Below are 72,089 nucleotides of genomic sequence, written 5' to 3' on the forward strand. Positions count from 1 at the left end.
CTTTGTTCATGCAAATCCAGGCGGCACCATAGTACCCCCCATGTGCATCCCCCACCCCCCCCTTCACCCAGGGGTCCCGCAACTGGCCCCCGAAGTGAAGGTCCGTATGCTTTTCCACGGTGTAAAAGCCGGCACGGAAAAGCATACATCTTACACCATCCTAATATGGCTGGCGGTGTCTGATAGACACCGCCAGCCATGTTAAAGCTTTTCCGCCGCGGACGGAAGGTTACCGCGACAGAAAAGCTGCAGACGGAGAAAAGATCCCCCAGCCATCCTAATCTGGCGGGGGGTCTTTTTTCAGTCCGCAGCGGCTTTCCCGCATCCTCCGGGCCGGCGGTGGCTTCCGCCGGCCCGGAGGATGCGGGAAAACCGATATCATAATCGGCCCCTAGGTGAGAGCCGGGTAGGGAGACCCGGTGGTCTATAGACCAAGAGCCCCTTCATGAAATTTTTTAGATCCTCCTTAATCGTGAAGGAGCCAACCTCACTATCAGCAATAGTGATAGGCTCTAGGGAACATTGAAGGGTGTATCTATAAATAATTGCAACCCCACCACCTCTGCCGGAAGACCTATCGATCCTAACAATTGCATAGCCGGGGGTTAATGCCTCTAAGATCTCTGGCTCGGAGTTCGAGTCCAACCAAGTCTCAGAGAGGAACAGCACATCGAGCTGCCCATCCGAGAGTAGAATGAAGATCTCCAGTCTACGCTTCCTGAGAGACCTACTATTCAACAAGCACAGCGCAGGTCTGAGCTCAGCTCCTTCATCACCCTCCCAGTATTGAAAGTAAACGAGCAGTACCTGCAGGTTCCACTCAGGCTACCTCCAATCATACTGTGCCTGCATATCCCCACTATAGGGGGACATAGGGCATGCAGTTCTTGGGAGCTGAATCGCAGTGTTCTACCCGAACAGCCAGGAGTTCTGGTCCCGGGCCTCGTTCGGCCGCGGACGGGTGCAGACGGGCTTGCCTTTGGCGCCCCCGTTGTGCACGGCCGCTGCGCGGCCGCTTCAGCATGCGGCTTTATTTCCTGCCGATTCTCAGCAACTAGACCACTGACCGGTCCACTGGAAGTACCTGGCTCTCCCTTCCTCACCCTCCGCGCAATGGTACTAATTATTGCATCGGAGCGGGGCAGGAAGGAGTAGAGATTGAGCTAAGGCCTCCAGCTAACGCCCTAAGGTAGGATTGACGAGGGTTCCCAACACTAATCTGGGCAGAAAGTAATAGCACCTTGATGTCACCAGTAATAGCGCGTTATTTTGAGCAGAACATACAACATACAACATCTCCTTATATTGAAGTCTATTTATAACCTGTTTTGACTACTTGCTCAACAAAGCCTTAACCTACATGTTATGAGCCTGCATTATGTTCACTTTACTAACATTTTTCCATTCCCACAAGATATGCAAAAGTTGCTGCCACTATAGATATGTTTGTCCGGGATCTAGCTTTTGCCCTTTGGGGACCCACCAATCAGTAGTTTTACAAATCTTACCTCCGTTGGTGGCAAAGTCAGAGCCCTGAATGTTAGACAACTTCGTTCTAGTTTTTTGACCAGTCACACAGAGCTAAGCGGGACAAAGCAACAGGTGTTTTCTGCTCTGCCACCTTTCCAGGAATATTCAATGGAATGCCAAATAGTAACTTGTATGGGGTGTGAGTACCTCATACTCACCTAGGTAACTTATTTAGTACTCTCTGAGCCTCATACAGGTTTTACAGGCTATCCAATATCCTAGCAGCCAAAGCTTGTTTGCACTTACCGTTAGTGTATTCTACACACTGTTTGATGGAAATAGTAACTGTGCTCCCAAAGCAGACATATCATCCATTGTATCCTGCCATGCTGCTTTTTCATGACATCATAAAACCTTATATGATGGGGGTTCTACAAATTCAGCATTGTGAGAGACAGACCTCGGGTGAGCTATGTACAACATATTCTTATATTGAAGCCCATCTATACTCATGGTTTGACTTTTTGCTCAAGAAAACCTTAACCTATGGTTATATGCATACATTCCTAATCACTTTACTAACAATCTTCCATTACCACAAGATATGTGAAAGGCTACTGCCACTACAAACATGTTTGTTGGGGATTTTCTACCGATCTAGCTTTCACATTTTGGGGACCTACCAGTTTCAGGAATCTTATCTTTGTTGGTGGAACAGTCAGAGGCATTCATGTTAGACAATTTAGTTCTAGTTTCTTGAAAAGTTACATAGAGCAAAGCAGGACAAATCATCGGGTGTTTTCAGCTATGCCACCTTTCCAGGCCTAAATGTTGGTATTCTAAATAGTAACTCATATGTGGTGTGAGTACCTCATAAACTCCTAGACAACTTATTTAGTGCTCTCTGAGCCTCATATAGGTTATACAGGCTACCTGTTATCCTAGCACCCAAAGTTTGTTTGAACATACTATTAGTATATTCTAAAACGCAGGTTGATTCCAAACAGGAAGGATGTGCATATAGTAGCTGTGCTCCGAAAGCAGACATATTATCCCCAAACCATCTTAGTGGCAAATGCAGGGCCTTTGTTTGAGTGAAAAGTATGAACTGGTCTCATTACTACATAATCATTTATGACCACTTGATCACTGGTAGTCTTTTGTGGTCAAACCCAAAGGAGTTTAGAGCATGAATCTCCTACAACCACAATGTATTTCTACTAAACAACACTAGGGAATGGACTGATCTGATAGAGGAAAATTACCCCAAGAATATATCAGAGTTACTAAGAGGAGACAACAGTTGAGTGTTTTATCTATTGACAAATATTACATTTCTTTATATATTGTTTTTGCACTTTTGTAAATATGATCATCAGTATAATTGTATAGCATTCATACTGCAGTTCTGATGCCAGCAAGAGCCGAAGCTATGCACAAATGAGTTGCCCTAATTAAATCTAATCTATCTTCATTTGGGAAATGTCTATGAAAACCATTGGGACATTATTTTTAGTGAAGGCATGGGAATATTAAGAGCAAAACATATTGGGAGTTTTTTCCCTATTCAAAGTTGCTTGTATTGCTACTACAATTTTTGCATCAATCTTAGTTTGAGATTGAGTTACATCAGCCACCACAGGCTTTTACTGCTGTTTTTGGAACTGAATCAGTTGCACCATTTATTTTAGCATGCATTCCTTCACTTTCATGAAACATGGAGTGCTGTACAAGGATCAAATGAAGCTTGTTTTGTAGAATAGTTACCTTCCTCACAGTTGTATAACTTTTTATTGACTTTCCTTTTACATCACAGAATCAGTTTGAGTGCCAGTGCTGTAAATACACATTCTATCCTTGCATACAGTAAGCTGAATCTAGCACACGTAGGAACTGATGGGCCAGCCTTCTGATGACCAAGTAGCAGAGCATGTATCTCTATGAGCTGCGCAGTGCAGTCACCCAAACCTTTAGTGTGTGTGCTTAGCACCTTGAAGACGCCATTGTCATAAATTCCCTGCTTAGTGTATGTAGTATAGTGCTGTCCATATTGAACATGTGCTTGTACTCATGTAAACATTCAGATGTTGGTGGATCATTTTGTGTATATTTCAAATATTCTTGCACATAAGTGTGGGGTCATACTCAAAATGTTTGTCAGCGCATTTTAGGCAGTGGCTTACTGCACTCAATGCAGCCTAGAGTGTGCACAAGGAGGATAGTAGCTACACTGTGTATGTGTAACCTAAAGTGCTGGAAACAACTCTAATTACTATGTTAGTCTTGTTGTACCTCGTCTGTTAATACTTACTTTCTAACATGCCTGCTTGTAGTCCATGTAAGATAGATGAGTGTTTATTTGCCAAATGTTTTTTTCAGAAAACAAAGAAGTGATCAATTCATATAACGGCTTCACTCAGCATAATGTGGCAGGTAAGCTACAACGAAGTTAAGAAGTCCCATTTGGGCCTGTAACTTCCTTAATGTGGTCTGAGATTGTAAAGTAGCACATTTATGCAAGAAGTCAGGTGCCAGTTCTTTATCCTCACAGTATATCCTTATCTTTGAAATATCACAATAACATATGCGATTTTAGATTTCTTAAAACTGTTTTATACCTATTGTGGGCCATAAAAGTCACTATCGTGTTGACCCTAGTCAGGTTTTCAGTCAAGTAGTTCTCTGTAATTTATATGTTGTCAATATATGATAGTGCCTCAAGATCTTCTGGCATGATCCTCATAATTCTTGTTGCAAAATGCCCGGGGCTATTCCTAAACCCCTGTGACAATCATGTTTATGCATATTGAAAACCTCCAAATGAGAAAGCAATTAGATACTGGGATGCAGGCACTATGTTATGATGAAAATATCCCTTTGATATGCCTAATATAATTTTATATATTTTCTTGACTCGATTCATCATTAATCCAGTACTAAAATAATTTCATTTGAATTATCTGGTTTTAAGAGCAGAAAAAGAGTGTTAATGGTGAAGTGGCATGACATGGCACTGTTATACCTTGATATTGTAGCTGGTATAGAATAGATTTTATATCACACTTAGAAGGACCCTTTTTCAGTGCCCAATCCTGTGCTTATTTCAACATGAGTTTTTCAGGTACTAAGGAGAAAATGCTTGCATTAGCACCACTTCACTTTGAGATGCATCCCTCACAAAGAAAGGAGGACAATCATCTTCTGTAAGTATGATACCATAAGCATCCAATAAATTAGGCAAGGATACAGTTTAAATGTTATACAGTATATCACCCTCAATTTGCATTTATGCATATTTTTTTATTCACTCATCTTTTATGAGTCCTGTAAACAATGGGAAGGATACCGATACTATTGTGCTTTTCTGATTATTTCTAGTCTTTTAGGTTATATATGCACCCTTATTTGATGAGTTGAGGGAGAACCAGTCCTTGTTTTTTTGTTTTGCTTTCTGCTTCTTTTTAGTCTCTGGTATGGCTTTTTCCTTACTGGAACCCACTTTTTCATTGCTTGCTTTAAGATGCAGTTTTATAGCCTGTGAACTTAAGGTGCCAAGACCCATAGAGGTGCAATCATCTAAAAAATCTTTAGAAGCTCCTGTTCACGACCTTGAGGGAAAATCGCGGCTCGCTCTGGTGTTCTGCCAGAACTGCAGCTTCTTCTTGAAAATTACTCAGAACTATAAAATAACCTGTTTCAAATGTACCCAGTCATTTTTTCAACATTTAGAGCAGATGCAGATGCAACTCCACGCTAATGTTCTCCCTGCTTTAACACTGCTGGAAGCACCACTAAGGAGGTATGGCAAATGTCGTAGTATAAATACTTGCAAATATTGTTCCCCAAGGTGTACACTCTTTTACAGGTGGTATCATACCTAGTGGAACACATATAGTTATGATTATGTGCCTATCACGGGTTATTATATGAGGACAGACTGCCTTTAACTGAATGGTTTTGTGAACAATTTAGAATGGAATTTCATCTCATTTTGTGTGTGTTTTGCCCCAATAGAGTTAATTTTCTGTGGACTCCCCAACCACACGATGCACATTTTCCGCAAGACCAGGGAAAATGCTCCCCTTACAGTCCATTATAAGACATACTATTGGAGTCGCCTATAAATAGCCATTATATGGTTTAGTAGGTGTCTTACTTGTGTATTCAGAAGTTTTGATGTGTCAGGATATGGTGTATACCCAGTCAATAAGTGCCGGGTAGCCCCATCATTACTTAAAGGATGCATTATAACATTTTGAATTACATGGGGTATCTGACCACCGAACCATGGTTGATGTTTTTGATATCTAAATTGGACTATTACATTGTGGAAAGGTTCATAATTAGCTGGGATTGCAGCAGCTATATATTTATAAAAGGCCTACTAGCATCAAGATCCACCCATGATTAGAATATTTCTAAAGGGGATGCAGTGTGTTCATTTACAACAAAAGTTGCCCCACTTCCGTGTTAGGAATGTCGCTAGACAGGAGATGTTGTGTCACTTGTGCCCTGCAGTATACACATATCACAATATGTAGTGCCATTATCAGCATTCACATTCAAAACATGATATTCAAGTATGAAATCAAAAGTGGGAACTAATCTTTTATAAGTAAAGCACCTGACAAACCCAAAGCAGTGAGGACGCACCTTTCTGAGCTAAAAGGTGTGCCTGATATATTAAAATGATTATATCTCCGCTAACTACAATAATTAATTTCTTGAGTGTGCCATTCAACAATACTCAAAGGTCTAGTAAAACATGCCATGTGGCAGATCTCCAAAAATATTTATTTTCTGGATCTTCCGAAACGAGGTTAGGGAATACACTTTTTTAGACCCCAACGACATGAAGGTCAATGTACCAACATCAGAAACAAAGTCATTTGGACTGCACCCACACAATGAGTAGTATTGGAGAGGGATGCATTACAGGTACCGATCATTTACATGAAATATCACAGGGATGATTAGAGGAACCTATATTCTCTTTTATAACAGAAAAGTACACTCAAGAACACTAGGAAACAATCAACATATTTGAAATATGAATTTTAAAATTTAAATTCTATCCTAGTGTATACAATATGAGTAGTAACTATGATAAAGCACAGAGAATAGTAATTGCAATGTGTACAAGCATAGTAAATTGCAACACATTGGAAAACGCATACAAATGTCTTCTTGTCAATATTAACAATTCCACCCTCACCACTTTAGCTAACTAAACTAATATTAGCACCAAAGAAAGAGCTTACTTTTTGTTTCAGAGATGGAGTATACCAGCATAATGTTTTTGGCTAAGGCTAAGGTTCAATCTAATAGCATTGTATGCGTTTGATATCATCATTATCACTTAGGCTTATAAGCCCAGGAATGCAGGCCTAGTGCCCCATTTGGATGTCAGAGGCTCTCCGCTCGACGTCCTACAAGGGCATTCGCTCCTTTTCTGATTGGCTCTATGTCAGCCTTTCCAACATGGATTGGCTGTCAGAAACTGACTTTGGAGGCCCCCTTGGCCCTCCACATATGGGCCTGGGGGGCACTCACACGGTGCAGGGATGTGGATCAACTTTCAGGCGGTTCCTTCCCTGCAACAGTGTCAGGCGGACGCAAGTCTGCCCAACATCGTAATGAGGGCTTAAGTGTGCCTACCATTAGCCTACAGAAAAAGCAGGTGGGATGATTCATCATGGACTGTCTCAGTCTTCTGGCACAAACTTCCTCTTTAACCCGTCACACTCTTAGCTTAGATAGCAATACCTGGTCATTGTTAAATCTTTCATAATACACAATTAGAAAATAAATACCTTTGTACCCTGATATTTCTTGTCAATCGCGGTCCATGCAGGGAACAACGGTGGGGCGGTGGGGCTGGATTGGGGAGGATTTCGAGGGACAATGCAGAGGGAAAGTAAATAAATTATTAATTTTTCCTCTGCATCGTCCAGCAAAATCTCCCCCCAAACCGGCCCCACTGCCCACAGCTGTTACCTGCATAGACCGTGGCTTTTTCTTTTTATTCCTTTTTTTTTTTTTATATTTTTATTCGCAGCACGAGGAATAAGCATATACCAAAAAGCAAAATTCATACATACATACAAAGATAGCTTGTTCATTAATGTACAATAAGCAAGGCAATACGTAAATCAAAAAGCATTAAAGACCCTATATAGCAAAGAAGAAAAAAAAAGAAGAAAATACTAATCTTATTTCATTATTGGTCCCCATATTCTTTCCATTTTCAATTTAGTTTGAAATCCCCTGGTAGATGCTAAAGCAGATTTCATATGATATATGTCCTTTAAAAGACTCCACCATTCCATAACCGTGGGCGGGTTGTGTTGAATCCAGACCCTGGCAATTATCAGTCTGGCACATGAAATTAAGATGTTCATCGAATCGCATTGAAAACCGCTCCCCCCAGATGTGCCCACCAGCACATCTAAGGATGTAAATGTAATTGGACGTGCCAACTTCAAAGATAAAACTTTAGTTACTCCATTCCAAAATTCAATTAATTGTGGGCACGTAAAAAACATATGAGTAATATCGGCTGCTCTTTGATCACATTTTGGGCATCTCAAGCGATCACTATTGCTGTTATTAGTTGCCCATTTTAAAATTCTATCTGGCGTATGATAAAGTTGGCATATAGTTTTAAATAACTGCAACTTGAGATTAGCGGAGTGAACAGAGCGATTTAAGCTATTTAAGGAAGAGGTTATCAAGTTTGGACCCACGTCAATTTCCAGTTTCCTACTCCACTTCTCTGCTAGCTTTACACAGTCATCAGTTCTAAAACTAGTGAAAATTCTATATCCAATAATAATCAATGCTTTATCAGTTTCCCTATGAATACAATTCCATAGATCAGAGTCCAAGATAGTAATGAGTCCTAATTTCCGAACACAATAATCCCTGATCTGATAATACTTAAACCGGGCCCCCTCTGTAAGATTAAAACACACCTTGAATCTTTCGAATGTAATAAAACCCTGTGGTCATACAAATCTCCCAATGTTTTTATGCCAGAATCTGAAAGCGCTAAACCAGCTGGATCATGAAATATTCCCGGAAACCCCAGATTAAACCACAGGGGGGTTCCATAGTGAAATAGGGAATCCTTACACTTGGCGAAAATGGAGCGCCAGATACTAATAGTATCACGTGCCGTCTTAAACTTCACCCGTTTCAAATAGTTATGGTCATTTAACCTGTAAAGGAACATATTTACATCCTCACCTAGCATAAATTTATGAAAAAACAAACACCTATTAGGTATCATCAAACTTCGGAAACGAGTCAAGAAAGCGGACCAGAAGTAAGATCTGATGTCTGGTAAATCCAACCCACCTTGGTTAAATGGGAGTTTAATCAAAGCAATAGCCCGCCTAGCCTTCTTATACCCCTAAATAAAGCTGCTAATAATACCGTCTAATCTATTAAAATAAGAGTTCTTTACCCGTAAGGGGATAGAACGGAAGAGATATAAATATTTAGGCAAAATCTTCATTTTGACCAGATTTGTTTGGCCAATGATACTTAAAGGTAACTTATGGCATTTCTTAAATGATGTAATAGTTTCTCTTAATAATGACTCATAGTTTAAGGCACATATTAAATTACTGTTCGATGAGATTTTTACCCCTACGTAGGTAGCTGCCTCACATACCCCAATCAATGGAATAGGTGACTTATAATTCATGACAATTTGGGTTTTACCAATATTGAGCCTGTATCCTGAAACCAGACCAAATTTTCCTAACTCTATTACAATGCCCTTCATTGCTTCTGACACATTGGTAGAGTAAATCGCAATGTCGTCAGCATAGACAGTTATTTTAAGAGAATTCGAGCCAAATAAAAAAGGAGAGATCTGGTCTTGACTCTGCAGTGCAATTAAGAATGGTTCCATTATTAGGGCGAATAACAGGGGAGACAAAGGGCACCCCTGTCTCGTCCCCCGTTTGATCGAAAAAGTAGGAGAGCATTTTCCCATATAGCAGACTTTACCAATAGGTTTATCGTACAGAGATTGGCCTGTAGTGTGGCCCACAGGAAGCCCCACCCCACTCGGTCAAATGCTTTCTCTGCATCGAGTAAGATCATACCGAGTGGGGTTGGCTCGACCCGCGCCACATCAAACGCCGTAATGGCCATGTTGATATGTGCCGTAGTATCCCTCTTTGAAATGAACCGATGTTGCTGGGGTGACACTAATTGTGACATTAATGGTGCCAGCCGAGTCGCTAAAACCTTTGCAAGTATTTTAGCATCACTATTTATAAGTGATATGGGTCTATAAGACCCTCTTTCATAAGCTGGTTTGCTTTTTTTCTAAAAAAAAATTATTTGAGTAGAGTTCCAGGACTTGGGAACTTGATCTCCATTCCCAATAGCTTGAATAACCTTAGATAATGGTATCAATTGCTCCATACAAGTTTTGTAAAATTCTAACTCAATCAAATCTTCACCTGCAGCTTTACCAGATGCCAGGGAATAAATAGCAGTTCTGATTTCTACCGCTGTGATATCCATCCCTAATAGATCCGATTGATCTTCATCCATATTTTTAACTTTATTTAGAGCTGTATATCTTATTATCTTATCATCAGTAACCTCACTTTCTGGCATATAGAGGTCTTGATAATACTGGGCAAATTGCTGCAAGATCGATTTAGGGTCCTGAAACATTTGGTTGTTAACCCCTTTATTTCTTTAATAGCCATTTGAGCCCAATCTTCTGCAACTTTATACACCAGGATTTTGCCTATCCTTTCACCGCTTTCATACTGATCTAATTGATATTTATTTAATTTAGCAATACTTTTTCCCCTAATTAATTCTGATTTTAACTCTATTAATTTAAAGCTTAGTGTTTCCATGCTAGCCACCCCTGTCAATAAAGCTTCAGCTAGTTGGTTTTCAGTATGAAGTATATCTGCTGTCATTCTCTAGCAGATTGCTAGCGAGTGGATGCTCTTAGTCCTGAGGTGGAAGCCGGGACTCTCTTACTTACTTTCCTTCTTATTGCTGCTACTCCAATTTTAATCCAGTGTGTGTCTTATTGTGTATTTTAAACTTGCCTATTTACACGAAGCAGGGCTCGAACCCCGCGACATCGCCCCACCGGTCCCGCCATCTTGAGTGAGGGAGTCGAGCTGGGCGAGCAGTCTAGTGCTCCGCCCCGCCCGCCTCTGCCTGCATAAAAACGCTGGGCAAACGCATCCCCCACTGATTGCTAGCGAGTGGATGCTCTTAGTCCTGAGGCGGAAGCCGGGACTCTCTTACTTACTTTCCTTCTTATTGCTGTTACTCCAATTTTAATCCAGTGTGTGTCTTATTATGTATTTTAAACTTGCCTATTTGCACGAAGCAGGGCTCGAACCCCGCGACATCGCCCCACCGGTCCCGCCATCTTGAGTGAGGGAGTCGAGCTGGGCGAGCAGTCTAGTGCTCCGCCCCGCCCGCCCTTGCCTGCATAAAAACGCTGGGCAAACGCATCCCCCGCTGATTGCTAGCGAGTGGATGCTCTTAGTCCTGAGGCGGAAGCCGGGACTCTCTTACTTACTTTCCTTCTTATTGCTGCTACTCCAATTTTAATCCAGTGTGTGTCTTATTGTGTATTTTAAACTTGCCTATTTGCACGAAGCAGGGCTCGAACCCCGCGACATCGCCCCACCGGTCCCGCCATCTTGAGTGAGGGAGTCAAGCTAGGCGAGCAGTCTAGTGCTTCGCCCTGCCCACCCCTGCCTGCATAAAAATGCTGGGCAAACGCATCCCCCGCTGATTGCTAGCGAGTGGATGCTCTTAGTCCTGAGGCGGAAGCCGGGACTCTCTTACTTACTTTCCTTCTTATTGCTGCTACTCCAATTTTAATCCAGTGTGTGTCTTATCGTGTATTTTAAACTTGCCTATTTGCACGAAGCAGGGCTCGTACACCGCGACATCGCCCCACCGGTCCCGCCATCTTGAGTGAGGGAGTCGAGCTGGGCGAGCAGTCTAGTGCTCCGCCCCGCCCGCCCCTGCCTGCATAAAAACACTGGGCAAACGCATCCCCCGCTGATTGCTAGCGAGTGGATGCTCTTAGTCCTGAGGCGAAAGCCGGGACTCTCTTACTTACTTTCCTTCTTATTGCTGCTACTCCAATTTTAATCCAGTGTGTGTCTTATTGTGTATTTTAAACTTGCCTATTTGCACGAAGCAGGGCTCGAACCCCGCGGCATCGCCCCACCGGTTCCGCCATCTTGAGTGAGGGAGTCCAGCTGGGCGAGCAGTCTAGTGCTCCACCCCGCAGGCCTCTGCCTGCATAAAAACGCTGGGCAAACGCATCCCCGCTGATTGCTAGCGAGTGGATGCTCTTAGTCCTGAGGCGGAAGCCGGGACTCTCTTACTTACTTTCCTTCTTATTTCTGCTACTCCAATTTTAATCCAGTGTGTGTCTTATTGTGTATTTTAAACGGATGTATGACATTGCAACGCATGCATTTACATCGCATGCCTTTACAACGCAAGTATTACAACGCAGACCATTACAACGCATAGTGCTTTGGGGTGCTGGATAGTGAATAGTTTAATTTACTATTCCAACTCCAGTCCCCGTGGACACTAGGGAAGGTTATTGGATAGTAAATTAACCTATTCCCTATCCTAGAGCGCCCCCAGAGCAATGCGTTGTAATAGTTTGCGTTGTAATGGTAGCGTTGTAAAGGCTCTGCGATGTAAAAGTTGCGTTGTAAGTGTTGTTCACCATTTTAAACTTGCCTATTTGCACGAAGCAGGGCTCAAACCCCGCGACATCGCCCCACAGGTCCCGCCATCTTGAGTGAGGGAGTCGAGCTGGGCGAGCAGTCTAGTGCTTCACCCCGCCCGCCCCTGCCTGTATAAAATGACACCTTGGCCTAGGAAGCGCAGCGGACATGCCGCTGGCGCGCCAAAGGCAAGCCCGTCTGCGCCCGTCCGCGCCGGACCCGCGCCTAGGGCCGGAACCCCTGGTCAGATGGTTCTAAAACCCACCCCGCGGCAAGTTTACAACCGCATGACCTTAATGACAATGGGGGGCTACACTGATACTAAAGGCTGTGTCAACATTGCAATGGAGCATGACCTGCCGTCCCTCCCTCATTATTGTATCAACTGTAAGCAGATCCTTCCCAAGGTATTATGGCAACCCTCATCATCCACCTCAGCCTCGCATTCTACGACAGAGGAAAAAATCCCAGCCATTATTAAGTGCATGTTACTTAACACCAGATCTCTGGTAAAACACAGCACTGAATTGGCGGAGCTTATTCAGGACTCTGAGGTTCAGATTGCTTTTATAACCGAGTCCTGGACAGACGCAGCATCAGGCCCAGATATTATTATTGCCACCCCCCCGGACTATGTCTGTCTCACGCTGAACAGAGAACGGAAGAAAGGCGGAGGGCTGGCCATTATATACCACAAATCCCTCAGAGGGATAGTGAAGCCTGGGGTAACCAATTTAGAGGAAGCGCTCGTCTTCAACTTCATCCTCTCTGACCATCAAACCCTTAGAGGCTGTCTACTCTACAGGCTGCCCGGGGCTAAAGCACCTTTCCTCTCAGCCTTGAGTAGTTTGTTAAAAGAAGCTATTTGTACCAACTCTTTTACGCTACTAGGGGACTTTAATTTTCACCTAGAGAACGGCTCAGACCCAGACACTAAGGATCTTCTGGATCTGTTACATGGGGTGGAGCTAAAACAACTGGTCAGCGGCCCGACTCATAAGGCAGGGCACACCCTGGACAGGATCTTTTCAAACCACCCTAACCTAGAAGTCACGGCAGTGCAGCCGGTCTCCTGGTCGGACCACACGGCAGTCCACTTTAACAATATCTTAGCCCCCCCTACCAGACCCAGTAAGGCCAGAATTCCCCCCAAAAGGATTAGGAAATGGAAAAACATAGAAGGCAAGACTCTGGAGGGCCTTCTGAAATCCTCTTTAATGCCCACCCCAAGCAATGTGGAGGAAGCAGCTAAAGACTACACGAGCTGGCTAGATGCCGCCTGTTTGCAACTGGCGCCCCCAACCATCTATCATTCCACTCGCACAAGCCCCTCTGTCCCCTGGTTCTCAGAACAAATCAGGAACCACAAAACCTTTTGCAAAAAATTAGAAAGAGTGTGGCGGAAAAACTATAGGGAAGAGGATAAAAAACTGCTTAATGCAGAGTTGAGAGCCTATAAGGAAATGATCCGCCAGGCTAAATGTGAGTTTTTCGCTAAACGTATCAAAGAAGCAAATAACTCTTCTAGGGAATTATTTAATACAATTTCCTCCTTGGCTGCCCCCAGACCAGTACATATACCACCCAGTCGCCAAATATGTGAAGACCTAGCCAATTTCTTTTTGAGTAAGGTAGAGAAGATTTCTTATCCTCTGGACAGCCAAATCATTTGAGTATTTGAGTATTTGAAGGGGTATTTCTATAGCGCAACGTTCGCTCCGGAGGGAGCATCATGGCGCTGAGATTCCTGAGGCCCAGTGTCAGAGGTTGTCGGAGGCTAGATGGCAGCTTTAGCCCAGTCATCGAGTAGGGAAAAGATCCATGTTTTTAGGAGATGTCTGAAGGGTTTTTCCAGGGTTTGATGTCTCAAACGTTTGGGCAAGTTATTCCAGGCTTTGATGGCCAGGAAACTTAACGTCTTTCCGCCCTTCGTCTTCAGGTTGTACTTTGCAGGGGACATGAGGTTGTCATGTGCAGAACGAAGGAGTCGAGTCGGAACGTAGTGGTGGAAACGTCCGATTAGATATTTAGGGCCAGTGGTGTTAAACGACCGGAAGGCGATAACAAGTATTTTAAAAAGTATTCTTTTATGCAGAGGGAGCCAATGCAGGGATTTGAGAGCTGCAGAGGCGGAAGATTTACGGGGTAATTTTAGAACTAGTCGGGCAGCAGTATGAAGAACGCTCTGAAGTTTGGCCAGAGTGGACTTTTTTGTTCCTGCCAGGAGGCCGTTACAGTAATCCAGGCGTGAGAGTATGAGGGCCACCGTGACAGTTTTCCTGGCGGCCAGTGGTAAAAAGTCAAAAAACTTTTTTAGGGCTTTTATAATCTCAAAACATTTGCCGGCGACATTCCTGGCGTGCTGGTCAAAAGAGAGATCTGAGTCGAAGAGTATGCCGAGGTTTCTGGCTGTTGTTACGGTCTGGGGGGGGGCAACAGAGTTATCTGGCCACCACATGGCTGGGCAGAAGGAGGTGTTATTTCCGATGGGGAGGATCTCTGTTTTGTCAGAGTTACATCTAAGATGATTAGAGTTCATCCAGTCGAAGACCGCTGTTAGACAGTTTTTAAGATTGAGCTCAGCTAAGGTTGAGTTGTTCTGTAGGGGTACAATCAGCTGTGTATCATCGGCATACGAGGTAACCGGTATGCCGAATGATTCAATCAGGGATAAAAGAGGGATGAGGTAAACATTAAAAAGAAGGGGACTAAGGATGGAGCCCTGGGGCACTCCAGAGGAGACCTTTTTCTCTTTGGATTGAAAGGGGCCAAGAGCAACGGTTTGGCATCTGTCAGTAAGGAATGATTTAATCCATGCTAGGGCAGTGTCTGAGATCCCTATGTCCTTCAGTCTGCTGATCAGGATGGGGTGGGATATAGTGTCGAAAGCTGCTGTGAGGTCAAGAAGGATGAGAATAGCCTTCTTCCTCTGATCCTGCAGCAGCTTAATTGTGTCTGATAGTTCAATCAGAGCTGTTTCGGTCGAGTGTTTAGGACGAAAACCCGATTGTTGCGGGTGGAGTATATTGTGGGCGTCCAGATAGGTTTTAAGTTCACTATGGACCAACAGTTCTGTTATTTTTCCCAAGGCTGGGAGAAGAGTGATCGGGCGGAGATTGGACAGGTCCATCGGGGGTTTATTGGCCTTCTTCATAAGGGGTTTTACTATACCCATTTTCCATATGCGGGGTACAGATCCGGTACTGAGAGAAGAATTGACTATGTCGTTGATGATGGGATTCACCACATCTATGAGTTGGTGGAGAATCTTGGGGGGGCAGGGGTCGGCGGGGGAACCGGATTTACAGGATAGAATTGCTTCTCTGGTTTGCACAAGGGTGACAGGGGTGAAGTTTTTGAGTCCGTCAACTGAGGGACCCAGTTGGACAGAGCTAGAAGGCCCAGGGGCCGTGGATGGGGGGGGGAAGTCATTTTGAATGGAGGCAATTTTATTTTCGAAAAAGTCTGATATCTTGTCACAAAAATCTTGGGAAGGGGGAATTTCGGGTTGAAGTGCTTTTGGCTGAGTGAATGATTTGACTATTGAAAACAGGGTTTTTTGTTTATTGGTAGCTTGATTAATGGCGTTAACGTGAAAGATTTTTTTGGCTGATTTGATGTCGGAAAAATAGTTTTTTCTTAGTTGAATAAAAGAAAGGCGGTCGTCAGTGTCGTAAGATCTGCGCCATTTACGTTCGGCTTTCCTGCAGAGTAGATGGGCAGTGGCTAGAGCAGGGGTAAACCAAGGGGCGTTGATTTTGGATTTTTTATGGTTTCTACAGGGGTGGTTGGTGTTGGTAGAGTCCCGAGTTTTGATTTCTTGTGAGATCCAATTATTAAAGAGTTTTGCGTCTAGTTCGGTGTTACCCGATAAGACGGGGGATTGAGTTTGAGAGATGGGATTAAGAGTGAGATTATTTTGTACTGTTTTCCAATTGATGGAATTGACGCGGAGTGGCTTAATTCTGTTGCTGGTTTGAGGATGTACTTTGGTGATATGGAAGGGGATTAAACTGTGGTCTGTCCATATCATGGGGAGAGGAGGTAAGGTGATGAGTGAAGGGAGATTAGAGCATACACCATCAAGGGTGTGTCCTAGTGAATGAGTTGGCAAAGTGACACTTTGTTTGAGATTAAAAACTTCAAGGGTCTGCAAGAAGCTATTAGTTTGTGAGTCCGATGAGGATTCAAGGTGTAAGTTAAAATCCCCAAGGAGAGTGAAATGTGGGTAACGGAGTAGGAAGTGGCCCAGTGAGTCGCTCAGGGAGTCTAGGAATTTGGAAGCATTACCAGGGGGACGGTAGATCAAACCTCCTGAGAAGGAGGAGGATTGGCTGATTTTAATTGAAAAACCTAAACCTTCAGTGTTGGTTAGGGGGTCTAAATTAAACGTGTGACAGGTGTAGGTATTTTTCAATATGATTGCGACGCCTCCCCCTCTTCCTTTTGGTCTGTCCAGTCTAAAGAGGGAATATCCCTGGGGTAGGGTGTTGGCTATATCTGGGTTGCAGTCCTCCGTAAGCCAGGTTTCGGTGACCAGGAGACAGTCGAGGTCGGAGTCAATGATGAGGTCATGAATGTCTTGACTATGCTTGCACATTGACCGAGCATTTATCACACCGCCAATGAAGGGTGGAAGGGAAGCTTTAGCGGGGGGTGGGGAAGTGAGGGAGTGGGTTGGGTATGAGGTAGGGGACCAGTGACAGTATTTGCAACTAGGCGAGCTAGAGACAATGAACAGGTCAATTTTGCATGAGCAGTAGTTCTTACCTCGCAGTAGGAGGAGGGCGCTGGGAGGGTACCTGATGTGCGTGGTGGATTGGGCAGAGTTTCCTGCACCTGTCGCAGCCTTGGCGCGGACGGGCGCAGACGGGCTTGCCTTAGGCGCGCCTTCGGCGCGCAAACGGCGCTCCCGCTGCGCTCGTCCGCTGCGCTTCCTATGCATGCACATTTGTGTAAGAGAAGGGGGCGTGGCCTGTAGGGGGCGTTGTCAGCGTGCACGCCTGTGCTGATGGCGGCCGCTCAAGAAATGCCCAGCGCGAGCAGAGTTAAGATCGTCTGTGCGCTGTGGAAGAGGTCAAATTGTGGCGCTTTTAAGCACAAAATACAGGTTAGTGACACCACACAATATTAAAAAGCTGTTTTTTTTTTTTTTTAATTAAATGAGCAAAGTCCTCGTACCACCAGCTCCCGGCTTTTCGCCTCAGGACTGGGAAAGCAATCTACTAAGCGCTAGCGATTCAGCGCTTATGTAGGAAGGAATTTAGGGGGCGTGGCCTGTAGGTTCACGCCTCAGATTCTACTCCAGAAACGCATCCCGAGACCAACAGGAAACCTGATACACTAGAAAATTTCTCCCCCATTAGTGAGGAGAAGGTATCAAGTCGGCTAATGAGGATAAACTCAGGCTCCCCTCATGACCCCTGCCCAGCCACGATTGCTAAACTGGCGCCTGCTGCCATCGCTTTGGGACTCACCCCCCTGTTCAATGTCATGCTGGACAGGGGGGAATTTCCCCCGTGCTGGAAACAAGCCTCCATTCTGCCCCTTCTAAAAAAGCCCAACCTAGATATAGCAGACCTGAACAACTTTCGTCCCATTGCCAGACTACCCCTCACAGCCAAAATTATGGAGGGCGTACTAAACAAACAGCTTAGTACCTTCCTGGGATCAGGAGAGATGCAGGACTCCTCTTAACACGGATTCAGGGCGGGACATAGCACAGAATCGGCGCTTATTAAATCAGCCGAAGACATTCAAAGGGTGCTGGATGCGGGGGGCAGAGCCGCCCTGATCCTGCTGGATTTATCAGCGGCCTTCGATACGGTTCACCATAAATTATTGGTGGACCGATTGAGGGCCAGCGGGATTCAGGGAAAGGCACTCGACATCTTGAAGGCCTTTCTATCCGGCAGGACTCAGTCGGTTGCCGTGGGGGACTTCGAATCTGAGCCATTTGAGCTCCCCTGCGGAGTCTCACAGTGTTCTTCCCTGAGCCCGACTCTTTTTAATGTTTATGTCTCCACCCTAGCGCCAGTGATTAGATCCTTTGGATTTAATCTTACATCCTACGCTGACGACACACAGATTGTTGTGTCGCTGCGTCCGGGAGAACTGGACAGTACAGCAGATCGGTTTAGATGTTGCATGCTGGAGGTGAGCAATTGGATGGCAGGAAACTGCCTCAAGCTCAACTCTGCAAAAACAGAAGTGCTGCTATTTGGGTCCAGAGACAACTTCTGGTCCCCTCGTTGGTGGCCAGAGGAAATGGGGTCTCCCCCCTCGCCGGTGGTTAAGATAAAAAATCTAGGTGTTTTGATGGATGACTCCCTGTCCTTTAGGCCACAAATCAATGCCTTGTCCTCGGCTACCCACTACGTGCTTAAAACTATCCGGAAAGTTCTGCCATTTCTGCCGGTGGAACTTAAGAAGACAGTAGTGACATGACTGGTGATGCCTCGGCTGGCCGGTTTTCCAAATCTTCAAGTTTAGCTTGCATTAGACTAATCTGCGACTCATGCTTGTTCACTACTATTTCAAAGTGGGTTGATTTTTCTTCTGTTATAACAACTCTCTGTTGTAACTCTTCAACTTCCTGAGATATAGCCCCTAATTTACAAGCCATCTGCTGAAGCGAAGATTGAGTTTTACTGCTATCTTCCCGCATCTGTTGATAGTGAGCTTGAGCTTCATGATTTTGCTCATTAAGATACTGCTGCGGTATCAACGGTAGCAGTAGTAGGAGTCGCCACAGAGGGTTCAGAATTGCCAATATCTGATGCTGAAAAGAAAAGCATGGGCAGACAGGAGAAACCGGGACCAGGATTAACTGCTAGTAAGCCACTCCTTCGTCTGCCACTGTTTACTAAGCCTAACCTGCCACTTGATAACAATATATCTAATTTAACTGCTTCAGGACCCGGTATCACTGATGTTTGTGTGTTGTCGGATACCTCAGGTTTAGCGGGCAACATTGTTACTAATTCAGCTACCGGTGAGAATAATGTAACTATGAAAACTACTGTTGCAGATGCAGCTGCTGCTTTTAAAAATGTTGCTACTACTTCTAAGACTGCTGACGGATTGAATAAAATGCCGACAGAGGATTGCGATACTAGCATAGAAACTCAGATGCAATCAGAGGTTAATATTACCTATATGCCATCAGTATCAGTATCAGTGATACCGGTAGACTCTTGTGATAAATTGCTACCAGGAGGAGAAGAGATAACAAGGAGAGCAGAGGGGACAGCGGGGACAGAGGAGACGGAGGGAGTAGAGAATTTGGAGGGGACAGAAACGGAATAAGAATATAGTGACTTTCACGATCCAGGCAATAGCACTCCTTCTACTTCAATTAAAGATAAAGCTACTAGTATAAAAAAGGAGAGGGGCAAGGTTAAGAACAAGGTAAAGAAGTTTATAAATTAATCAAAGGTTACCACTGCAAATGTGATAGCTGAGAATAGCCCCATAAGGAAATGGGTACAGGCTAAAGGTGGCGTGAAATCCATGGCACTAAGACTCTCAGGAAACAGCCCTACCGAGGCAGGTGCTATACCGGGGGATTTGAACTGTCCTAGTGAGTTGGCAAATATTATGGACTCCGGGGGTCAGCTAGGGGTGTGGTAGAAGTACTCAATCTGTCCCCAAACGAGGATTCAATTCCTATAGTGGCTTCAACGGATGTTTCAGCTACAACTACCGCCCCAATAGAGATTCCCTCCCCTGCTGTACAGACAGTAACAACTGGGACAACATTTATACCAACCTCAGCATCTGTGCTGGTCGAGACGGTTGTAACTGCAGCTATAACAAAAGATCCTGGCTCTATTTTAACAGGGTCAGTTAGCACCAGGGATACATCTCTTCTAAATGCCTCTCAGATTAATATAGTGGAGAAGCGTGGCTCAGTGGTTAGAGGCGGCAGACCTGGAAGCTGAGATCAGCCGTGGACCAGGGTTCGATTCCCCGCCTCGGTGGGTCTCGGGCTCAAAAATTCCACGGACTCGACAATTCTCGCTCCGGTGCCTACTCGACTCACGGGGTCACACTCTGCGACTCTGGGCAATAGCTTGCTTAATCTCCACTACGGCCCCTCGCGGCGGGATGCCTGGCTTTCACCTTGTGAATACCCTGCCAGGGAATACCAGGACGGGTTCCCTAAGCAAGCGCCTTGAGACCCCTGGGTGATTCGTGCGCTATATAAATCGAAATACATTTACATTTACATTAACACAACTAGTGAATGGAATCTTCAAGGGGAGGTATCCTCATCATTTCAGATGATTTTACAGTTGCTTAATGTTTCTTTTTATTCCATTCATAATACTTGAGATATGAAGTTAATAACTGGTTCATAACTCCAAAACAAATATGTAGGACAGATAGTTTAATTCAGATTATTTGCTATGAATAATGTTGCACTTTACCTTTTTGTGAGTTTTATAAAAAATTCTACTAAACAATTATTAATCCCTTTTATGAAATCTCAGAAATTTACACAGTTCAGCCCAGCTTTTAATTTTTTACAACAAATGATTAATGATAAGTGAGTCATGTTATTATGTTGTCTCCTTTCTGAGAGCCGCTGTGCGGTCATGGAGCACTTTGGGTAATGTATTTTCATTGTTTATCTGAAATGGTTGGATATGTATGTGTTTTTGCAATGTACAGTCTCTGTCTACCGTGAGATTGCTTGCTATGTTACTTTTAACTGTACTCGGTGTATTTTTAATATCTTTTGTTTTTACTTGTAAATATGTACTTTTATGGGTGATTTTGCACCCAAATAAAGTAATCTGAATTTGAATTTTAAAGTACTATGAATGTATTGATGGGGACTTGATCATTATGCTTCAATGAATGAAGACATCACAGACTATATTTGCCACTTATTTTTAAATAATTAATATATGAACTCAAGAATGCGGAAACCTAGAAAGGAAAAATGCTGATAATTATTACACACCTACCCAGTCACAGCCTGTCCTCATATTTATAGGTTCCTGGTTGGTCAAGTTCCTGGAGGGTCAGTATTTATGTTTTTGAAGCATCTACTCATAACATATTCTCAAACATTAATGTAATGTAGCACATATTGCTATTTAAGTGCTCTATCACAGTAATGAGTTTAGAAGCAAGTAAACTGCTGCAGATCTACTGCTCTTAACTAGACTGTAACAAATAATTCTCCATAACGTGCATAACAGCCATGCACATCATTACCATGCGCACCACATGTAATACTCATGCCTTTACGGAAAAAATCAAATTACCTTTAGATGTTTGAAAGATGTGACTATGAATGTCATATTAGTTACTGTGAAGAGTACTGTTGGTATTTATTTACATTTTTAGGTATTGGCATTTATTGGTATAAATATTGTGAGGTCATAAACATTGGATTTGGAGAACAAATTTTGGTTTGCATTGCAGTTGCGAGAGTTATGGCTTGTGATCCTGACCATAACTTGGAGATTTCAGTGTTTTTTCATTTATTTCAAAACTATAATTGCAGCTTAACTATGTTTTGCAAGTGCATTTCTGGGCCCAATTCACAAAGGTAAGCTTAGACCTCTAGTCTAAGTTTACCTTAGTGAATTGGGCCCTTAGACTTCAGATCTAAACTCAAACTTCAGGTCTACCTTTGTGAATTGGGCCCTTGTGATGGAATTTATTTTTTAATATTATTTTTAATGTTAGGACCCACATATCTAGGCCTTAGGTCAAGGTAGGCTGATCCTATTCTCATATGTCCTATTTTGTTTATATACGTTCCCATCACCCTGCTCACTTTACTGTGTGGTAACAACAGACTTTTATGTGTGATAGCCAGCCAATCAGAACACCACAGATTAATGGATCTGTAGCTGATTTTGAAAGTCTGTAATGGAGTTCAAAAGAAAAAAAGCTCCATAGTACCATGCTTTTCCTTTATTTTTAGGACTGGATTTGTGAATCCCCCTTGAATTCTGCAACAGGTCTGAGGATTAACGGTTCAGATACTTTCATTTAATCTCTTCACCTCTATTTTATGTCTTCATGTCCAGACCGGAACATCTCTTTTTAAATGCTGAACTACTGAACAGATTGACAACTGAGGCCCCGATTATGGTGTCAGACTGACCAGATTCTGTCCGACATCGTTTGGGAACTATGACCGAATGACATCCTGTCGTTGGACCCAACCCAGCAATTAGGCTGCGACTGAACACTGTTCGGTGGCATTACTATTCTTTACAATGGGAGCATGCATTCTAACCAGAATGAATGCTCTCATTGTAAAGAGCTGAGGTGCAGGTCATTCCTGTACCCTGTGGCAGGCACCTCAGGCTGCTTGCTACAGGGTGCAGGGATGCCCTATGCCACCATCCAGGAGACTGATCAATAAATAACATCTTTTTATTGAACACGCCCGTCTCTTCCTTTTCTCTACAATCTGGTGAAACTAAGAATGCACTGAACTGACTGAGTAAAATAAGTTGTCTTTTGTTTTCACACAACTCTAGAGATACACTCTTGATTAGGGGAGAGCAAAGTTGTCATGTTCTATGGTTGTCAGAAACTAAATCCCTTCTTGTCTATCCAGGGGGGTTAAACTCCTCCTTGCCTATTCGAGAAAGTTTCTAGTGAACTCTGAGCTAGCTGGCAAACACAAAACTTTAAGTCTAATATCGTCGGTAGAAGACCTAGTTAACCTCTGCCCTAGGTCTATACTATTGAAGATATTATTCCAATGCGCAGAGCCTATTGGGATAATAGGAACTACACTACAGCACCCTTGTGGGCCCTGCTGAGGGCCTCCAAAGTCAGATTCCCACAGCCTTTCTGTGTTGTAAAGGCTGGCACAGAAAGGCTGTGGGAATCTGCCATTGTAATCCCTCAGGCGGAAAGAGCCGCCTGAAGGATTACTGGAGGCTGTCCGAATGGCCGTAGGAGGCCATTCAGAAATCCGGTTCTGATTCCTTTTCGACCAACCCCATCAAAATGGGTCAGCAGGAAAGGAATCTGAACAGCAAATTATGATGACGTAGGAATGGCTCCGACCAAGGGCATCATAAAGGGGCCCTAAATAGTAAATGAAACATTAGAAAAATGCGCATTTCATGCTAAGCTTTGAGTCACTTTTGGCACCTCCTTTTTTGGTCCCCTCTTGGTGGATCTGCACAAATCTTCCCTGAAGAACCCAAAGTAGATGAACCTTTTTATTGGTAAGTTTTGCACAAATCCGGCTAATGACGGCAAACATTTCAACAAAACGATGGAAAGTCTGAGCAAATAGTAAGCACACAGATGCTATTGTTGCATTTGTTTTATACATATCAAACTTGACAAACCACTGAAATATGCCATTTCTGCTTAGCAAAGTACATAGCACATATAATAGCTCTCAACTCCTGCCATGACACTATGTTGTTCTTTTGATCGCTATTTTGATTCCTTCTGAAACTTTGCCAAATTGGTGTTTTGATCATGGTGTATGGTTGTAGGTAGGTGTTGTGTGTGGTGCTAAACAAAACTGACCTAAGAGTTTAGGCTAGAACAATAACTCCCTTTTGAACTGCATTTTTCTGCCTTGAATTTAAGTCTTTTTATGATTTATGTAAATTTATGGCATGACACAGAGGCTAACATTTTGAAAATCTCCTTTATTGCGCAGCCCACAGCAGCAACAATTGAAGAGTTCTAGAACTTCAAAAAACATTCCAACAGTGTATATAGTGTCTTCTCCCTTCTTTGTTGCTGCTGCTCTCAAGATAAGTACATCTCCCATACTTTGTATGCATGTTGAATGCCTTTCACCGCTGTCTGTATACTGTTTATGATTAGACTCTCTCCCTGTATCCCTCTGCTACTTCACATTGCCTGTTACACTTTGTACCCTGTGCGCTGCTCATTTTGACCCCTTTTTCTTTATATCGTATAGGGGGACTCTCTTTGTGATCATTAGAAGGCTTTCTGCCTCCGTTTCATTTTTTAAAATTTTTTGTAAATCATTTTTATTGGCATTTTCAAAAAAGCAACAGTACAGTAGTATCTATTGAGAGTGTAGCTTAACATCCATTACTTATACATCTTGCCATGGACTACAGTAACAGCTGAATACATATCCCATCAGGTATTGCCGAGCAGGATCACATTGTTCTTCCAATGCATTGCTATGCATCATTTAGCTAGAAGGAGCGCCAGGGACGAAAGCGCATTTCCACCTTGTCGTTTGCTTATGCCTAGTGCACAGGCCTCCCAACTGTGGATATCTGATAGCCGAAGTGTGGTGTGAATCGTGAACCAGTAAGTATGGCGTGTTGGACATTCCCAAAACATGTGGTGAAAGGAGGTGCCGGGTTCAGGGCATCTGGGGCATACAAAACACCCATCGGGGTAGTATTGCTGGAGCTTCTCGGGAGTAAGATATGCGTGATGTAGTATGTGCAGTTGTGTGTTTTTGAAGTGGTAGTTGCGGGGTACATTTTTGGGGAACTCCAGTGTGCGGATCCACTCTTTGTACTGGAGCGGCCTGCTGAATTCAGCCTATCATTTCTCCCGAAGGAGTGCTAGAGTAATCGGGTTAAGGGCTCATAACGCATTATAGATCCAATTAACCAGATGTCATCCCGGTCCTATCCGTAGCAGTGTATGAAGCACCGGGTGTGTAGAAGGCTCAGTGTCGATCGTGCGCCATGTCTTCAGCAGTCTTCAAGAAACTGCTGATGCAGGAGGAATTGTCCCCTGGGAAGTTCCCATTCTGTAGTCAAGTCCACAAATGTCTGCAGCTGCCCATTGAGGTAGAGTGATCCTGCCTGCGTCACTGCATGGTCTGTCCACGGTCTGAATACCCGTTCTGTATAGTGTGTCCGGCCTCTAAGGAATCCCACCAGCAGCAGGGCAGGATAATACAGGGGCGCCGTGAGGTTCAGTCAATGCACGTGAGTCAAGCAAGTGTGCGCTACTGTCAGCTGGAGGCGCTTGTTCCAGAGCGGCGCCGTTCCTGGCCACAATATGCGTTGTATGGTTGACTTCTGGACCCGTCCCGCAACTGTAGTCTGTTCCCCACAGCCCAGTCCGCCGTCCAGCGGGCTACCCATTGCAACTGGGCAGCAAGGATATACGTCACAAAAGAAGGAGCTCCCAACCCCCCTGATCCAGTTGCAGCTGCAGTTTGGCCAGTGCAATCCATCGACGTCCCGACCCCTAGATAAGGGACCCGAGGAATGTGTCTAAATCTCAAAAAAAGGAGCGCGGGGGACCACTGGGAGATTGGCAAAGTAGTATAGGAGCCTTGGGACAAGGATCATCTTGGCCACTGCGATTTCGCCGGTGACAGCCAATGGGAGTTCTTTCCAGAAATGAACAGAGGACCTAACGCCCACCATTGCCCTGCGTTAATTCCCATTGTAGAGATCCTGTGGTGTATGGTATAAGCAGACGCTCAGGAACTGTACTGGCTGAGAACTCCAGGAGAGGTCCATGTCTCCCAGAGGCAGCGGACGCTGGGGGAAGATCCTTCACGAGGGGGTAAATCGTAGATTTGGACCAGTTAACTTTCAAGCTCGCTACCGCCTCATAAACGCTTAGGACGCATAATAAGGGGGCAAGGTCTGCTTCAAAATCCCGAATATACATGAGCACATCGTTCACATGGAAGGATATGGCATGGATGGCATCAGCAATTGTGATGCCCCACTCTTCACCCTCTCTGCTGAGGTGAAAAGCCAGAGGCTTCATCGCCATTGTGGAGAGAAAGGGGAATAGCGGGCACCCCTGGCGAGTGTCCCTGCTCACCAGGAATGAGGGGGATATCAGTGGCCCTAGTTGCGCCCTAGAGGTGGGCTTGGAGTAGATCAGCTTGGTGTATGCCAGTAGGCGAGGTCCCACTCCCATGTATTTCAGAACCTGGAACAGATATGGCCATAGTAGGGTATCTAAGGCCTTTTCCAGGACCAGGACCAGACACGCCGCTCAAAGGAAGCGGTCGCGGATCTGATCCTGCACGTGAAACAGGCACTGTATATTGTAGAAGGTATTCCTGCCGGGTACAAATCCATTTTGATCTGGGTGGATCAATTTTGAGATGATGGTGGCATATCTATCAGCAAGGATTTTCCCGAAAATGTTATAGTCAGCGGGCAATAGGGCTTTGGGTCGGTAGGAGCCCAGTTGCTGTGGTTCCCTGTCCGGTTTGGGAGGGAGACTATGACCGACTCACACATGGACTGTGGTAGGGTACTAAATTCTAGGGCTGCCTGGAATAGTTTCACCAGCTGTGGGACCAACTGCATTGCGAATGTGTGGAAAAACTCCAATGATAGGCCATCTAGGCCCTATGCCTTGCACGTGGCCAATGCCTGCATTGACTCCTGGACCTCAGTAGCATCTATAGGTCTATCCAGTTGTCGACGGAAATTATGGTCCATACGGGGCAAAGGATAACTGCGTAGGAATCTGGCCAGGTGTTCAGTGTCTGGTGGAGCGGGGTCCGCTTATAGTTGCTCATAATGTTTCTGAAAGGCATCCAAGATGGAAACCTGCAAGCGGAGAAGCGTGTTCTGGTCCAACAGAATAGTCGTGATCGGCGGGGAGGTAGCTTCTTGTTACACCAACCATGCTAATAATGCACCTGCTCTGTCTCCTTCCCTATGTGCTCGAACCGCATGCGGTCTCAACTTATACGGGAACATGCTATTCTGGTTTCCTTGGACGCCACTATGGCGTTTGATATGATCGAATGGCCTTATCTCTTTGCGGTGCTCCAGAAACTGGGGTTTGGAACGGAGTTCATTCAGTGGGTGTGCCTCCTATACTCTGCGCCATTGGCGTGGGTTGTGGTTGATAATAAAAAGTTGGACATGTTCGCCTTGAGCCAGGGCACCCGTCAGGGATGCCCACTTTCACCTCTTTTATTTGCCTTAGCGTTGGAACCATTGGCGGCCTGGAACGGACGGGACCCAGCCATGCGCAGGTTTTGCTGGTCACCGGATTGGGAGGGCTGCATCCCGCTTTATGCCAATGACATTACTCTAGCTAACTGACCCCAAAAAATCTCCAATCTCCTTTCTGGACATATTGGCAGTATTTAGGAGACATTCGGGGTTCACAATTACCTAGACTAAGTCCAATCTATATGCCCTCTATGGGGGAGTACCGGCCCTACCCCATAACTGTCTGATTCAAGTCAGTACCATGGGGTTCAAATATTTAGGGATATTTATCTCCTTAGACTCCACACTCAGTAATAATAACAACCTGCTTCCCCCGCTATTATAGCTAAAACATGATATAGCCAGTTGGAAATCTCTCCCTCTGTCCCTCCTGGGTAAGGCGGCCCTTTTTAAAATGATGTCTCTTCCCCGCTTCCTATACGCCCTACAAAATTCATTCTACACTGTTCCTCTGACCTATTTTAAAGAAATTGAGCACCGCCAGAGAGAATTATTATGGAGTGGAACACCACATATAGACCTGAGGAAACTTACCTTAAAATGGTACGATGGAGGCATCTCTCTCCCCAACATTAAAAAATATTAATGGGCGGCTCATCTGGCTGCTATTAATCACGGCACCTACGGTGACCCTGCAGATCCAGGCTATCGAATGGACAAGTGGCTTCTTCCGGGAGGGAACTTTAATAGATCGCTTTATTCAAAACCTGTCCTGCTACCCCTAACGGGCCCTAGTGGACATTTGATAAGTGTATGGCAGTCCGCTAACAGATCCCAAGGTTGGGAGAGTAAACTGGCGTTGGCCACCCCTCTATGGGACTCTGCACAATTAGGTAACTTGTGGATGACAAAAGGGACATGTTTGACATCTCACGAATTCAAGACCTATGGGAGAAGGGAGAAATAAAAACATTTGCTGCCCTTCAAAGCCAACACAAACAGGCTGACTCGGAGCGTTTTCATGATGCACAGGTGAGCCATGCCCTCCGATCAGCTCTCCCAAAGGGTTCCTCCCCTCCAGAGTTCTCCCATTGGAGGATAGAATATTAGAAGGATTCCTCCCAGAGAATACCATTTTGCTGATTTATAACAAAGTAACATATAACATGGAAGACCCTCTCACCTTATTACGACAAAAATTGGTGGTGAACGGCAGTGAGATGGATGATGAAGAGTGGCAGGAGGATGTGTCCTCCCCCAGAGTAGTAGTGATTCCAGCAAGACTATGACTAGTACAACTTAAAATCCTGCACAGGATATATATGACAGGGCCTAGACTGGTACTAATGGGAAGAGCAGAAACAGAGGACTGTCTTAGGCGTTGTGGGTACACAACAACACAGGCACTTTTATGCACATCATCTGGGAACGCGCACACATTCAGTCCTACTGGAAGGAGATACATCAAGTGATGGGGACGAGTCTTGCAGTTCCTTTTCACCCGGAAGCACGTAGATGTTTCTTGGACATATGGGAACCAACCCGTCTGAACACACACCAGACACAATGGGCCACTCTTGGGTTCATGTTAGCAAAAAGGGACAATGCCCAGGCCTGGGGGGCGGCAGCACCGCCCACACTGGAAGCATGAAAGTCAAGTATGGACTGGTGCATGTTCTGTGAAAAGAAAGTATATGTTGCTCGTGGCTGCCCAAAAAAGTGGTTCCGACTATGGGGGCCCTGGAACTCGTACCGGGGGGACATTTGTACTCTACCTCAGCCCCTTGCCTTAGACGATTTGCTTTCTTATGATTTGTCCTTACTGTATATAATGTGAATGACTATTGCCAGATTCTGTCAAGCCTAAACTGATATTCAATCAATCAATCATTTGTAAATCGCACTACATAGGCCCTGTGGAGGGGGGGCGCTACTGATCGAACAGCCAGGTCTTGATTATCCTCCTGAAGGTCAGCAGGTCTTGGGTCTGTCGTAGGCTCAGTGGGAGGGTGTTCCATGTCTTGGTGGCAAGGTGGGAGAAAGATCTCCCGCTGGTGGTTGTTCTTCGGATGCGCGGGACGGTGGCGAGTGAGAGGTCTGCGGAGCGTAGCTGGTGGTTGGGGATGTAGAAGGAGAGCCATCTGTTGAAGTATAGGCTGGGCCGATCTTGTGGAGTGCTTTGTGTGCGTGGATGAGGAGCTTGAAGGATCTTATTGACGGGGAGCCAGTGCAGGTTTCTCAAGTGGGGGGGGGTGATGTGGCCGCATCGTGGTACGTCGAGGATCAGTCGTGCCGAGGCATTTTGGTTGCGTTGTAGTCATTTGATGAGCTTGGTCGGGGCTCACGCGTAGAGGGCGGTTCCGTAGTTGAGTCTGCTGCTGACGAGGGCCTGGGTGACTGTCTTTCTTGTATCTGTCGGGATCCATCTATAGTCGGTTACTACTGTTCGCAATTTGGGCGTTATGATGGATAACAAATTGAGCATGGAAGCCCAGGTTGTGAAAACGATGTCCACTTGTTCTGCCCTTATCCGGTCCCTACGTATGATCTTACCACTACTTCCCCTACAGGCCCGGGCTTTGGTAGTCAGGTGTACTATTTTAAGTCGTCCTGACTATTGCAACGCGCTGCTGCTCGAATCTCCTGGCCTGTTGTTAGACAGACTTCAAAGAGTTCAGTCCGCTGCCGCTAAATTGGCTCTTGGTTGGCCCAGAAGGTCTTCGGCCACAGCGGCGCTGGCTGAATTCCACTGGCTCCCGCTAAGGCAGCGAGTGTCCTTTAAATCCCTCTGTCTTGTTTTTAAAGCCCTGCATGGACTTGGGCCCAGCTCTTTGCAAGCCAAGTTTGCCTGGTATACCCCATCCAGAGCACTTCGCTCAGCTACGGCTTGTCTTGTGAGATTGCCTAGATTTAAGAAGGCTAGGGCCGGGGGCAGATCCTTCGGAGTTGCTGCTGCTAAACTCTGGAATAGTCTGCCTTTGGATTTCCGCCAAATGGTGGAACTTCTTCCTTTTAGGAAACGCGTCAAAACCTGGCTGTTTCCGAAGGTTTAACTTGCTGGTCACTTCTCTCTGCTTCTTTTCGTGCTGCCACTTCATGAGGCCAAAGCGCCAGGATGCCTGTAAGGTGACAGCTGCGCTGTATAAGTATTTTAAATAAATAAATAAATAATCTTGCGGAGCATGCAGAGGGTGTTTAATCTGGAGGAGGAGACGGGGGTGACTTGCTTGGTCATTGAGAGCGTTGAGTCGAGGATGATTCCAAGGTTGCGTGCGTGGTCAGTGGGTGTCCGGGCTGCCCCCAGTGCCATCGGCCACCAGGAGTCATCCCAGGATGGAGGGTTGGAGCCGAGTATGAGGACCTCTGTCTTGTCCGAGTTCAGCTTCAGATGGTTAATCTTCATCCAGTCGGCGACGGCCTTCATTCCTTCGTGGAGGTTGGCTTTGGCTGTGATGGGGTCCTTGGTGAGGGAGAGGATCAGTTGAGTGTTGTCGGCGTAGGCGATTATGTTGAGGTTGTGCTGTTGGGCGACATGTGTGAGCGGGGTCATGTAAATGTTGAACTGTGTCGGGCTGAGGGAGGATCCCTGGCGTATGCCGCAGATGATCTCGGAGGCTTTGGAATGGAATGGGGTGAGGCGGATGCTCTGGGTTCTGCCAGAGAGGAAGGAGGTCGTCCATTCCAGAGCACGTAGAGTGCGGTGGTAGATGGTGTTGAAGGCAGCCAAGAGGTCTAGGAAGATGAGTGCTGCGTTCTCACCGTGGTCCTGATGTCTTCGGTGGCGGCGATGAGGGCAGTCTCGTGCTATGGTTGCTGTGGAACCCTGCATGGGAAGGGTCCAGGATTCTGTTTTCTTTGAGGTATCGGGTCATCTGTCTGTTGATGATTTTCTCGATGACCTTGGCTGGGAAGGGGAGCCGAGAGATGGGCCGGAAGAACTTGAGGTCTCTTGGGTCTGCCTTAGGTTTTTTGAGTAGGGCATTGAACTCGGTGTGTTTGGGAAGGTCACGGTCTCGAGGGAGAGATTGATGTTGTTGTGCAGGTAGGGTGCGATGCAGCTGCTTGCTTTGTTGAAGACGTGGTGCGGGAATGGGTCTGACGGAGAGCCGGAGTGGATTGTGCTCAGGGTCTTGATGGTGTCATCGACGCTTACGCTGCCCCAGGCTAGCAGGGGGTCGTGGTCAACGGTGTGCGGAGGATCTGTTGTGTACTTGTCTGTTGGGGCTGTCTGGGTGTTGAAGCTGTCGTGGATGTCTGCTATCTTGCGGTGGAAGAAGGTGGCGAGGGAGTCACACAGGGCTTGCTACGGCGGGATGTCGTTGGTGTTGGAGCTGGGGTTAAAGAGTTCCTTCACGGTGTTGAAGTGCTCCTTGCTATTGTGTGCGTTGTTGTAGAGGCGGTCTTTGAAGGAGGTCCTCTTGGCCATCCTAATGAGGTAGTGGTGTGTTGCGTGGCTGTCCGGAGTTTGTTCACTGTGCCATTCCTTCTCTAGTTTCCGGCATGCTTGCTTGGAGGCAAGGAGTTCTGGGGTGAACCAGCTGGCCCTCTTGCTAGTGTCTCTGTGGGGGTGGTTTCTTCAGCGAGGCGAGGGTGTTGGTGCAGTCCTCGATCCAGAGTCTGAGGCTTTGGGCTGCGTCGTCAGTGTTGGAGGGTCCGGTGGGTGGTCTGAGAGCGAGGTTAGCATATAGTTGGTCTTTGGTGATTTTGCTCCAGCAGCAGCGGGGAATCTGTTGGGTGTGGTGGTGTGTGGTGGGTTTCTGGAAGGCGAAGTGGATGCAGCGGTGGTCGGTCCAGAGGAGTTCGGTGGTGTGGCTGATGAAGACGTGCCGGCTTGAGGAGAAAACGGTGTTGAGCGTGTGGGGGCGGAGTGGGTGGGCGTTCTGACGAGTTGCTGCAGTCCGAGGTTGGCAAAGTTATCGATCAGGGTTGTTGAGTTGTTGTCGTTGTTGTTCTCAAGGTGAAAGTTGAGGTCTCCGAGGAGGATGTAGTCGGTGGAGGTCAGGGAATGCTGATGAAGTCGGCGATGAAGTCGCTGAACTGGGGATGGGATCCGGTGGGTCGGTAGACGAGGGTGCCTCTGAGGGTGGAGTTAGGGTCTGTGTGGATCTGGAAGTGTATGTGTTCGGCGGTGCTGAGCGTGTCGTCGGTGCTAGTCGAGACCCTGATGCTGTTCTTGTGGACGATGGTGATTCCTCCTCCGACTCCATTGGTGCGGTCTCTGCGGGTGATATTGTAGCTGACTGGGATGGCTATGGCGATGTCGGATGCGGAGTAGCTGTTCAACCAGGTCTCTGTCAGGTAGGCGATGTCCGGGGATGTTGTGTTCAGCAGATCCCAGAGCTCGACACCGTGTTTGCGTGCAGAGCGGGTGTTCAGTAGTATGCATTGGAGGTAGTTGGGGTCTTTCTTGGCGGGTGGTTCGTTGGATCTGAGGCTGGTGTAGCTGCAGTTCCGGCAGGTGAAGGGACCGTGTGTGCGTTTCGGGGTGGCCTTAAAGGAGGTGTGGGTCCGTCCGGAGTTGAGAGCGTGCAGAGTGCTGGCGTCGTAGTGGCAGCGGTAGTCGTGGTGGGTGCGGGGGCCAGGGGTTCTGGCGCTGGGCGTGATCCGGGCGCGGATGGTTGCAGACAGGCTTGCCTTAGGTGCACCTTCAGCATGCCAGCGGTGCGGCCACGCAGCAGCCGGCATATGTGGGGAGGGAGGAGGGAGGAGCAGGTGGGAGGCAGGAGGTGGGGGCAGCGAGTGGGCAGTCAGGGGGCGGGGCCACAGCGGCGGGGTCGGTGAGGGACGATGAAGGGAACAGAAGGCAAAAGGGCACAAAAAACAGGGGAAAAAGAGTGTCACAGAAGGCAAGAGGGCACAGAAATACAGGGAAAACGAGTGGCACAGAAGGTAAAAAGGGCATAGAAATACAGGAAAAACAAGTGTCACAGAAGGCAAGAGGGCACAGAAATACAGGGGAAAAATGAGTGGCACAGATGGCAAAAATGGCACAAGAATACAGGGGCAGCTGAGAAACAGTAGTCAGTGAGGGGGACATAAGGGAAAACCGGGCTGAAAGAAACGGGGGCAGCAAGGGGTACAGATAGAAAAAACGGGCAGAGACACGGGGGCAGCAAGGGGTACAGAAGGAAAAGCCGGACTGAGAGACAAGGGGACAGCGAGGGGAACAGAGGGAAGAAAACGGGCACAGACCATGAACAGGCAGCAGGGGAAGACAGAACAACAGCAGTCACAGACACAACCATGAAAGACAGGCAATACAATAAAACAATAAAGCAGAAGATGAACAAACCTACGGCTTACCACTGGCCACCACGGATGAGGTGCAGGTGGTAGCCTGTGGATGGTGGAGGCCTCGAACTTCCTCAGCAGCGGCAGCTGGGGCAGGGACACACAGGCGGTGCTATGATCGCATGTATGTCGATGACTGTTAATAAAAAGATTTTTTTTTTTAAGTATGGAATCCCATGGTCATTTTACAGGATCGAACCCTGCCCCCACTCCTTACCCCCCACCCGTCCAGCAAGATATAGCTACTGTGGGAGGTATCATGTCAGATCATTGGCAGTCTGTGGGGTGACCAGGGGTGGGGGTCGCCGAGTCCACTCTGGTACTCGCCTCTTCACTATTGTCATCTGCCACTGATAGGAAGAGATCCGGAGTGCGTTCAATGTCTGTCACCTGGGAGGGAGGCCGAAGAGACGCTGCAGCTTTCAGAGCTCCCCGCCATTCCAGCACAATTTGTTCCAGGTCAGGTGATCCAAGGGTACCAGGTATCTTAGAGCTGTCCACTAGCTTGCCACGTCGCTGCGAGCTTTGCCGTCTGGAGCTGGACATTTTCGGGCATTGATCACGGCTATCTGCTGCTGTACGGTGCTGCGTGAAATGTTGATTCACCCAGTCATGTGCCTCTTCAGCGATCATGAAGAATAGGGCTGTCTCGGTTTCATTTAGCCAGTATTTAAATTTGTTTTATTCCCAATCGGAGCTGAGACGTCCTATCTCCACTCCGTTGCAGTAATTATATTCTAATTCCCGCTCGGGAATTATCTAAATCAATTGCCTGCGTGGAAGTCAGGGCAGAAGCTCCCCACCTCCACGACTTGTTTCTGCGCTTTTCTCAGCTCTCTAAGGCCTAGGGAAACACTCGTCTCATGGGATCTGCATTTTTAAAATCCGATCCTGTGCTAAGGGCTGCCATCAGACTCGGCGTCCTCCCTCTCCCATGGTAACCATACAGCCCCAGGAGGAGCTTTGCTGGGGCCGTGGTGGGTTTCCATGACAGCAGGGAAAGAGCGAAGCATGACTTGGGCTGGATAAAGACATCGGCTCAAGGAGGAGCTCGCTCATTGCATTTAAATAAAAAAATTAAAGAAGGAAGACAAAGGTGACTCACCACTCCATAGTACTGTGGTGAGTCACCCTCCTGCTCAACGCCGGATAACCCTCTCTCACAGTGGTTACCAGTTCAATCAATAAAGTCAACTAAAAAAAAAGGAGAGAGAGCCAGGGCAAAGGTCACACAGGGTCAAGGACTACCAAGATAAAAAAGGGACACTTATACCAGGTCTAAATTTAAGGAAAAGCCCTTAGTAATTCCTGGCAACCATTTTGTCAAACCAGGTTAAGTTACTACAATTGTTGAAGCAAACATTTTATGAAACTGGGTAATATTACTGTTTTGACAGTTGGAACCTGACTGATTTTTAGGTCAGCTGCCCTTACACCACCAGTTCACCGCTTCCAACTTTATTAGTAATTATGTCATCTGAACCCTCAAATATATCCATGGTAAACAGATTGGAGGGTCTTATTAATAAAGCCCTTGATAGGGTGATAGGGTCACTTGATGACACCATTAACAAACATTTGGAGGCACTATCAAAAAAAGGTTGGGAAGCCGTAGGACCCCCGGGGAGGCCACAGAGACTGATAAAAGCCAAAGAAAGAGACCAACAACTGATAACCCTCCTAAAGGTGCTACAAAATCAAAGACTTCCAACCCTATGTCTTCACGCTATGGCAGTGACAATAGCAGTGCCCTGGGCACAGTAGATGGGCAAGAGTAAGGCCCAGTACCACCCATCCACATCGATAGTGACGATGGTCCGGAGGATGAGCTCAGCCTCTCCTACTCTTTCGAATTCGACTCTGAGGAAGAAGGTGAGATAAGGAACGTGGATACATCTGGTGAGGCATCTAGGGCCTGAGGGGCAAAAATGGGGATCGAAAACCACTTTGGTGAGTGCCTGTTTGACCCCTCCTCAACAAACACTCCCTCTCCCCTGAGTGGGTCCCTTCCCAGCATGTAGGTGAATACCTATCTTTCTGGCCCGGTAAGAAAATCCCAAAGGAGGTGAGGTCTCGCCTCAGATCTGAATGCCCTCGACCGTCCCTCCCAGACAAGGTGGCCTCAACCCCTGACCTAGACAACAAAGTAGTGGTGTTCATCGCCAAGAGCAGGAGAGACTCGAGGAAAGGTCTTGACAAGGGCCTGAAGTCTTACTGACTCATGTGTATTACAGACCTTCTAATAAAAATGTTTAAATTAGCTGAAAGAGCCTACCTTGACAATACCCCCATTGACCGCAGAGAGCTGCGGCTGTTGGCGCAAAGGGCTATTTGCTTACTTGGCAACTTAAACACTGCACTCTCCAAGTAGAGGAGGAAGAGTGTTCAATTAAAGACCGATCCCAAGCTAGTGGAACTAGCTAACAAGGAGGGGGGAGTAGCCATTCAAGGCCTTCTCTTTGGGGAGGATTTTATCAAAGAAATGGCCAAGTATGTGGGAGTATTTAACTCCATTGAGAAATCACAAAAGAACATAAAGAGGATCTTACACAATAGGGTTTTTGGCAGGGCCGGGAGAACACAGGGTCAGTTCCTCGGCCTTGGCCAGGACTCATCAAGATTCTACATGAGACAAGGAGCAAGATCCTCTCAATCAGGATATATGGGCCATTCGGCCTTCTACCCTCAGAAGCAGAGATTATATGCCAGAGGCTTCAAGGGTAAACGGAGACAAAGAGGCTTTTCAGCAGGTAAGACTTATAAAAGACACTTCAGATACCCCTATAAAGGTGGGAGGAAGATAGCCCAAGTCTTTGGGAACTGGAATCTGGTGAGCCAGTATCCTTGGGTCCTGTATACAGTCAAAGGATACAAGATAGAGTTCATAGACTTACCAATACAAATGAGATTACCCCAAGAGATATCATTCTCACAACAGGATTCAGCCCTAGTGGCAAAGGAGGTAAAAGACTTAAACACCAAAGGGGCATTTCGAGAGCAATGTTTTTCTAGTGGAAAAGAAGGGCAAAGGGATGAGGCCTGTTATAAACCTAAAATATTTGAACAAATGGGTGGTTTACCATCAATTCAAAATGGAGGGAATCCACCTTCTCAGGGATGTATTGAGGAAAAGAGATTGGTTAACTCGTCTAGACCTGAAAGACGAATAGCTGACTATCCCTATCTGGCCTCCACATCAGAAATTTCTCCAATTCATGTGCGAGGGCAAATTCAGGCAGTTTTGCAGCCACCCCTTCGGTCTTTCATCATCTCCCTTGTGTTTCACCAAGGTGCTACGCCCAGTAGTCGGATGGCTAATAGTAAAAGGAATAAGATTGATTTTGTATTTAGACGATATACTAATAATGGCCCTATCCAAAGAAGTGGCTTCACAACACACAGATCTCACAATAAAACTCTTACAACACCTTGGATTTGTTATAAACACAAAAATAAACGTCCACAATCCTAAGCCAAGAAACTCAGTTCCAGGATTTTATGATAAATACAAATGAAGCAGAGTTGAAATTACCTAGGAAAAAGTTAAGGAAACTTTGGAAGGAGTTAAAGAAAACACTAAAGAAAGAGGGATTCCCATTAAGAGCATTACCAAGGGTTTCAGGGGCCTTATTTATGAAGGCCTTGCGCCTCCGGTGCGCCACTTTTAAAATGGGAAAAAGTGACGCACCAGCGGCGCAAGACCTTCATAAATAAGGCCCCAGGTCTCTTGTCTGGACCCTTCAGAGACTCAAAGCCAAAGCATTGAGATGGAATCAATCTGATTCCCAGACAGTTTCCCTGGACTCGGACTCGAGAAAAGAACTACTATGGTGGCTGAGGAATGCAGAGGCATGGAATGGCAGAGCCATTTTTTAGGAAGAAACTGAGATATTAAAAGAGTTGGATGCAAGCTTAGAGGGATGGAGTGCCACATGTGCTGACTCATCGACAGGTGGACGATGGACAGAACAAGAGAAGGAGTTACATATCAATTGTCTAGAAAAACTTGCAGGATCCTTTGCAATTCGCAGCTTTACCAAGGGCTTAATGAAGTATAGAGTAATGCTTAGCATGGACAATGTATCTGCGGTTATATATGTAAACAAGATGGGGGACCCCACTCCAAGGGACTATCAGACCTAGCCAAGAACGTCTGGGCCTACTGACTTAACAAGGGCATATCAGTGATTGCAGAAACACATCCCAAGTTTGATCGACGGGGTCGCAGAATGGTTTTCCAGGAATTTCAGAGACTCCAGAACTGGAGACTAAACAGGAAAATCCTATTGACCATTCAATCAATATGGGGACCCTTAGGGGCAGAGCTCTTTGCAGACAGACTGAACAGTCAACTACCAAACATTTTCATCTGGAGGCCGGACCCTCATTCCTTGGGGGTGGAAGCCTTTCTTCAGAATTGGCGAGGACTAACACTGTATGCCTTCCCTCCTTTTGTCATGCTTCCACGACTTCTACTACAACTTCGCAGGAACAGCGATGTAACAGTAGTAATAATAGCGCCCCTCTGGAGGTCTCAAGTATGGTTCCCAATCCTGATGGAAATGAGTATAGGCCTACCTAATCTTATACCTACATTCGAGGAAGTAATTACATGTCCTCAGGGAGAATGTCACCCCCTTGTACTGTAGTGTAATTCCTATATTCCCAATAGGCTCTGCGCATTGGAATAATATAAACAGCAGTTTAGACGTAGGACTGAGGTCATCTAGGTCTCTACTGACTATATTAGACTTAATTAGGTTTGCCAGCTAGCTCAGAGGTCACTAGAAACTTTCTCGTATGTTCAGGAAAGAGTTTACTCTCCTGATTTAGACAAGAAGGGATTAGCTTCTGACAACCGCATAAACATGACAACTTTGCTCCCTCAGAATAAAGAGTGTATCTCTAGAGTCGTGTGAAAACAATAGACAACTATTTCACTCAGTCAATCGTGCATGCTTAATTTCACCAGAGTGCAGAGAAATAGGGAGACGGGCGTTTTCAATAAAAGGTGTTATTTATTGAGCAGTCTTCTTTCTCATACAAGAGAAATGAATTGCCACAATTGCAATACTTATCATAAAGTAAAGTGCTTACAGTAAAAGGAGTATTATGAAATAATACTGTAAAAGCATTGATATGGTTTCTTAGCCATATGATACTTTAAAACGTATAAAATATATACATACATAAAAACATTGACTAACGTACTCAACTGGTGCTTCTAAGATACACCAACCCCGGTGTACCTGACCTAAGCCTAATACGTGGGAAGGAGTAAGTAAGTTGCAGTTTAAGTTAAGTTGGTTTTTGCCAAGAATCTGAATCAAGAAATCTCTTAAGGGTTTAGTCAGCTCCGTACCTTGGTTCTAGAATGAAGGAGGTCTTGTATCTCGTGTCTCAGGACTCGATCTCCCAGCAACCCGCAAGGGTGACTGGAAACACCGGAGCTGGATTTCTCGGCAAGAGAAAAGACAGCGTCTCTCTCAGTGCGTCAAGGGAGGGTCGGCTTCCTTCGGCTCTCGCATCAGCTGGGCGTCGGACAAGTAGATAGCCGCTCTGCTCCAAACCACCGTGTCCTTGCTTAAGGCAACGTTGGCATATTTATACCTGAAAGGTGCCGTGTTTGACGTAAGGTTGGACATAAGACGTCACTAAGAACGAACAGTTCTTTCTGGACTCCAGGAGTTCTTTTGCAAATCAAAACAAAAGCAGGGGGAATTCCCTGGCTGCTGGATGCTTGGTTTGTTTAAAGAAAGCGTTGTACTTTCTAGGAGTCTATGGGAGTAGCCTTGCCGTATTTGGACTGCATGGGCTATGACTAGATATGGACATGATTCCTATGCCTTTATAAGGATATGCTTTGTTATAACCACATAAGGGCATGAATCTGGGATATCTAATTAGGGTCCTAGATAGATTCACAACAGTACTGCAGGGCCTTCTGTCATTGATGGCCTGGCGGATTTCAGGAGACAGAGGCAATTGCTACGACTTTCGGAAAATGCTTTTTAGACTCATATCATATCATGGGTGCCTGGCACAAGAAAAGCTAATAGATTGGCTTTGCAGAAATGGGTTTGTTGGTGTCTTGGATGAAACTACAATTCCGTTTAGGTTGATCTAGTACAAGTAATTAACTACCTATCTGAGATTTTTGAATTGGGTCTGGCCCATCGGACTGTGAATGTCTACAGATCGGCCATTGCAGCTGGCCACTGCCTCTTAGACGGAACCTCTGAGGGCCAAAACGTACTAACTAAAAAGTTAATGAGAAGTATGCGTATTTTAAACCCATGTCTGCTAAATACACTGCCCTGTGAGATGTGAGGGATGTCCTTCGAGTGATTACAGACTGGGGTGAGAACTCTGCACTTTCCCTAACAAAATTATCTTATAAACCTACTGTTTTGCTGTGCCTAGTATCCTTTAGACGATCATCAGATGTGAAAGCCTTAGATATCACCAATAGAGCTTACCAACCCTAAGGGGTCTGCTTTTACTTAAAAAGAAAAACTAAGACCATTTCAACCTCAGTTTTCTACCTCTTCTTCTCACAGAATGAAAGATTGTATGTAGTAAAGTGCCTGTTGGAGTATGAAAGAAGGACTGTAAGGTTGAGGAAATGTTGAACAGGTATTAATATCCCATAAGACTCCCCATAGACCAGTTTCCTCACCCACCTTAGCAAGATGGCTGAAAGATGTTATGAAAGAAGCAGGAATAGATATATCCTTATTTCGCGCACACTCTCTTAGAGGGGCCTCAGCCTCAAAAGCTTTTATTCTGGGTGGTGGTCTTCAAGACATCCTTAGAGCTGCAGACTGGTCCAATGAAAGTATTTTCAAAAGCTGTTACTTTAAACCTGTAACACAGGCTATTGATAATGTGTTAGACACAAGAGTTTAGGGCAGAACCATAACTCTCTTTTTAACTGCATTTTGCTTCCGTGAATTGAAGTGTTTTTTATGATTTATGTAATGTTCAACCTCAAAGGCCATATGCAGAAGATCCTGCTGCCAGTTCATGCTACCAACACTGTGAATAACTTTTGGCTTGCCACTATGGGGTTGGATGCAATTCCAGGCTGTAAGTAATGGGAGTATTATTTAGGAGAGTGAGAACCCACCTCAAACATAGTTTTAGTAACTTTAGAGGCAATGTATAAAGTATGTGTGCTGTACTTACGCAGCAAAAAATATATTTTAATAAATAAAATGACACCAAAATGGCACAAATGCAATAAAGGAAACTGGTGATAACATGTTAAAGCTTAAATTAAAAAATAGAGCCAACTGAGGGGCATATTATCAGGGGATTTATCTCCGCTCTTTTTGGCTTTAAAAGCCAAGAAAGGTGAGATAAAATGATCTCCCTATCAGCAACAGGGTGCTAACACGCAAATTCGCGTGTTAGCACCCTTTTTCTTCACGCTTCCCCTTGCATCTCTAATGAGATGCAAAGGGGGCGTTCCAGAGAAAAATAATAGGAGAAATGTTGTTAAGCGACATTTCTCCTATTATCAAGGATTTCGCTAACCCTGTTAGTGATAAAAAAAGCAGCGCTAACCGCGGTTAGCACTGCTTTTTTTACACCTGGGGCCTCATATATGAAAAGTGACGCATCGCTGCGTGAAAACAGCGATGTGTCACTTTTCACTGCGCTCTCCCTGCGACATGATTGATGCGTCATATTTATAATATGACGCATCATGTCGCAAGGAGTTACAGATACGTCAGTATTTCTGACGTATCTGTAGGCGCAAAAGTGACGCATTGCTGGAGTGTGTCACAAAAGGGACGCAACTCCAGCAATGCTTCCTTTCACATGGGGAAAGCCCCATGTGAAAGGGCTTGCGTCAGTCTTATGCCTGCTGTGAGGCAGGCGCAAGATTTTGACGCAACAGCGTCCTAAAAGTGATGCAGTGAAATCTCATAGATTTCACTGCGTCACTATTACGAGGCTTTTTGCGGGTGAACGCCCCCTCTGCATACATTATACCTGACGCAGGTATAATGTAGCGCAGGGGTTTACAAAGTGACGCTTAGATGCGTCACTTTGTAAATAGTGCGCATCAGGAGGCATGTTTTACGCCGCCGATGCGTCACAAAAAGTGACGCATCGGAAGAGCAAAACTCACGCAAAGCCTCATAAATGAGGCCCCGGGTATTTTCCTGACTTAGCCATGATATCCTATGGAAGGTGGATATCATGGCTAAGTTTGTGAGCCCCTATCATCAAGCTAACGCCAAACTTCGAGAGATTATCGTTGGTTTTCCAGCGATAATCTCTCATTTGGCAGTTAGCGCGAGGATTTTTATCACTTCTGAGATAAACTTTGCTAATAGCAAGTTATCTCTGCGATAATTTCCGACGATGCTTAGCGTTAAAAAATTTGTTGCTAAGCATCGTTAGCGATAAATTTAGCTAATCGTTGGTAATATGCCCCTGAGTTCCTTTGGTTGTGCTTGGCCAGCAATAAGGTGAAAGTCAAGGCTAGCTGTGATAGAGCGCTAGTTGGATATGAAGGTCAGGATCCTCCACGTCAAAGAGTTAAATGCGAATTTAGAAAAAATTTGCTAAGCTGGAGTCTTTAGCAGATCCAGCCAGCAGACTGAGGCCGAAAATGGGTTAAATAACAATTGAAACCTTAGGATGAGGTATCAGTGTTTCCGTTAATGAAGGTTGCAAATGATTTGAGTGGGAAAAGTGCAAATTTCACATACAGACAGCCATCAACCTTGATCGGCTGCAGATGGCGGCTCAGTCAGATGACGTTTTCTATGTTCAGGCTTCAAAACGTTTCTGAAAGTCAAATTTCTTCAGCAGAGCAAGGCAGCAGACTGTAGCCAGAGTGGATTCTATATCGTTGAATGCTCTTTGTCAGATGTCTCACAGAAATTGGTTTGCTGCTTTAGAGAACATAGGTGAAGTGGAGAACTCAATCCAGACAGTGATGCTCCTTTGGCGGTTTAGCTTGGCAGGTTTGGCCTATTCTCTGTGATTCTCCCAAGTCCCAAGATTTAGGATTAGGTCCAGGACCCTGGGGACAGCACTTTAGAAGTCAAGGTTCATTTCAGCAGCGTCTGTTATGTTTGCTTTAGCTCAACCAGAAAGCCAGCATTGGAGACACTTCTGGGGCCTAGGTACAAGGAAACCACGTCCAGACTTCTCAGGTCTTCAGACAGCAGAGTAGTCCTCCTCTGGGTCTTTCTCAGGTCCGGCTGTGTTCGGAGGAGCGTACTGGGGAAGCCATATTTATGCTCATTGACAGCCAGTGGGTGGGGGCACAACCTCTGTCCACACTCTGGTCAAGTAGATGATAGTTTCTAGAGGTGGTTCTATCCACTTTGAAAGCACTTTATTGAATTTTACTGTAAACTGTTCCATATTGTCCTTCTCTTCCTAAATCCAAGATGTCAGGACATTTCTTCCATTAGTCGGAGCTCCCTAGGCACACCGATAGGTATGGCTATGATAATGGACAAACTTTCCTGTGTGGCCACTCCAAACCAGTTCTGGGCAGCTCCCCTCTCAACTGACTTAGAGCCAAGTTGACTAGCGGGACACAGGTAGTGACATGCCAGGTGTCAGTTTCAGCTGTGTGTGACTAGGTAGGGCACTGTAAAGTATATCTATTCCTTGGGCAAAGCCCCCAGTTCATCCTGTGAAGGGAAGGCCAATACCACTCCAAACCAAAGCCCTTTATACCCACATTCTAACCGGGCCCCTGTCTGTATCAATATGGACAAACTAGGAAATTACCAATACTAATGTCAACATATTATGTGCTGCCAAATGCCAGGTGTTACCGACTGGCTTTTCAAAAGACAAGAGATGCAAAAGTGTTAACCTTTTTAATCCTTTCCAAATGCAATTTGAAACACAAATCTCATAAAAACTACTAAATGGTTTTACACCAAATCAAAAAAAGCCCATTTTCACCTTAAAGTTTGACTTTCATGTCAAGTTTGGTGTAGATCCATTGAGTCTTTATCGCTCTGTCTTTCATTAAAAATTTCTATGACTGCTGCAATGGAATATGGTACAGTTTGTCTCCCTCTCTTAACTTTGTTCCCATGGCCAAATGCCAAACTTAGCTGATTACATTAGTAGATTGGTAAATTTAAAAAAAAATACTACATAAACCCCATACTTTGACCACTGAGTTTGAGAGACCTTCACACCAGATTATCATGTGAGGCCCTGCCAGACTCTGCTGCAGCATTCACTCTTATGCTTAGGGTCGATATAGGACGGATGGAAGCTGAGCTCAGCTCATCATGGGTTTTCCATCTAAGGGAAAACACTCTCCTGACTGAAGTCTAATAACCACAATGGGGAATAGGTGGGCAGTGCATGGGCCGCAACAAACTACTTGCTAGCTACTTCATGCTCTTGTTGTGTAGCTACTCCATGTTTTTATTGTGTAGCACATAGAGGTAGTCTTTAAGGTGATAGGATGCTAGGAACATTCTAAATATGTTAGAACTGATCATTTTATTCTCTCTGCTAGCAGCATGTAAAAGTGCTGTTTTCATTATATACTGTGTGATTATTACTCATGTTTAATACAGGATAGGACTGTTGAGAGAAAACACTATCAAACATATATACAGTTTTTCATTAGTGCAGTGCTTGAGTCAAGAGTCATATTGGGTTTCAATTACCACTGCATCCCGGAACCCTGATGGGACTGTTAGTAACTCAGAAAGCTTGGACACCACACCATCAGGTGTGCTCAATGGGTTGTTCAGGGCTACTATAACCTGGACTACTCTGCTCAAAAGATGGCGCACTGATCTCAGTCCAGGCCCCCATGGGTAGAGAAAACCTGTGCAAAAAATGTATTTTCTTATTTTGCTAAATGGGTATAACATTTCAGATGAGCAGTCCACTGCTAATAACGAACAATGTTAGAATGCACATTGTTAAAACGATGGCAACGACTCTTCCATTTGTCACACCATATCTTTTTTTTGTAGCTCTATAAGTGGAGGAAGAATTATATAGGGCCAGGAGTGAAGTTAAATTATAGGGGCTTCTCAAAGAAAGAAGGGATGTGTCGAAAGTAGATCCTGGTGAAATTTTGTGTGTCAACAAAAAGACAAAAGGAGTGGTGGAGGGTCCTAGGGGAGTTTGTTTATAGACCGTGAGAGTACCTAGTCCCCCAACTTGACAGCAAAAAACACGAGAGGTACTAAAAGTCTAGAAATCAGAGAACTACTGGAACCTAATTGTGTCCCATATTAATGTTCAGACCACACTGTTAATCTAAACAAGTGACAATGTCATGCCAGAGAAGTGAGACAGAGAAGATACAAAGTCTGAAAGACTAGAAAAAGTACCCATCAGCCCACTCAAAAGTGGAATCTCGTCATCTGGGTTGTTCAGTGTTGGAGACAGGTGTCCTGTAGGCTCCTCCTCAGGGAGAGTCTGAGGTTGCCTAATGATGGACCCTGGGATCAAGCATCCAACCAACAGAAGACAGTCTGTGAGCGGAAGGGGCAAAAGTTGCAGTGCTCAAAAGAAGAACAGAAAAGGAAAATAATCCTAGTGATTTAAAAATACCTACTTTGATGACATAAAGAAACTTTATTGGGTCTGACCATCAAAGTGGTATTATTAAAAGCAGTATGCTGATAGCGTGCAAGGAATTGCTATCTACCATGAATGTTAGTTGGTCGACATGTTTCAGCCTAGAGCGGCTTTCTTCAGGACCTATGATTTGCTACTGCAACACTTACTTATCGTGTTATAAGACGTGATTTACAACCATTCTCCAATTGATTAAGAGGAAAGATGATATATCTTCTCCTGTGTATACAAATGTGGGAGACAAAAGTAAAACAGTATTAGAAATATGCATATCTGTAGCATACACTTCACAACTCTGTACAAGTGAAAAAAATATAATATGAAAAATGTAGTTCTCACTCACCCTCATTGTGGGGAGAAAAAACCTCACCTCACCTGGCGACAGCTCAGGTTGGAAGGAGGCCACGCACTGTAAATAAGCGCATGGATCTGAAGTTAATTTCAGGGCAACTATTATAGTCACACAAAACATTTAAAACATTTCATTAGTGATACTATTAAGGCAAAAAGGCAGAACTAGATTTAGAATGTACACAGCTATGGAGAGCGTCCAACTGGAAAGTTCCATTAGGCCACCTCGCTAGCTGGTCAAAGTAACCAAGTAGCCATAACACAAGGGAACCAAGACGCTTTTCCATTAGTGCTTGGGTGAATAATTAGTACTCAATGAAAAAGTACCACACCTCCAGTACTCTGTCAAAGACAGAGAACAACCGCATAGTAAACTGCCATGACTCACCTCTCCGTCGTTGCCTCGGATTGAAAACTGAGCCGAGGGGGAGGTGAAGTACTGAGTTGTAAGCGGTGTTTTATTAGTAGGTGGCGGACCTTAGAGGGAACTCTCAATGCGAGCGTTTCTATTGGCTTGCTATCTGCACATAACATGAGCCAATGGTGGCAGTTCGGGCCTCCGTGCTGGGCTATAGGAAGCGATGAACTGTCGGCCAATGGAGGGCCATAACGACAAAGTTAAGTCCGTTAGGGTGGCGGACCTTGTTGGAAGCTCATACGCGGAGTATTCCCATAGGCTGGCTGTCCCGACCAATAGGAAGTCTCAGAGCAGAATACCACTCGAATTCAGTGATTGGTTAAATGTAGACCAATTAGTAGGTGGCGGACCTTAGAGGGAACTCTCAATGCGAGCGTTTCTATTGGCTTGCTATCTGCACATAACATGAGTCAATGGTGGCAGTTCGGGCCTCCGTGCTGGGCTGTAGGAAGCGATGAACTGTCGGCCAATGGAGGGCCATAACGACAAAGTTAAGTCCGTTAGGGTGGCGGACCTTGTTGGAAGCTCATACGCGGAGTATTCCCATAGGCTGGCTGTCCCGACCAATAGGAAGTCTCAGAGCAGAATACCACTCGAATTCAGTGATTGGTTAAATGTAGACCAATCACGGAAGAGCTCAACTTCCGTGGTTCTGTCCAAGGGAATGGCGGACTGTGTAGAAGACTGGTTTCAGAAGTGTTGTTATGCGTGCAAAACCAGGGTGACGTCTGCGGTATTGCGCGGACCAATTGGGAAGGTGAATGGGAAGGAGAGTTAAATGCCGCCTTTCCATTCGTAAGAGAGCTGCATTCCCATAGTCATTTCCGAAGAAATAGCGCATTATGTAGAAAATTAATAGCAGAATTGTAGTAAATCCTTCGCTTGCAAATGTGGGTCACAGGCTAGCGCACAGACTCAAGAATGTGGTTAAATTTGAGCCAATGCCAAACAGCAATAACGTCAAAGGTTGGACGCGGACCAATAGGGAAAACAGTTGAAAGAATGGTATAATACGGCCAAAACAGAGTTCATTTTGACTAAAGGCATGTACTGGTCAGCCTGAATGCTAAACAGCTACCTTAACATTCAATATGTCAGTGCAAAGGGCAGTAGATCCTTCGTACAACATCGATCTTGCCGACAACGGAAGGCAGACCCGAAGTACGATGAAGAGAAACTCAGACAGAATCAAATGGCCACACGATCTAATGCGACATGCATATGATGCAGTGTGGATTCGATATATCCAAAGACCAACGCGACCAAAGTAGATAGTGAGGCCAATGTACATTTGGAAACAACATTAGAGAAAACATTTAGAAATGGCTCGCGAAAAAGGCAGTGCCTATCGGTCAACATTGTATGTGGAGCCAGGTGGTTTATCTAATGCATGGGCATGTGTCAGTAGTATATGACATTATAGCCAAACAATCAGGAGCATCAATACTTATATGCCAGGTGTGTCATTCAATAATGTCAATTGGGTGATACAGCTTATCAGCTAAGTCATACTGAGTTCAGGCTCACAACTGCATCCACGGGATGTCGTCGTTCAAACCTTCTGTGTCACTGCGTAATTTATAGACCCATCTTTGTTCTTTCCTGAGGAGAAACAGTGGAATATCTGTAACGTGACTGGGTATATGTGGTTGCTCAAGGATTAACCACTTCAAATCATCGGGATTGTGTTTTTTGTCTAAAAAATGCGAGGTGAGGCGGGTAGCCTGCTTATTGCGTCTAATTGTGCTCTTATGCTCTTGTATGCGCAATTTGATTTTCCTCGTCGTCATCCCTATGTACCTCAGACCACAAGGACAGGTGATTTGATAGATGACTTTGTCACTGTTGCAATTCGTGTGGCGTTTAAGTAGCCAAGGTCTGGTAGTGCCAATGTCTACTGCAAGGGTCTTACTGGTTTGTGCACACACTGAGCAGTTCCCGCAGGGATGATGTCCCTGCACCGGAGGAAGGTTCCACAGGTTGGAAGTGGATTCTACAACTTCTTCTCGAGGTCTCGTGTGGACCAGTGCGTCTCTCAAATTAGTACCTCTCTTGAAAGAGAACAATGGCAAAGGAATATGTTCTCCTGAGCTATTCAGAATCCGCCATTTCTGTCTAATGATTTTCTGAATTTTAGACGAAGAGGTGTTGTATGTGGTCACACACACCAACCTCCCAAGAGGTGGTTTCTCAACTGGAGGCTCCAGTAGGGCCTCTCGATGATTGTTCGCAGCGCGTTTTAAAGATTTGCGAACTAGAGTGTGCGGGTAGCGCCGCATTCTCAACTTCGTGGAGAGATCTTTGGCTTTAGTATGGAAATCTGTAGGGTTGGAACAATTCCTCCGTACCCTCAGGAACTGCCCAAACGGGAGGTTCTCTCTGAGGGAACGGGGATGATGGCTATCAAATCTCAGCAATGAGTTTCGTGCCATTGGCTTTCGATATAAGGAACTGGCCAGATGTCCTTCTTGTGGGAAAATTACCAAGTCCAAAAAAGGGAGTTCAGTTCTACTGTACTCCAATGTGAACCTGAGATAGGGGTTCTGTCCATTCAGCCATTCTTGAAAAAGCAAGAGGGATTGTATGTCCCCTCGCCAAACAACTAGAATGTCGTCAATGTACCGCTTCCACATCATCAGTTGTTGATGATGTGGGTTGGTGTTATTAAGTACATGTTGGGTCTCAAAATGGTGGACATATAAATTCGCCAGGCTCGGGGCAAATTTGCTGCCCATTGATGTCCCCGATACCTGTAAGTACAGAGATTCCTCAAAGGCGAAAAAGTTCTCCGTCATGGCAATTCTTGCCAGTTCCATTATAAAATGAATAGGGGTCACAGTGTCAACAGAGAAGTCCTCTAGAAGTGTTTGTACCGTTTCTAGTGTCTCAATTTGAGGTATACAGGTATACAATGATTCGACATCAAAGCTAGCTAATATGTCAGTGTTGATGTCGAAATGAACCTCAGGTAGTGTACGTAGAACATCCTTTGTATCCTGAAGATATGTTGGCATGGTTTTCACAATGGGACTGAGAAAGACATCAACAAAAGTTGATAGCGGTTCCAACAAAGATCCAATTCCTGAAATGATTGGACGACCGGGCGGTGGTCTCACCGGTTTATGAATCTTTGGAAGAGTATAGAAATATGGAATGATAGGACATTTAGTCACCAAAAAAGTAGCCTCTTGTGGAGTGATCCATCCCTCAGCGCTTGCTTCTTCCACTAGATGTTTAATCTCGTTGGTGAGTCTAGCGGTGGGATTTTCAGCAAGGGGGGTGTAGAACTGAGTATTGCCTAGTTGTTTGAGACATTCAGTGCGGTATGCATTGGTGTCCTGAACGACTATAGCTCCCCCCTTGTCCGCCGGTTTGATCACTATTGCAGTGTCCTTGGAAAGGGTGTTAAGAGCGGCTCTGTCGTTCTTTGAGAGGTTCTGGTAGTTGCCTTCTTTAGAGAAATCAATAGATTTCAAATCTTGCAGTACTGCTGCCTCAAAAGTACCAACCTTGGATGGTACTTGTTGGAGTAGGGGCATGAAGGTGGATTTAACTCTTAGCCCTGTACTGATATCTTCAATTGATGTATCTGGCTCTTTCTCCTTAAAGAAATAGTGTAGCCTTATTGTCCTGAAAAATCGTTCGATTTCTCCTCGTAACAGAAAAGGTTCTCCGCTGTTAGTAGGAACAAAACCGAGACCTCTATTGAGAACCTCCTGTTCACTGGGGGTAATGACCCGGCTGCTCAAGTTTACAACCAAGTCTTCAGTGGGCTGGGGTCTAATGTCTATTGGCCTCGTTTGTTGTGGGTCATTGGGGGATCTTGATCGGCTGCCCATTGTACTTGGCCTTGACCCTGACCTCTCCTTCTGCCTCGGTTCCAACCTCGGCCCTGTCCCAAAAAAGCCTAGTTGTCAAAGTACTGAGGCTGCATAGGGTAATGAGACATGGGTGGGGGAAATTGCGGATAACCCCATGGCGCTGGTGGCCACCATGATCCTGTCTGGTACATGCTCCCACGTCCATTGTATCTCCTGTTAGATCGGTTGTTCCGTCCTCTGCCCCTCGGTTGACTGATGTCTCTGCTGTCTGAGCCGGAGGAGTCGGTGTCTGAGGATGTGGCATAGGAGGAGCCTTGAGTGTTTTTCTGTTTATTAGAATCAGTGGGAGTGTAATTGTCACTGGTGTAGGGGTACACTTTCTCATGTGAGAATTTAGCCAAGTCTTTTTTAAACTTCTCTATTTTGGCAAAGAAGATAGGTTCTTTATACTCCTTGTTGGCCTTATTAGAGTCCTCTTGCTGTTTCTCAAATCTTTTAGTTGTTAAGGTGGTTTTGATTTGTCCTTCAAGAACCTGTATTTCAACTAGAATGGCAGGAGCCTACAGGACACCTGTCTCCAACACTGAACAACCCAGATGACGAGATTCCACTTTTGAGTGGGCTGATGGGTACTTTTTCTAGTCTTTCAGACTTTGTATCTTCTCTGTCTCACTTCTCTGGCATGACATTGTCACTTGTTTAGATTAACAGTGTGGTCTGAACATTAATATGGGACACAATTAGGTTCCAGTAGTTCTCTGATTTCTAGACTTTTAGTACCTCTCGTGTTTTTTGAAATTTTGTGTGTGCCAGCTTGATCATGCATAATTGCTGTTGTTACACTTATTACACAAAATGCCAGAGATTACACCATTATGCCACGTTGCATAATAAATATCTTCCTCTGCGAAAATGCTATTGTAGGAGCATGGGAACAGTGTGAATGAACAGAATGCAAACTGCTGTTGTTTGGGTCATGTGCAATTTTCCTCTATTGTTTTGAGTGATTAGGACAAAAGGATTTATTTCACACCAAAAACACAGCACAAAAACCCATCATTTCATATAATTGTTTTGCAAGTCCTCCGTGGAAATTAAGCAAATTAGGCACATGCCTAGTAAAATGAGGTACTTAGACAAAATATTGAAATATTAATATTGACATATAGACATAGTCCATAGTCCATTAGGATGTCAGGCGGTGTCACCACCGTGGTGCTGGCGGTGCAGAAAAATGCTTTTTTCCGCCTGCGAGCAGCGGAACTCATGTCCACATATTAGTATGGCCAAACATAGGCCAATTCCCGTCCGCCACGGACCAACACGTACCGCCATCAAAGTGCGCCCACCACCGTGGCGGTGGGAGCCAATGGAGACTCTCTGCCGTGAGGAATGATGTTCGCCCCGCTCCCCAAATTAGGATGCCCCAAACAAGCAGATGCACTGCAGCAGAGTCACAGCTCAACCAGAGACGGCGGAAGCTCAACAGCAGAGTGCGAAACCAGACTCCCGGTCCACACCACACCTAGTCACGACCGCCATGGACTCTGCCTTGCATGTTTTTCCGCTGCTGTGCCTGCTACATCACCAGCAACTCATGGACCGCCGCAGACGCCACCGCAGGTACGCAACTACACAAACACAATGCACAACACACTGCCTGACACAGGGTCCAAATCCACATCAGACACCCTGCTGGGGACAGGAACACATCCACAAGGGCAACCACACACGACCCACCTGCCACCAAGTCACCCCTCTGCATCCTGGACACACATCTTCCGCGATCATGCATGATTTAATTGATAATTAATAGGGTAAATTGTGTACTAATTACTTTTTATGTTTTGTGTAGTTTGTTGTCTGGTTATAGGGTGGGCAGGAAATTAATTATAGTATTTAAATAATGAAAATGTATAAAAAATAGTTCATTGATCATTAATAAAGTAAATTATGTAATTAAGAGCTTGCGTTATATATTAGGTGTCAGTTGTATTTGTTGGGGTAAAGGATGGGGCGTTTAATAAACATAATTAATTTGTTTTCAGTTTATTATTATTAATTGTTTAATTAATTATGTAAATTATTATATTAAACATGTTTTAAATACTTACATTAGAAGTATATTGTTACTTTTCTATGGATAAAGGATGGGAAGGTACTTAAATATAATGAATTTACTACTAGGTAATTATTGTTAATATTTTAATAATGTAAAAGGTGTAAATATTATAATTTAATAAAAAAAGATTGTAGGTGTATTGTGTGTAGTTTGCATAGGTACAGGGTTGGAAGTTACTTAAGTAATAAAAAATATAAAAATATAAAAATCTTTAAATATTTGTTTTAAGTTTGTTTGTTTTAAGTTTGTTTTTTGTTATGTTATGTGTTAATTGTTTTGTGCTTTTGTATTTAAAGACATTTTGTATTTGTTTGTTATCATTTTTAAAAAATTGTTTGGCATTTTAATTATAATATTTGTACTAGTTTATAAGATGCATTAAAGATTGTAAAAAATAGGTAATTTGTTTTTTTAAGAAAAATATTTAAATATATAATTTTATTTAAATATTTTAACATGTTATTTAATAATGTTTTTTTAATTTTTATTTTTTTTAAAGTGAACTACTGTGAGTGTAGTGGCAATAGTAAATTTTGCGCTTCCTCAGTCCAACATTTTCACTACTGTTGCACTTATTGGAGTGGGAATGGAAAGTTTACCCCCTCCCTCGCAGTCCGACACTTTCCCTACTGTTGCACTAACTAGAGTGGGAATAGTACATGTTACTGCTCCACAATCTAACACTTTCCTTCCTTTTGCACTAAATTTAGTAAGAATAGTCATTTTTACCCCTCCGCTATTCAATACTTTCTCTACTGTTGCACTGACTGGTGTGGGAATAGTAAATTTTACCCCTCCGCAATCCAACACTTTCGCTACTGTTGTACTGAATGGAATGTGAATAGTAATTTTTACCCCTCTGCGATCCAACACTTTCCCTACTGTTGAACTGAGCATAGTGCGAATCGTACATTTTACCCCTGTGCAAATCAATGCGTTCACTACTGTTGCATTTATTGTAGTGGGAATAGTAATGTGTACTTTTTCTTAACTTGAGCTTCATTTTATTTTTTGCTTATTTATAGTTTGCAGTGTCTATACTATATCTAATAGTTGTGGCATTTTATAGTTTTGTTTTTATTAATTAAATTTAAATTTTTATAATCTTTTTCTGTAAATTAATTGGTATTTTTTTTAATGGTTCAAGCTATTGGATATATATATATATATATATATATATATATATATATATATATATTTCCCAAACGCTGCTCATCAGGTCGCCTGGCCCCGAGGGAGGTGGCGTGTACACCGACCGAGCGTGTCGGTAAACGAACAAATCCAACAGTTCCAAAGCAATTCACACGCTCTCAGAGACCCAAAAACACCACGCCAAGCCGGCAAAGTCCAAGGGTGTTTATTAAACACCTACAACATGTTTCGGCTTCCACGAAGCCTTGATCACGTAAGTGACAGAAAGTGCATACAAGTTTTAAATAAAGTTACGAGCAGTTTCGTGGACATGGAAAAAGGACTCAGGTGTAAATCCAAAAACTGTGGCGGCCATCTTGTAATGGTTAAAAAACACATATTTCATAATAGTACCAGGTTGCTCGCCAAATGAAATAAAACAACCACCTTCAAATTACTGAAAACATAATGTACATGCATAAAGGCTTCAAGAAAATGATGATCTCAAGAAATGTCTATATACACAGTAAATCGATAAATGCCATTGCGAGTATGTTAACTCCCCTGTTCACGAGTTGCCCATGCATCTCATGTTGTTGTAACCCCAGAATAGTGGGACTAAAAGGGGGGGCCCAGATCTCATTGTCCAAATTCTACGTGAATGGTCTGTGACCAAGTGTAAAATTAAATGGATGACCGTCTAAGTGAGTTGCTTAGACGGCAATAATGGCAGCTGTGACTGAATAGAGGTTACCAGGTAAAATACCATCAGTGAAAGCTAAGCAGAATATCAAAATTCAATTGCCGAATGCATGCGTTCTAGACGAAAAATAGGTGGCAAGAAAGTAGTCCTTAGGGCTCAAATGAACCCAGTGCCCACTGTGATGTCTTGATGCTCGAAGTGTTGCCCATATAAGGCGTGCTCAGAAGGTGTTAACAGGAACAGGTGATAACAAAGGGCCTAGTGCACAGTGCCGCGAGGGGCCCCTATCCCTGGTGAACTCCTGTAAAATTAAAGAAAAACACAGTTTAAAAACAGACATGATAACATGACTTGAATGCAAATAATAAACAGGCTCGAATTGCATGTACAGAAGAAAAGACTGAAAAACCATTGATATACACAGGTTGCACCTTCACATTGACAGGTGACCGCACACTGTGTGCCTTTGAATAATCATCCCTGAGGTGAACTGCCAGTTCCTCATCGTGGTTTAACCCCCCAGGAGCCTTGGTTTGGAAATTGATGATATATTTAGATTCCATTTGCCGCATCTTGAGCACTCTATTGCCACCCCTCGGATTCCTGATAATCTGTTCTAAGATAAAAAATCTCATGAGGGCTGGGTCAGAGAAATGATTGTCACTAAAATGTCTGGCCACAGGATACTTTGGATCTTTGTGGATGATGGCACGATAGTGTTTAAGAATGCGTTTTTTGGCATGTGCAGTGGTGCTGCCAATGTACCATAAACCGCAAGGGCAGACAATCACATAAATCACAAACATGGTGCTACAAGTAAGGAATTGGGTGATCTCTTTCGTTATGCCATTGTATTCAGCTTTTTTGACCAGAGTACTGTGTTTGCAAGCTTTGCAGTGGCCGCACGGAAAAAACCCTTTTAAACCGAGATGTCGGTTTTCAGAGTAATCCGTGATGTCACTGCGGACACAAAGGTCTCTGATATTTCTACCCTTTCTGTATGTTATGCTGGGTTTTTCTGGGATGAGATCCCCTATGGTGTTGTCACTTTTAAGTATGTTCCAGTTTCTTGCAACAATCTTTTGGATCTGCCTGGATTCCTTATTGTAGGTCAAAATCAGTCTGGTGCTGCCATGATCACCTGATACGACGTCGTCAGGAGTATTGTCAACCAAAGTGTTGCTGCGTGTAACAGCATCCGCCTTGGCTTTGGCTTTTTTCAATACCCATGCCGGGTAATCCCTGAGTTTGAAATGATCAAGCATTTCGATCGCTGCCTGCTGATAACTGGCCTCAGTATTGCAGTTTCTCCTTGCCCTCAGCAGTTCTCCAAAGGGAATGCTCCATTTGAGTGGTTCTGGGTGGCTGCTGAGGGCATGGAGAATACTGTTGCCGGCAGTTTCCTTTCTAAACAGTGAGGTATATATCTTGTTGTCAGTGATATCAATCCTGACATCAAGGTATTCAGCACTGGTATTACTGATGGTGTTGGTGAGTTTGATATTCCTGTCATTGGTGTTGAGAAGATCAATGAAGCATGATGCTTCCATCTCTGATCCTCTCCACACCAGGAAGAGATCGTCGATATATCTCCACCAGGTGACAATATGGCTCAGATGGTCAGCAAGCGATGGGTCAGTGAAGATCTTCTGCTCCCAATGCCCCATAAAGAGATTCGCAAAGCTTGGGGCAAAACACGAACCCATCGCCGTCCCTGTCACCTGTCTGTGAATGGTGCCATCAAAGAGGAAAAAGTTGTTCGAGAGGCAAAATTCCATCATTTCAAGGAGCATTTTGCTGTGCTCTCTGAAACGTAAGGGACGTTTGTCGAGGAAATATTTACATGCTTCCAGGCCCTGTTGATGATTGATGATGGTGTAAAGGGCCTGGACATCAAGTGTAATGAGGAGGCAGTCCTTATCCCAGATAAGGTTTTGAAGTTTGGACAGGAAGTCTTTGGTGTCCTTGACATAACTGGCGAGACCCTGCACCCAATCACGTAGATAATGGTCCACATACTTGGATACATGTTCAGCCACGCTACCCCTCGAGGAGACAATGGGTCTCCCCGGGGGATTCTCCTTGTTTTTGTGGATTTTGGGTAGGAGATATAGGACTGGGAGGGTAGGGTTATCGTTCTTCAAAAACCTGTACTCCTCCCACTCCAAGATGCCTTTGTCCTTCCATACCCTGAGTTTTTCCCAGAGTGCAACAACACTGTCGTTGTACTTTTCGAAAGTGCTCGTCATGTAGTAATTGTCATCAGAGAGCTGTCTAATGGCTTCAGCCACATATTGATCTCTCTCCATGATGACAATATTGCCACCCTTGTCAGCGGGGCGTATGACAATCGTTTTGTCCTCCATGAGAGTTTTGAGAGCATCCCTCTGTTTGACAGACAAATTGTCACAGCCAGGTCTGTACTTCTTTTTCTTGTCCCTGTAGGTGCTGAATTGTTTGCTGACACACTCATGGAATGTGTCGATCGCATCGTGCGCCATAATGGGGATAAAGGTCGATTTAGGTTTAAAACCTGAAGCTGTGCTGCTGTCCGTAATGAAACCTGCCTCTCCAAGCAGCTGTGTGTTGTTATTGTCACTGGTTCTTTCATCATGAGGGGAGGAGGACCCTGTCATGGGTAGTTCCCTGTCACTTTCTTGTTCTAATAGGGCAATGTTGATCAGTGAGTCTACGTCACTGATCCTGAAATTGTCAGCTTCGTTATTTCGTGGCACGGTGGGATTGCGTCCCCCCCTTCCCCTCAATTTGTGCCATTTCTTGAGTTTAAGTTTTCGAACATATTTGAACAGATCGATCCTGGATTCACTGTAGTTAAAAGACATAGTGGAACAAAATGACAACCCCAGGCTTAAAGTATATTTTTCAGTGTTAGTAATTGTCCTTTTAGAAAGATTTATGATCGTTTTATTTACCATCATTGGATCCATTATTGTGTCTTTTTGGAGCGAGTGTTCATGTTTCCCATGTTGCCCCTTGTATTGCCTCTTTTTCCACCTCTGAAGGAGCCTCTTTCCCCGGTTGCTGCGTTTCCTCGTCCTCTTGGTCGTCCTCGTCCTCTCGTGGCATTGGGCATGGGGGCCGGAGTCTCCTTGTTCGTCCGTCTGCTCCGGCGCAGGTGACAATATTCCTCTAAAAAATTGGTCTTACGAGGTGTTCTCTCTGCTCTGTTATTTTCTTCTGTAGATACGTTGGATATGTCTGACTCAGTCTCGCTTAGTACCAGAGAGTTATCTTCCCCTTCTTCTTGCGCCGCAGCTGGCTGGACTGCTGAGCCATCATTTGTGTAAAGATAATCAAATTTGCGGCTGAAGGTAAGGATTCTGCCTGCATCATAGTCCTTATAATCACGATCTAGTTTCCTCTCCTTGCGGGCTTTAATGTCCTCTTCGTATTGTCTCAGACGCTCTTTCATGTCCGAGACAAGTTTGTTGACCATGTCATCCTCTGCATGTTTTTTGTTGTCATCCATTAGCTCCGCTATTTCTTTGAGCAAAATCTCCCTATCTATCCAAGCGTATTTTACTAAGATCTCCAGCATCTTCCTAGAACTGTTGGACAGATGCTCCGACCATTCAGCCAACATGTCCGGATTGGGTGCCTCATAAGTGGGGGTGGTGAAGATTCTCAACCCCCTAGGCACCATCTCTTGGTCAATATAATTTTGAAGAGAGATAGCCTCCCACCATTTGGATATTTCGCCTCTTTTCAGTTTCTCCAACTTGCTGATCTTATCTTTGATGGTTTGTGGAGTGCCGCTCTTGGTCACCTTTGCAATGACAGAATCATTCTTTTTCCTTTTAAATAGGATTTGCGCGGCAGCCCTTCTCTCATCTTCTTCTTCCATGCTGAGCCGCCCTTGGCGTTATTGTTGCTGCTGCTGTAATGGCGTGTGCTGGGTCTCCCCTCTCACAATGAGAGGTTCCTCCTGCTTGCAGGTACTGGATGGGGCGTAACTAACGCCTAGCGGAACCCGTGAAGTTGATGTGGACGCACTGGGAGAACAGCTGGCACGATCGTGCCGGTCTCAACCAAAATATCAGTGCACAAGTGCTGGGTAACACAGAGCAGAGGGCGCGGCGCCGTTAACCCCGGGAAGAAAGAGTGTCCCGCTAGCCTCAGCCACACAAAACCCCGCTGCCACGAGGATGGACGCCACACTCACAGCCTGTGTGCTTACCCCGTAAAGCGTCTTCTCCTTCTCCGATTCCGACAATCCACCAAAACCAGTCGTGATATCACTCCGCAAGCCGGGCCGTTGCAACCTTGTAATCCATTTCCCAAACGCGGCTCATCAGGTCGCCTGGCCCCGAGGGAGGTGGCGTGTACACCGACCGAGCGTGTCGGTAAACGAACAAATCCAATAGTTCCAAAGCAATTCACACGCTCTCAGAGACCCAAAAACACCACGCCAAGCCAGCAAAGTCCAAGGGTGTTTATTAAACACCTACAACATGTTTCGGCTTCCATGAAGCCTTGATCACGTAAGTGACAGAAATTGCATACAAGTTTTAAATAAAGTTACGAGCAGTTTCGTGGACATGGAAAAATGACTCAGGTGTAAATCCAAAAACTGTGGCGGCCATCTTGTAATGGTTAAAAAACACATATTTCATAATAGTACCAGGTTGCTCGCCAAATGAAATAAAACAACCACCTTCAAATTACTGAAAACTTAATGTACATGCATAAAGGCTTCAAGAAAATGATGATCTCAAGAAATGTCTATATACACAGTAAATCGATAAATGCCATCGCGAGTATGTTAACTCCCCTGTTCACGAGTTGCCCATGCATCTCATGTTGTTGTAACCCCAGAATAGTGGGACTGAAAGGGGGGGGGCCCAGATCTCATTGTCCAAATTCTACGTGAATGGTCTGTGACCAAGTGTAAAATTAAATGGATGACCGTCTAAGTGAGTTGCTTAGACGGCAATAATGGCAGCTGTGACTGAATAGAGGCAGCGATCGAAATGCTTGATCGTTTCAAACTCAGGGATTACCCGGCATGGGTATTGAAAAAATCCAAAGCCAAGGCGGATGCTGTTACACGCAGCGACACTTTGGTTGACAATACTCCTGACGACGCCGTATCAGGTGATCATGGCAGCACCAGACTGATTTTGACCTACAATAAGGAATCCAGGCAGATCCAAAAGATTGTTGCAAGAAACTGGAACATACTTAAAAGTGACAACACCATAGGGGATCTCATCCCAGAAAAACCCAGCATAACATACAGAAAGGGTAGAAATATCAGAGACCTTTGTGTCCGCAGTGACATCACGGATTACTCTGAAAACCGAGATCTCGGTTTAAAAGGGTTTTTTCCGTGCGGCCACTGCAAAGCTTGCAAACACAGTACTCTGGTCAAAAAAGCTGAATACAATGGCATAACGAAAGAGATCACCCAATTCCTTACTTGTAGCTCCATGTTTGTGATTTATGTGATTGTCTGCCCTTGCGGTTTATGGTACATTGGCAGCACCACTGCACATGCCAAAAAACGCATTCTTGAACACTATCGTGCCATCATCCACAAAGATCCAAAGTATCCTGTGGCCAGACATTTTAGTGACAATCATTTCTCTGACTCAGCCCTCATGAGATTTTTCATCTTAGAACAGATTATCAGGAATCCGAGGGGTGGCAATAGAGTGCTCAAGATGCGGCAAATGGAATCTAAATATATCATCAATTTCCAAACCAAGGCTCCTGGGGGGTTAAACCACGATGAGGAACTGGCGGTTCACCTCAGGGATGATTATTCATAGGCACACAGTGTGCGGTCACCTGTCAATGTGAAGGTGCAACCTGTGTATATCAATGGTTTTTCAGTCTTTTCTTCTGTACATGCAATTCGAGCCTGTTTATTATTTGCATTCAAGTCATGTTATCATGTCTGTTTTTAAACTGTGTTTTTCTTTAATTTTACAGGAGTTCACCAGGGATAGGGGCCCCTCACGGCACTGTGCACTAGGCCCTTTGTTATCACCTGTTCCTGTTAACACCTTCTGAGCACGCCTTATATGGGCAACACTTCGAGCATCAAGACATCACAGTGGGCACTGGGTTCATTTGAGCCCTAAGGACTACTTTCTTGCCACCTATTTTTCGTCTAGAACGCATGCATTCGGCAATTGAATTTTGATATTCTGCTTAGCTTTCACTGATGGTATTTTACCTGGTAACCTCTATTCAGTCACAGCTGCCATTATTGCCGTCTAAGCAACTCACTTAGACGGTCATCCATTTAATTTTACACTTGGTCACAGACCATTCACGTAGAATTTGGACAATGAGATCTGCCCCCCCCCCCCCTTTCAGTCCCACTATTCTGGGGTTACAACAACATGAGATGCATGGGCAACTCGTGAACAGGGGAGTTAACATACTCGCGATGGCATTTATCGATTTACTGTGTATATAGACATTTCTTGAGATCATCATTTTCTTGAAGCCTTTATGCATGTACATTATGTTTTCAGTAATTTGAAGGTGGTTGTTTTATTTCATTTGGCGAGCAACCTGGTAATATTATGAAATATGTGTTTTTTAACCATTACAAGATGGCCGCCACAGTTTTTGGATTTACACCTGAGTCCCTTTTCCATGTCCACGAAACTGCTCGTAACTTTATTTAAAACTTGTATGCACTTTCTGTCACTTAGGTGATCAAGGCTTCGTGGAAGCCGAAACATGTTGTAGGTGTTTAATAAACACCCTTGGACTTTGCTGGCTGGGCGTGGTGTTTTTGGGTCTCTGAGAGCGTGTGAATTGCTTTGGAACTGTTGGATATATATATATATATATAGATATATATTACCTACTGGCGGTCGCCAGTAGGTATATATAGTTAGGATTTTTTCCCTATGGGATTTGTGAAAATTCTATGTCTAATAACTTTGGCGTTTGTGGACGGAATTGGCTGAAATTCTCTGGAAAATGGAACATTTAGTTTCTGAGCAGCCCCTGGAAATTTGGGGGGGGGTTCGTCAAGGGGGGGCTGAGAAAAAAGGGGGGTCCCAAAACGTGTTTTTAACATTGAGTTTTCCATAGGGCGGTTGGCCTCACTTTTAGCCCGAACGGCTGAATGGATTTGCACGAAACTTGGCAAAATTGTAGGGACTGGTAGCCCGATGTGCCTTTGCTAGGTCTCAATATATGTGCTTCAGTGGATTTTGAGAAATTAACGTTTAAAAAAAGATATATATCTGTAAGCGCGCTCCGGGCAGCGCTCCGGTTCGCGGACTTTACGCGTACCGGAACTTCGCGTAGCGAAGCTGATTGGCTCTCCGGTGCCTGTCAACATTCTAAACAGTCCGGAGCGGCCGCCATCTTGTCTCTCGGTAGGATCGAGAGACAAGAGGAGGCCAAAACAAAGGGGGAAATGACCATAAGGGGGCATAGTATATCCTCCCTGACCCCCTAGGTTTAATGTGGAGGCTTTAAAAGGGCCCCGCGGGGCAAAAAAAAATAATATTTTTTTTTGTTTTTTTGCGTGGGTAGCGCCCGGTCCGCGAACCGGGAAGCGTTCTGGGCAGCGTACTATAATGATAAATGAATGATAGACTTTTCAAATACTGTATGTTAATTGATTGTTGGTTTTGTTGATTATTTTTTAATTTTTTTATTTTTTAAGCAATTATTTATTATTGTGATTGTGTTTCAAAATTTAATAACATTTCTAACATTTAACTACTTTATGAATTACATATAAAAATGATTAAAGACTCAAACAATTTTTTTATTTTACATACAATTTTATTTTTCAGATTGTTTTTCAAAATTTAATAGAACGTCTAGCATTTGACTGTCCGATATGTCCTCTTGTTGAGTGAACATAAGTTCCCACATTTGACCGTCATCATAATGGAGTAAATGATCGACAGATTCTACACATTGAAGTAATTCATAGTCCCGTGACTCATCCATGAATTCTAAGTCATCAATGGGTTCCATAACTTGTTCATTGTTGCTGTCCAGAACAATTTCGAAGGAAACATTCTGCTCACCTTCCATTTTATTGCTGTAATTTGCATAAAAAATAAATATATCAGTAGTGATAGGACACTGTTGGGTTTAAGTTCAGACAGGTACTTGTGAGTTTATAACAGAGAAGTAATCTATGGGCACTGTATGGTTTCAGGCGTGAAGTAGTACTATTAAAAAGTGCCTGTGAAGAAGCCTAAGTAAATTCATAATTATACCACAGAAACCTAAATCAATCCATAATTATAATAAAGAAGCCTTTCTCAATGTCTAACTCTTACAGAGGGATAGTATATAACTATCTGAAAATGTTTTCAAATTTATAAAATAATATCTCACCTTCTAAAAACAAGTTTAAGTTGTGAGTGAAAATGATCTTGCAATGTAATTCAGGAAGTAGTAGTCAAAATGGCTGTGTTTCTCTCTCTTTCTTTATATATATTCAGGTACATAACCAATCAAATGTCAGGTAAAAAAAGTAGAAAATGAAAGTAACATTTTAATTGGTTGTCAATTCCAACACTTCAGATGTGTTTTGTGAAGTAATTTACCTCAGGGTATTTAGAGAGGTCTACAGGCTAAATGGCTAAATGGAATTCCAACCAAATTTGTGGAAATGGTAGGGATTGGTATGTAGTATGAGCTAATCTATATTTGGTGAAATTGTCTCCAGTCGCTTTTCTGTAAACTACTTTCCCACCTTTTTTGATGGTGCGCTTCCCAGGGAGCGACCCGGTACGCGAACTGGTGAGCGCCCCGGTTCGCGAACCTTAAGCGTTACGGGAGTCCACCATTTTGTGTTTCGGTCGAATTAAGATACAAGATGGAGGGCAAATAATGTTCAGAATGGGTAGAAGGGGGCACGGTAGACTTATCTTGACCCCCTAGGTTTTCTGAGGGTGGCTGAGGAGGCCCATATGTGCGAAAAAAAAAACATTTTTTAAAAAATTTCGCGAGGTTAGCTCCCGGTTCGCGTACCGGGAAGCGCCCCAGGGAGCGTACTTTGTTGAAAATTAGTGAAAAATGTTAGAGTAAAATAATAATTGTGAGTGATCAGATGTAGGGTAGCTCTGAGAAGAGCTTTTGGGTTTATGGTACATTTAGGTACTTATAAGTAGGTACCAATGCACAGTCTTAAATTCAGAATGAAAATTCTGTTGCCCTCATCTGAGAAGTGAACTCCATCTCCTCTGTAGATATCTTGCATGTAGTAACGCAAGTTATTGTTGTACAGGGAGCCCATTCCATGGTCTCTCATGTAAGCTGAAACAGATTTGTTTACATGCTTCCTCGACTTCTCAATTTGTGGACAAAATTGGTTTGACCACCTCCATTTCTGTCTTTGGCATATATTTGAATATACCAAGGCAGTTTGAGGAAAAAGTGCCATCAATTGCTCAAAGGTGTCCTTTAAAAGCATTTCCAGACCTACCCCAGTCAAAGTGCCCAAATCATTACCTCCACAGTGCACAATTAACAGGTCAGGTTTTGGCAAATGCATAAAGGTTTTCACCAATGGTATCAATTGGTGACATTTTAATCCTATGTGGCCAAACCACTTAATTTCCACATCTTGTAAATTGAGGTTAGGTAAATTTCTGTTCTTAGCATACCTGTGAGCCCAGTGGATATAACTATGTCCAACAATCCAGACAGAAAACATGGTGAGAGAAGGTTCTGCTGCAGTCAGATGAAGTGTGGCAATGAAATGGCAGTTGAAAAAATGAGACTTTAAAATGAAAAAAACTGTGGAGTTTCTGTGTTAATGAAGCAGTAACAGTGATTGGTGGATTTTGATTGCTGAAAACAGAAAGTTAGGGTGCATGGATGAGTTCTTCGAAAGATGTATTTTGAATGGTCAATAAAAAATCATTAAATGAAAGATTGCAGTGGATACGCAGGTGTACTGAGAGTTCAGAGTTCAATTGCAACATTGTTGTGTGAACTTGCAAACACCAGAGGTCTTCCAAGAGGTGGTTGCCATGCAGAAAAGGCATGAAATGGCAGAGGGGGGAAGAGTTTTCATTTGAAAAAAAGTGAGGGAAGAGTTTTGATTGGGTGACATGAGAGATATGTGTGAAGAATTACAGCATTTCTGTGCTTTTGATAGCTGCAGACTCTGGAGTGCATACCTTTTGCTCTGCTGAAGACAAATTGGTGTGTTTCTGAGACTGTTTTCAAACTCAAAGTATTTGCTAAGGTGAGAAAATATTTCTTTAATTTAGATAGAGAATAGTGTGCTTTAAGGAGAAAATTATGAAGAAAGTTGTGTTTTTCAAATGTTGCTTTGTCTCAAGTGTTTTACAAATAGATTTTGTTTCTTTGAGAAAATATAATTGGAGAAAATGTGAAGTATTAGTACTGACAGGGTGTTTTTCTGCATAGGAGCTGTGGAGTCTTTTCAAATTATGACTAGAAAATCGTTTTTGAGGAAAATTAATGGTTATAATATTTCTGACAAGGACATAATGGTGTATGCTTCTTTATAATGCAATTGACTGTCTCTGATGTTATTTTTCCCATTTTAATGTAAGACCTTTCTCTGTGGCGCAAATTGCTTGTAAATATGCTCCCACCTGTGCATGGCAAATTTAGATTTTGAATGTTTGTGTTACATAGCCATGTTAAAAGTGATACAAACATGCTGCAAAGGCAATCAAAAAACGCTTTTATGTGTCTTAAGGACATTTTAAGTAATTTTCCCATGTGCAGTGTTTTGAAATTATGATTTGAAAATCGTTTTTGGGGAAAAGGAATTGTTTTTAAATTTATGACAAGGACATAATGGTGTATGCTTCTTTATAAGGCAATTGACTGTCTCTGATGTTATTTTTCCCATTTCAATGTAAGACCTTTCTCTGTGGCGCAAATTGCTTGTAAATATGCTCCCACCTGTGCATGGCAAATTTAGATTTTGAATGTTTGTGTTACATAGCCATGTTAAAAGTGATACAAACATACTGCAAAGGCAATCAAAAAACGCTTTTATGTGTCTTAAGGACATTTGATGTCATTTTTCCCATATTACATTAAAAGACCTTTCTCCGTGGGGTACATTCCTTGTAAATATGGTTACACTTGTGCATGGTAAATTTAGATTTTGACTGTTTGAGTTACATAACCATGTTAAAAGTGACCCAAAAAAATTGCAAAGGCTTTCAAAAAACACTTTCATGTGTCTTAAGGACATTTTAAGTCATTTCCCTGTGGGCAGTGTTTTCAAATTATGACTTGAAAATCGTTTTTGAGGTAAAGGAATGTTGTTAATTTTTATGTGCGCCATATGCCCCCAAATTTCTTTTTCAGGGGTGCAGCAGTGTGTTCTTGAGACACCCCTGCACCTTTGGAAAAATTCCTAATTTGCGATGAGCTAATTGCTAATCGCAAATTGCACCTTCATTCCTATGGGCATCCTGGCCCATGGAAATGAATGGGTAATTTGCAATTAGCAATTTGCTCATCGCAAATTAGGAATGGTAAAGAATCGCTATTTATTCTTTAAAATTCGCTATTTTGGAAATGCAAAATAGTTTGATGATACATATGGCGGTTGATCTCTAACAAGATAAGAAGCTTAGGGATACATTTATGATGACTGGCGCAATGAAGTGGACATCACTTACTTCATTGGTAGAGCTTTACATGTATTATCTCCTCTGTATTCTTCATCAAGCGTAACTTTAATCTGCAATCCTGAGTAGGCCTCACCTTAAACAAACCTCTGGATAGGCCACACCTTATCGTCATCATGAATTAATCATTTAAAATGCTAGGGACAGATTTATGATAGGTGTATGCCTCTTTTGCGCCACTTACAAAACACTGCCCATGGGGAAATGACTTAAAATGTCCTTAAGACACATGAAAGTGTTTTTTTAAAGCCTTTGCAATTTTTTTGGGTCACTTTTAACATGGCTATGTGACTCAAACAGTCAAAATCTAAATTCACCATGCACAGGTGGGAGCATATTTACAAGGAATGTGCTCCATGGGGAAAGGTCTTATAATGTAATATGGGAAAAATGACATCAGAGACAGTGAAATGCCTTATAAAGAAGCATACACCATTATGTCCTTGTCATAAATTTACAAACCATTCCTTTTCCCTAAAAACGATTTTCAAATCAAAATTTGAAAACACTGCACATGTGGAAATGACTTAAAATGTCCTTAATTCAAAATTTGCTATTCCTTATTTTGCGATTGCACTGAAGGATTTGCAAATTTTGCGATTCCTTAAATGCAATGTATCAAACAAAAAATATGTAAAAAATGACATTAAGGATTTGGAAACTACCACCAACTTCTAGTTTGTGGTAATTTGCGAATTCTTTTCAAAAAGCTTTTTTTCCAAAAAACAAAAGGTGCCATATGACGCCAATACATGCCCTTAGGGCATGTATGTGCGCCATATGCCCCCAAATTTCTTTTTCAGGGGTGCAGCAGGGTGTTCTTGAGACACCCCTGCACCCTTGAAAAAATTCCTAATTTGCGATGAGCTAATTGCTAATCGCAAATTGCACCTTTATTCCTATGAGCCTCCTAGCCCATGGAAATGAATGGGTAATTTGCAATTAGCAATTTGCTCATTGCAAATTAGGAATGGTAAAGAATTGCTATTTATTCCTTAAAATTCGCTATTTAGGAAATGCAAAATAGTTTGATGATACATATGGCGGTTCATCTGTAACAAGATAAGAAGCTTAGGGATACATTTATGATGACTGGCGCAATAAAGTGGACATTACCTACTTCATTGGTAGGCCTTTACATGTATTATCTCCTCTGTATTCTTCATCAAGTGTAACTTTAATCTGCAATCCTGAGTAGGCCTCACCTTAAACAAACCTCTGGATAGGCCACACCTTATCGTCATCCTGGATTAATCATTTAAAATGCTAGGGACAGATTTATGATAGGTGTATGCCTCTTTTGCGCCACTGTGCGTCACTTTTATGATGCAGCGGCGGTGCAAAAGATTTGCTATGAGGCGACAAAATTACAACTTGATGCATTTAGGCAGATGTGTCATGGTGTAAAAAAACGTGCCACATGAAACCGATGCAGCAGTGATGCAAAAGATGCACCATGTTGCAAGACAGGCCTCACTTGGGGCCATATGTATCAAGCTAATTAGCATTCGCAAAGATCAAAATTCTGCAAATTTCGGCCTTTGCGAATGCTAATTAGACAAATGGTATGTATCAAACAAGTTTGATGCAAAATAAGGAATAGCAATATTTGCTATTCCTTATTTTGCGATTGCACTGAAGGATTTGCAAATTTTGCGATTCCTTAAATGCAATGTATCAAACAAAAAATATGTAAAAAATGACATTAAGGATTTGGAAACTACCACCAACTTCTAGTTTGTGGTAATTTGCGAATTCTTTTCAAAAAGCTTTTTTTCCAAAAAACAAAAGGTGCCATATGACGCCAATACATGCCCTTAGGGCATGTATGTGCGCCATATGCCCCCAAATTTCTTTTTCAGGGGTGCAGCAGGGTGTTCTTGAGACACCCCTGCACCCTTGAAAAAATTCCTAATTTGCGATGAGCTAATTGCTAATCACAAATTGCACCTTCATTCCTATGAGCCTCCTAGCCCATGGAAATGAATGGGTAATTTGCAATTAGCAATTTGCTCATTGCAAATTAGGAATGGTAAAGAATTGCTATTTATTCCTTAAAATTCGCTATTTAGGAAATGCAAAATAGTTTGATGATACATATGGCGGTTCATCTGTAACAAGATAAGAAGCTTAGGGATAGATTTATGATGACTGGCGCATCACCAGGGATGCGCCAGTCATCCTGCGCCGCTGTTCCGCCACCCATGGTGTGCTGCATTTACAATGCGGCGCAGCATGGGGCAAAAATGGCACAGATGCGTGACGTATCTGTGCTGTAAAGGTGGCGCATTGCTGGAGTTGTATTGAAAGTGTGATGCAGCTCCAGCAAGGCTCAGAGGTGCCCCATCTCCACAATGTTGCGTCAAGACCTATGCCTGCTTAAAGCAGGCGCAGGGTTTTGACGCAGCTTTCTCCTATCTGATTGTAAATGCGGCACACCATGGGTGGCAGAGCAGCGGTGCACGTTAACTGGTGCATGCCTGGGGATGTGCCATTTAACATAAATCTGCCCCTTTACATTTAAGTATGTGCAGGGGACACAGAGTCGGTGAGGCTTATCCAAGGTTAAGAAGAGATGAGTCCTGTTCACTGAAAAATTAGACATAGGCTTCACCTGCTCAGCATCGCTGGACATGGCTAAATAATAGCTGCAAAATGTTACTCTTGTTAAAAAATGTTACTATTATAATCTCTGAGATTTGTCTCTTACTCTGCAACATCTCATTGTTGTTATCTTTCTTTAAAGATAAAGACAACATCAACATGAGCGATAATCTGCAATCAGTTGATTTTGACCTCATCATTGAACTTGTAATTGAAACATCAGTGGATGTTGATCCCTTGGATGATTTAAATCCTGAGGATGAAGAAGAACGTGATGAGGATGCAGATTTGTCCGAATTATATGACATAGGGTGGGAAGCTGACCTGCTTGAGCCTATGGAACTATAAACATTTATTTTAAAAATGTATAATAAAAAAAAAGTAAAAATGTAAACCGTTTAATTTAAAAATAAAGACACCTTCAAAAACAGGTTATGTGTAGTGTCTTCAATAAAATATTAAAATATGCTCATAAAATTAGATCAGATTCACATATAAGATAGCACAGGTAACATGATTATAAATTCCATTTCTTTTCTGCTATTTCTGTATTCTAAAATTGCCATGCACTAAAAAATCTTATATGTAAAAATGTAAAGTAGTGTTTTAAGTTTTTGATTACTGTTATTGATGTACTGTTGGGTAATAGTGGTTAATAACATTTTTTAATATATTTTACCACAGATTCAACTGCAGATCATTTCAACATTTCACCATGCCAACGAAAGAAAGACTGAGAAAGGCTGCAAAATGTCAAAGACAGCAGGTGATTGAAAAAAAGCAGCAGTCCTCTAACAAAAAGATTTGTCAAGTCAACAAGAAAGCACCGGGTAAGAGTACAAAAACATTCATAAGAAATATTTGCAGTAAAAAAAATATTACTACAGAAAATGTTTCAGTCCAGAAAAAGAGAAGCAATTCAAATGGAAAGGAAAGGCCAATCAAAAATGTTACTGCTAGAGCAAGAGATAACTCTGTGCATGATAGTAGAAGGAAACAACAGTTTAGGGACATTCGTAAACGAATGTTCCGCAACAGGATAATTGGCAATTTGTTAAAAAATATTAAGAAAGGTCAACAGAAAGTGGTTTTTTATAAGAGAAAAAAAAAAGTTGAGAAAGTTATTGATCAGGCATTTGAAATTAAACGTAAGTTATTTATTTTGATAATCAATAGAATTAGGAAGCTAAACAAGGCAATTTATGATTTCAAAAGAAATAGTAGATGGAAGAGAATAGTTAATCGTAGTAATTTTTGTGAAGTTTTTTCTGGAGAATGGATGCATAGTTCAAGCTGTGAGGCATTTTTTAATGAGGAGAGTTATTTCCAGGATAATGATTTGGTGCATGCAGTTGACACCAGTGGTCGTGCTTATGAAGTGAAAGATGGTTGTCCAGTTGAAAAAGAAAAACTTGTGACAACAGAGGCAGAAGAGGTGTTAGGTAATGAGGTTTTAGGAAGACGTGCTAAGGGTCCTGTGTACACCTGGAAGTGTAGTAGTATTTGCAGTGTGCGACAGGATTCCATCAATTTGCTTTGTGATTTTGTACGGTCATTTAATAAGAAAAGTTTGAAGCAGAAAATAAGGTTGTTGCAAGAATTAGATCCTTGCAGAGTGAGAGAAGTGACAGGTTTGCATGGTCATTCACTGGCTTGTCTTTCCATGAGAGTATGCCAGAGTGTTTTTCATCATTTCAGGATGCTAGCAGTGCATCATAATAAAGTGAGGAAATTAGTTAGAATGTTGTATTATGCTAAGAGTCCAGCAATTATGCTTAAAAAATTATGTGCTGCTCTTTTGCATGGTTCTGAAATAGATGTGAAGAATATATGTGAAGAAATTGAGTTTTGTTACTTTGGAAGTAAAGAGGAGAATGTTGAAATTGACCAAGAAGAAGCGGGTAATGTGGAAGATAGTGTACAGGTTTCCAGTACAGATAATTTCCAGAGGGAAATTGCCACGTTTCAGGTCAAATCAAGTGAGAGGCCCAATTTCACTTGTGTGTGTTGTCGACGCACTTATTATAAGAATCAGACTAAGTTAGTGGATTTATATGCAAAAAGTGAAAGGGAAAATAATAGTGAATGGAAGGATTTCGCAACATACTTGATGGTAGAAAATTGTTTTGATTTGGGATTGGATCAACGTGTGTGTACTTATTGTTGTTGCAAATTAAATCAAAACCAGATGCCTGCTAGAGCAGTTCATAATAATCTGGAATTGGTTGAGATTCCTTCTGAATTGAAGGATTTAAATACTTATGAATCTATTTTGATTCAAAGTATCCATCCCTTTCAGGCTATTGTAAGAATGGAGCCAAAGACAGGGAAATTGCCTCCATCAGATTTACAGAGAGGATTAAAGGGAAGAGTTGTTTATTTGCCTCTAGATTTGAAGAAAAACATTAACACAATTGGAGTAGAAAAAGTGGACGAGGAACCTCTGGTTATCTTAGTTAATGGGGTTCCGACAAAGAATAAGAAAATATGGCAAGATTTAGTAGATGCTACGAAAGTTAAAAAGGCAACATTGTATTTGAAAAAAAATAATAAATACTATAAGAATGTATATGTTGCAGAAGAGGAAGTAAGTGAGGAAGAGGATAGCGATTTGTGTGCTGGTCAAATTGAGAAAGTAGAAACTTCTACTAGTGAAGAAATATATGAACATTATAGTGTTCATCCTTTGCATTCCAAGGAAGTCATGGGGAATGCTATTGAGTTGTTTCAAATGAAACAAGCCAAAGGGAGTCCCATTAGTGTTTGGGAGGAAAGTTTGGAAGCTCGGTGTTTCCCACAGCTTTTTCCAACAGGTCAGGGAGGAAGATATGATGAGCGACCTCATCAAATTCCTGCTTCTGAATACCGGACTTTGCGATTGTATGCAGGAGATGTTAGGTTTCGACAATGCATTCCTTATTTGTTTCATCTCCTGTTTGAAAGCGATCTGTCTGGACTGTCATATGCAGTGAACCACATCTTGAAAAGTGGTATACACATGCAAAACATCTCGGCAAGTGACTTTATGGATAAAGTCAATGTCCAAGACAGTATTTTGGATTCTCACCTGATTAATCTCATGGCGTGTCAGCGTGGTACTAATGAGTACTGGTACCGTCGTCATGGTGATTTAAAATGTATGCTGAGGAACTTAGGTACTCCCACATGGTTCCTCACTCTGAGCTGTGCCGAGTATGGCTGGGAAGACTTACTTGAATTTCTACGAGAGGCAAATGCTAACGTAGAAAACATCGAATTCAAGACACCCGGAGAACTGTGCTCTTTGGATCCAGTCAATGTATGTAGGTACTTCAATCATAGATTTGAAGCTATGATGTCTTTCATCATGAATAAGAAGAATCCACCTCTTGGAGAGGTGTTGGATTTCTTCTGGAGAAAGGAGTACCAAGCAAGAGGTGCTCCTCATATACATATGTTGCTGTGGATCAAGGATGCACCTAAATTTGGAACGGATCCAGAAGACTCAGTGATGAGTTTTATACAACAGTATTCTACGTGTGCTGTTCCAAACGCAAAGGAGAAGAAAAGCCTAAGAGAAAAAGTTCTGCGTTTCCAAAGCCATCGATGTGGAAAGTACTGTCGTCGTAAATTCCGAAACAAGGACAAGTTCTACACCAAATGTCGTTTCGGTTTTCCACGACCGGTGATTTCTAAAGGAAGAGTAAACAGTTTGATGTCTTCGCTGCGACATAATGTGATGAAGAAATCACCTAAAAACACATACAATTTGAAGAGGAACGAAGAGTCCAAGTACATCAACAACTACAACCTGGTGATTTTGTCCATGTGGAATGCTAACATGGATATACAGTTTGTGGCTGATAACTGTATGGCTGTGGCTCGGTATGTGACGTCTTACATCACCAAAAAAGAGAAGACAGAATTGAAGGATATGTGGGAGGACATTTCCCATGAAAAGAGCCTCAGCAAGAAGTTGTACAGTTTCAGTCTGAAGATGTTGTCGCATCGAGAAATTGGAGCGTACGAATGTTCTGACCGGTTGTCTTCAGCAAGTCTCTATGCCAAGTCCAGGAGTATCATTTGGGCGAGTCTTGGTCTTGCTGCAACGCGTAATCGAGTTCTCAAACCTGTGCGGGAAATTGAGTATTTGGCGGAAAAGGAGCCAAACAGTACCGACATTTTGAAGACCAACATGTTGGATACATATTATCCAAATCGAAGCAGTCACCTCGAGAATGTTTGTCTGTATGAGGTTCTGCAAAATTACATATTCAAGAGGAACATCAAAGAAGATACTGAGAAAGGAGTGTATGCTGT

The sequence above is a fragment of the Lissotriton helveticus genome, chromosome 3_2 (assembly GCF_964261635.1).
Source record: "Lissotriton helveticus chromosome 3_2, aLisHel1.1, whole genome shotgun sequence".
Classification (NCBI taxonomy): Eukaryota; Metazoa; Chordata; class Amphibia; order Caudata; family Salamandridae; genus Lissotriton; species Lissotriton helveticus.